Source organism: Manis javanica, chromosome 10, assembly GCF_040802235.1.
Source record: "Manis javanica isolate MJ-LG chromosome 10, MJ_LKY, whole genome shotgun sequence".
NCBI classification, from domain to species: Eukaryota; Metazoa; Chordata; class Mammalia; order Pholidota; family Manidae; genus Manis; species Manis javanica.
The window spans coordinates 56,511,141-56,568,174 of record NC_133165.1 but is presented as its reverse complement, the minus strand read 5'-3'; the positions used below and the strand labels follow the sequence as shown (position 1 = coordinate 56,568,174).

The window sequence follows — 57,034 nt, the reverse complement described above, 5'->3', positions numbered from 1 at the left end:
GGTCCAAACAGACACTTCTCCAAAGAAGAAACTCAGATGGCCAATAGGTCCATGAAAAGATCCTCCACATGGCTAATCATCAGAGAAATGCAAATTAAAACCATAATGACATATCACCTCACACCAGTTAGGACGCCACCATCCAAAAGACAAACAACACATGTTGGCGAGGTTGTGGAGAAAGGGGAACCCTCCTACACTGCTAGTGGAAATGTAAACTAGTTCAACCATTGTGGAAAGCAGTATGGAGGTTCCTCAAAAAACTTAAAATATAAATACCATTTGACTCTGGAATTCGTCTCCTAGGAATTTACCAAAAGAAAACAAGATCCCAGTTCAAAAATACATATGCACCTCTATGTTTACTGCAGCACTATTTTCAATAGCCAAGAAATGGAAGCAACCTAAGTGTCCATCAGTAGATGAATGGACAAAGAAGAGGTGGTACATATACACAATGGAATATTATTCAGCCATAAAGAAAACAAATCCTACTATTTGCAACAACATGTATGAAGCTAGAGGGTATTATGGTCAGCGAAATAAGCCAGGTGGAGAAAGACAAGTACCAAATGATTTCCCTCCTTTGTGGAGTATAGCAACAAAGCAAATCTGAAGGAACAAAACATCAGCCGACTCACAGACTCCAAGAAGCGACTAGGGGTTACCAAAGGGGAGGGGCGTGGGAGGGAGAAGAGGATTCAGGTGTATTATGATTGGTGCACCTGGTGTGTGTGGGGTCACAGGGAAACAATGTAGCTCAGAGAAGACAAGTAGGGACTCCGTGGCACCGTGCTACGCTGATGGACAGCGGCGGCAATGGGGTATGGGGGGGACTCGATAATATGGGTGAATGTAGTACCCACATTGTTTCTCCTGTGAAACCTTCAGAGCAGTGTATATCAACGATACCTTAATAAAAAAGAAAAAAAAAGTTCACATTATACCAACTGACTTTATGAAAGACTTAAATGCTTTTCTTTTCCTTTTCCTGTTTCTTTTTCGCCGTCTCGCCAGCGGGTCTCGTGCTGAGTACCTGGTGCCCGGGGCGGCAGCGCTGGTCGAGCTGGCTGGGAGGCCGCCGCAGCCTGGGGCGGGGGGTGGGGCCTGAACCGCGAGCCCCGAGCTGCATGCCATTCGCGCGCCGTCTCCTCGCAACTTGGGAGCGCGAGCCGCCAGCACACAATGCCCGCCGGCGCACAATGCCCGCCCACCTCTAGCCCCAGTGCGCCAGCGCAGGTAGGCAGTCTGGAGGAGAGAACCGCGGAAGCCGCTCGCCCGCAGGACAGAGCTCGCTCGTCGCTTCAAATGGGAGGAGTTTTGAGCAAGCTCCGCCCCCCGCAGCCCGCCCCCGATCCGGAAGCCAGGAGCCTTTCAAGGAGCGCGCGCCCGGCCTTCCTCGCAAGCCGCGCCCGCCCCACAAGCCCCGCCCCACCGGCCCCCACGGCCCACCGTGATCCCATCAGCCCTCAGTCCCCACTCGTATCCTCGGGTCCCCTTGGAGGCCTTCCCGCCGGTAAAACACGTTGACTCTCCCCAGACGGAGGACTTGACTTTGAAAGTTTTTTCTTTAAGTCCTCAGTGGGCTCTGTGCCGTTTTCACCTCTTCAAACACCTTGGTGCGCGTCCACCGTGTCCTGTCTCCCTTTAGCCTCTGCTATGAGATGTGCTGCCAGAACTGTTCCCTTCCTTCAGTTCTTTTTTTTGGGTCATTTTTCTATTCCTTTTATTTTTAGTTTTTAATTTTTGGGGGGATCATTAGTGTACAGTTACATGAACAACATTGTGGTTACTAGACTACCCCCATTATCAAGTCCCCCCTCATACCCATTATAGTCACTGTCCATCAGCGTAGTGAGATGCCACAGAGTCACTACTTGTCTTCTCTGTGTGCTATACTGCCCTCCCCGTGCCCACCCCCCTACATCAAGTATGCTGATCCTAATGCCCCTTCTTCCCCTTCTCCCTCCCTTCCCACCCACCATCCCCAGTCCCTTTCCCTTTGGTACCTGTTAGTCCACTCTCGGGTTCTGTGAGGCTGCTGCTGTTTTGTGCCTCAGTTTTTTCTTTGTTCTTATGCTCCACAGATGAGTGAAATCATTTGATACTTGTCTTTCTCTGCCTGGCATATTTCACTGAGCATAATACCCTCTAGCCCCATCCACATTGTTGCAAATCCTTCTTTCAGTTCTTAAAGCTCTGAACTTTAATACAGTATGGGTTTAGCAGAATACTTGGTAAATCACTTAAAATATCCTTGCTTCAGGTGAGGCTACCTTCTGTCTGTAAAGTATAGTACTCTAAAAGGTTTTGTTACTTTTTTATCTTTGGACCAATAAATTGTATCAGCCGAACTCAAAGAGGTGTACCCAGGAAATGTCCTGGATGGATATAACTTGGCTGATAAAGATGATTAGATTAAAAAGACTTATGTTTTCATTTAGTCCCAGTTGAGTGATAACAACAAAATTCAAAACTTCGGTGACAACACTAGATCCTTGATAAGTACATTTATTTGAAAAGGTGAACATTCAGGTTTTTAAAATGTTTGACTTTGGGAGTATATTTCTGATGACGTAGCATAAGAGATTGAAGGATTCTTGTAAAATTTGTCCCTGCACGTCCTTACACACACTTTTCTTCCACTGTAGTTTTACTTGTGTGGGCAGTTTTTCAATTTCCCCCTCAAAGTTGTTGAATCCATTGCAGGGACAGCTGTCAAGTACCTGCCACTTTCTGCCCTTAGGTGGAATGGGGAAAGTTGCCATAAAAATGCTGTGTTTTGTGTTGCTTAGAGGCTTAAGCTCTCTGGAAAATAACTGAACCCACATGGTTCTTAAGGAATTTAAACTTTCTGTCATTCTTCTAAGCTGCTCTGATTCCATAATGTGTCTCCCATTCTCCACAGGGTCTGTGGGACTTCACCACACCACTTTGGTATAACACGTTCAAGATGATACTCAATCCAGCAGGCCCAGTATTCCTGTGCGCTTCCCACACTGTGCCGGAATGGCGGTCACAGAAAGCGTGTGCTGTCTCGCGGTCATTCCAGAGTGGTGTGCAGGCCTTTGACAGTGAGGATCGCTCCTCCTGGGAGCAACCTGGCTCATTTTCCAATGTAAGCATTGCTGGAGGAAAAGACTCCCAGTGTGTCCACTTTATTCTGCAGTTGTTCATCTGAGAGAATAACTCACTCAAAGGAAAGGAAGAAGCTCCTTATGTAAGGGAGAAATCTCAAGTTCCAGTTATTGAGCAGTTTTTTATTTTCTGGGTTTTTCCCAAGACTGTAGCCTAACAGCTAAGGGCCATTTGTGTGAGTGTATAAAGTACCCTTTTGCTTGTTGGATAGCTTCTGATATCCAGCGCCTGAAGTTCATGCTATGTAGCATGATGATCAGAATATCTTAATGCTAGAATCCTGTTTTCTGTTACAGAGCAGCGCAGATCCCTAAGGCCTCAGACCCATGGTCAAAGGAGGCTGTTCTGCTTGCCCTCAACCGTTGGAAGAGGAAGAAAAGGACAGTGGAGGAGGAGGAAGACCAAACATCTGCTGCTGGTCAGGAGGAGAAAAGAAGGTAACATGCCCTGCAGAGTACTCAACGTGCCTCCCACACGGGCTCCTGGAACTTGTTGAAAGAGAGATCACTCCCCAAAAGAATCAGAGGCCACCTCCTGGGTGTGAATGGCAGGTCCCCTTCTTTGGCTTTCATGGAAGAGCTTGGTAACAAGCGCTTTAATGCTGTGCCTTTCATTAGGCACAGGTTACATACATTTTGTAAAATACCTTTTCCATAAGTACTAGAGAAAAGCCAACAGTTAGTGCCACATCAGCTTCATACTTTTGATATAAATGTGTTAACTTTTATTTTGAGAGAATGCTGAAAGTCTTCCCCTTGTGGTGGTCAGTTATTTGGGTGACCATCAGCTTAGGTGTCATGTTTGTGCCGAAGGAAATACTTAGCAAAGAACAGTGAAGACTGGAGTATGGTAGCTTTATGAGTAATGAGAATAAAACCAATTTCATTATTTGGTTTTTGAAAATGTAATGAAAATAGAGGAAGCAGTCTGTTTCCTCGATGGAAAGAGAGGAAGTTGAAGGTGCTGAGTAAGCTGCAGAACTGCTTGTGGTTTTCCAAGGAGTCAGTTAAGAATTTTCTTGTAATTCAACAAATTCCAAGACCCACCATGTGCCAGAGCCTACTCCAGGGACTGTGGATAGAGCAGTGAGCAGGACAAAGGTCTCCTGGGACTTGGGTAATCAATGAAGCAGGGTAATTATAGATTGTAAGTATATAAAGATTTTTAAAAAGCAGTGCTATAAAAGGGTCATGAGAAAGGGGGAGCTCTGTATATAAGGTGGTCAAGGAAACATGCTCTGAGGAGACAGTGGGCCCTACATTTGAGAAATAGAACCATTGTCCTCATCAGTTACACCAGGTTAGCCATAACCTGCAGGTTCACAGCTGCCCATCTTTGATACTGTAGATGGCAACATTAGGTAAGGAAATACTAATAAATGCAAGTGTGTTCATTGGAAGATTGATTGGAAGTAACGTTGGAAGATCAGGTAATGAATACTAGGGATATGCTTTACAAGTGAGCAGTCTGAGCTCATGTCAGCCAACTAAGCAGGAGTGGCAGAGGGAGATGGTGTGTTGGAGGTCAGGGAGAAAATAACTATTCTTATGGTCAAAACAGGTTTCTCATGTTCTCCAGGTTGGTAATTTGTCTAGACCCCAGTGAGCCTATAACTGAAGGCTCTGTGTTGTGTTTCCCATAATTGGAATAAGCAGTGATTATGTGCACCATGCGCAGGCCCTTATCTGTGACCCTTGAAGTTCTTCTCTTACAGACTGAACTAAGTGAGAGCACTGGGGGATGTGTGTAGGTGGGTCGCTAAAGTGTCTTTTTGTCTTTAGTTTACAGATGGTAGGATATTAAATTTGTGATTGCAGTACTTTGGTGAGAAGTTAGAAATAATCAGTACACCTGAATAGTTCAAAAGGTCTTGATACATTTTTATACTTTTCTGATTAGATTAGGACAGTCCTAGAATAAATTGACCTTCCTGAATCTTTGAGATCTGAGGCAACCTTTTCTTGTCTAGCATGAACCTATGTTCTGTAGAAAGAGTATAAGATCCCAGGAATATGAGAGTATGCTTTAAAGGAGAAGTCATATCATCTAACTGAGGGTTTGCAATTTGTCAGAGGTGCCATGACAGCAGTGGGAGTGGCCATTCAGCTTTTAAGCCGGAGGTGGCCGACGGAGTCCCTGCTGCTTTTGTGCCTGAGTAAGTGAGAATCCATCTGGGTGAGGTTCCTGTTTGGGAAAGGGTCATTATCAGACTTATTGACCTGTAAGTTTTCCTCTTTGATGTCAGAGAGGAACATTTTGAGTAACTTGCCACAATAACTATTTTGTCTAATTCCTTTTACTATTTTTCTTTTTTTTTTTTTTTTTTTTTTTTTTTGAGAGGGCATCTCTCATATTTATTGATCAAATGGTTGTTAACAACAATAAAATTCAGTATAGGGGGGTCAATGCTCAATGTACAATCATTAATCCATCTCAAGCCTAATTCTCGTCAGTCTCCAATCTTCTGAAGCATAACGAACAAGTTCTTACATGGTGAACGAATTCTTACAGAGTGAATAAATTCTTACATGGTGAACAGTACAAGGGCATTCATCACAGAAACTTTCGGTTTTGATCATGCAATATGACCTATAAACCATCAGGTCAAATATGAATATTCATTTGATTTTTGTACTTGATTTATATGTTGATCCCACATTTCTCCTATTATTATTATTATTTTTATTTTTAATAAAATGCTGAAGTGGTAGGTAGATGCAAGATAAAGGTAGAAAACATAGTTTAGTGCTGTAAGAAGGCAAATGTAGATGATCAGATGATCAGGTGTGTGCCTATGGACTAAGTATTAATCCAGGCTAGACAAGGGCAGCAAGACATCCACGGATGCAGAAGATTTCTCTCAAAGCAGGGGGGGTGAGGTTCTGAGCCTCACCTCTGTTGATCCCCAAATTCTCACCTGATGGCCCCCCTGCGACTGTGCCTGTCTTAGGTTGTTCCTCCCTTGAGGAATCTTACCCGTCTCTGGCTAACCAGTCATCTTCCGGGGCCATACAGGGAAATGTAAAGTTGGTAAGTGAGAGAGAAGCCATATTGTTTGCAAAGGTTAGCTTTTTACTTCTTTGCAGATTTATGCCCTGTGGCTTCTATGCCTAGCACTTGTCTCGAGGTATCTTTACCACCTGGAGGAATTATGATACTCGGTAAATTCGATATGAGGCACGAATTCTATTTAAGGTTTGTAATTAGGAAGGAAGAAGAAAAGCTATAGATGTAGCATATGAAGGAAACTTGGGAGGATTGATTATTTCTTTGACATATCTTCTTGTATAGTACCTTAAGTATGCATAGGTTTTAAACTACTAACTAATTTGCACACACATATTAACATTATAGGAATACGGTGACATAAACAAAGCAAATCTATAATTACCAGCCATCTCCAGTGAAGCCAAGAAAACCATTTAGGCACCCTAGGCATTTGTGAAAATTTATCTATAATATGATGGATATTTTCCAACTGTACTTGAACCATCAGACAAATTAAAGCAGCCCATTTCTGGGATCTGTTCACATCCCATATGTTCTTTTAACCATAGATAGTCTATAGTCATGAGATTTTGGGGTGCTACAACTTGCACCCCTCCCAACTCCTGGTTGAGTTCCAACAGTACAGATCCAGTCAAATTCGTTGTCTCACTGTATGCACATGCCAGCCTAGACATCTCCCTCCTCCTTCTTATGGCAAGTCCAGGAGACGGTGGGCTGGATGCAGCCACAACCGCAGCATCGTCCGGATCCCTGGGGAGGCTTTTTGATGATCATCCCCCGGCACGAGTCCTCCAGAGAGTGCTGGTGCCGGAAGCTCCTCCTCATATCGTATCTTATTTCATTTTCTGTGTATCCAAGCTAGGCCTTGATCTTCTGCGTAGAAACAAACAGACCCTTTGCCCACACTTTGACATGCCCTCTATACCACTGTGCAGAACTCATTGGAGGTCAGCACACAGTAACTGCTTTTTTTTTTTTTTTTTTTTAATTAAGAGAAAGGAATATTATCAGAAAAGAGTACCTCCATAGCTGATCATCTGACACCCTTTAAGTGATCAACATTAAGGATATTTAAAGCATGCGTTGATCTTTGATTTACCAATAGTTTTATCCTGTTAACGAGTAATCCCCTTTTCTTTCTTTCTTTCTTTCTTTTTTTTTTTTTTTTTTTAATTTTTAATCTACCCTTACATGAAGAATACTATGTTTACTATGCTCTCCCCTATATCAGGTCCCCCCTAACAACCCCATTACGGTTACTGTCCATCAGCTTAGCAAAATGTGGTAGAGTCACTACTTGTCCTCTCTGTGTTGTGTAGCCCACCCTCCCCTTTCTCCCTCCCCCCCATGCATGCTAATCTTAATACCCCCCTTCTTCTTCCCCCCCCCTTATCCCTCCCTGCCCACCCATCCTCCCCAGTTCCTTTCCCTTTGGTACCTGTTAGTCCATTTTTGGGTTCTGTAATTCTGCTGCTGTTTTGTTCCTTCAGTTTTTCCTTTGTTCCTATACTCCTCAGATGAGTGAAATCATTTGGTATTTCTCTTTCTCTGCTTGGCTTATTTCACTGAGCATAATACTCTCCAGCTCCATCCATGTTGCTGCAAATGGTTGGATTTTTCCACTTCTTATGGCTGAGTAGTATTCCATTGTGTATATGTACCACATCTTCTTTATCCATTCATCTACAGATGGACATTTAGGTTGCTTCCAATTCTTGGCTATTGTAAATAGTGCTGCGATAAACATAGGAGTGCATCTGTCTTTCTCAAACTTGATTGCTGCGTTCTTAGGGTAAATTCCTAGGAGTGGAATTCCTGGGTCAAATGGTAGGTCTGTTTTGAGCATTTTGATGCACCTCCATACTGCTTTCCACAATGGTTGAACTAATTTACATTCCCACCAGCAGTGTAGGAGGGTTCCCCTTTCTCCACAGCCTCACCAACATTTGTTGTTGTTTGTCTTTTGGATGGCAGCTATCCTTACTGGTGTGAGGTGATACCTCATTGTAGTTTTAATTTGCATTTCTCTGATAATTAGCGATGTGGAGCATCTTTTCATGTGTCTCTTGGCCATCTGTATTTCTTTTTTGGAGAACTGTCTGTTCAGTTCCTCTGCCCATTTTTTAATTGGGTTATTTGTTTTTTGTTTGTTGAGGCGTGTGAGCTCTTTATATATTCTGGACGTCAAGCCTTTATAAGATCTGTCATTTTCAAATATATTCTCCCATACTGTAGGGTTCCTTTTTGTTCTATTGATGGTGTCTTTCGCTGTACAGAAGCTTTTCAGCTTAATGTAGTCCCACTTGCTCATTTTTGCTGTTGTTTTCCTTGCCCGGGGAGATATGTTCAAGAAGAGATCACTCATGTTTATGTCTAAGAGGTTTTTGCCTATGTTTTTTTCCAAGAGTTTAATGGTTTCGTGACTTACATTCAGGTCTTTGATCCATTTTGAGTTTACCTTTGTATATGGGGTTAGACAATGGTCCAGTTTCATTCTCCTACATGTAGCTGTCCAGTTTTGCCAGCACCATCTGTTGAAGAGACTGTCATTTTGCCATTGTATGTCCATGGCTCCTTTATCAAATATTAATTGACCATATATGTTTGGGTTAATTTCTGGGGTCTCTAATCTGTTCCACTGGTCTGTGGCTCTGTTCTTGTGCCAGTACCAAATTGTCTTGATTACTATGGCTTTGTAGTAGAGCTTGAAGTTGGGGAGTGAGATCCCCCCTACTTTATTCTTCTTTTTCAGGATTGCTTTGGCTATTCGGGGTCTTTGGTGTTTCCATATGAATTTTTGAATTATTTGTTCCAATTCATTGAAGAATGTTGCTGGTAATTTGAGAGGGATTGCATCAAATTTGTATATTGCTTTCGGCAGGATGGCCATTTTGACGATATTAATTCTTCCTAGCCATGAGCATGGGATGAGTTTCCATTTATTAGTGTCCCCTTTAATTTCTCTTAAGAGTGACTTGTAGTTTTCAGAGTATAAGTCTTTCACTTCCTTGGTTAGGTTTATTCCTAGGTATTTTATTCTTTTTGATGCAATGGTGAATGGAATTGTTTTCCTGATTTCTCTTTCTATTGATTCGTTGTTAGTGTATAGGAAAGCTACAGATTTCTGTGTGTTGATTTTGTATCCTGCAACTTTGCTGTATTCCGATATCAGTTCTAGTAGTTTTGGAGTGGAGTCTTTAGGGTTTTTTATGTACAGTATCATATCATCTGCAAATAGTGACAGTTTAACTTCTTCTTTACCAATCTGGATTCCTTGTATTTCTTTGTTTTGTCTGATTGCCGTGGCTAGGACCTCCAGTACTATGTTAAATAACAGTGGGGAGAGTGGGCATCCCTGTCTGGTTCCCGATCTCAGTGGAAATGCTTTCAGCTTCTCGCTGTTCAGTATAATGCTGGCTGTGGGTTTATCATAGATGGCCTTTATTATGTTGAGGTACTTGCCCTCTATTCCCATTTTGCTGAGAGTTTTTATCATGAATGGATGTTGAATTTTGTCAAATGCTTTTTCAGCATCTATGGAGATGATCATGTGGTTTTTGTCTTTCTTTTTGTTGATGTGGTGGATGATGTTGATGGATTTTCGAATGTTGTACCATCCTTGCATCCCTGGGATGAACCCCACTTGGTCATGGTGTATGATCCTTTTGATATACTGTTGAATTCTGTTTGCTAATATTTTATTGAGTATTTTTGCATCTACATTCATCAGGGATATTGGTCTGTAATTTTCTTTTTTGGTGGGGTCTTTTCCTGGTTTTGGTATTAGGGTGATGTTGGCTTCATAGAATGAGTTTGGGAGTATTCCCTCTTCTTCTATTTTGTGGAACACTTTAAGGAGAATGGGTATTATGTCTTCTCTGTGTGTCTGATAAAATTCCGAGGTAAATCCGTCCGGCCCCGGGGTTTTGTTCTTGGGTAGTTTTTTGATTACTGTTTCAATTTCTTTGCTTGTAATTGGTTTGTTTAACTTTTGTGTTTCTTCCTTGGTCAGTCTTGGGAGGTTGTATTTTTCTAGGAAGTTGTCCATTTCTTCTAGGTTTTCCAGCTTGTTGGCATATAGGTTTTCATAGTAGTCTTTAATAATTCTTTGTATTTCTGTGGAGTCTGTCGTGATTTTTCCATTCTCATTTCTGATTATGTTGATTTGTGTTGACTCTCTTTTTCTCTTAATAAGTTGGGCTAGAGGCTTATCTATTTTGTTTATTTTCTCAAAGAACCAGCTCTTGGTTTCGTTGATTTTTGCTATTGTTTTATTCTTCTCAATTTTGTTTATTTCTTCTCTGATCTTTATTATGTCCCTCCTTCTGCTGACTTTAGGCCTCATTTGTTCTTCTTTTTCCAGTTTTAATAATTGTGATGTTAGACTATTCATTTGGGATTGTTCTTCCTTCTTCAAGTGTGCCTGGATTGCTATATACTTTCCTCTTAAGACTGCTTTCGCTGCATCCCACAGAAGTTGGGGCTTAGTGTTGTTGTTGTCATTTGTTTCTATATATTCCTTGATCTCTATTTTGATTTGTTCATTGATCCATTGATTATTTAGTAGCATGTTGTTAAGCCTCCATGTGTTTGTGAGCCTTTTTGTTTTCTTTGTAGAATTTATTTCTACTTTCATACCTTTGTGGTCTGAAAAATTGGTTGGTAGAATTTCAATATTGTGGAATTTACTGAGGCTCTTTTTGTGAGCTAGTATGTGGTCTATTCTGGAGAATGTTCCATGTGCACTTGAGAAGAATGTATATCCTGTTGCTTTTGGATGTAAAGTTCTATAGATGTCTATTAGGTCCATCTGTTCTAGTGTGTTGTTCAGTGCCTGTGTGTCTTTACTTATTTTCTGCCCGGTGGATCTATCCTTTGGGGTGAGTGGTGTGTTGAAGTCTCCTACAATGAATGCATTGCAGTCTATTTCCCTCTTTAGTTCTGTTAGTATTTGCTTCACATATGCTGGTGCTCCTGTATTGGGTGCATATATATTTAGAATGGTTATATCCTCTTGTTGGACTAAGCCCTTTATCATTATGTAGTGGCCTTCTTTATCTCTTGTTACTTTCTTTGTTTTGAAGTCTATTTTGTCTGATATTAGTACTGCAACCCCTGCTTTCTTCTCACTGTTGTTTGCCTGAAATATGTTTTTCCATCCCTTGACTTTTAGTCTATGCTTATCTTTGGGTTTAAGGTGAGTTTCTTGTAAGCAGCATATAGATGGGTCTTGCTTTTTTATCCATTCTATTACTCTATGTCTTTTGATTGGTGCATTAAGTCCATTTACATTTAGGGTGACTATTGAAAGATATGTACTTATTGCCATTGCAGGCTTTAGATTCGTGGTTACCAAAGGTTCAAGGTTAGCTTCTTTAGTATCTTACTGCCTAACTTAGCTCGCTTATTGAGCTGTTATATACACTGTCTGGAGAGTCTTTTCTTCTCTCCCTTCTTATTCCTCCTCCTCCATTCTTCATATGTTGTGTGTTTTGTTCTGTGCTCTTTTTAGGGATGCTCCCATCTAGAGCAGTCCCTGTAGGATGCCCTGTAGAGGTGGTTTGTGGGAAGCAAATTCCCTCAGCTTTTGCTTGTCTGGGAATTGTTTGATCCCACCATCATATTTAAATGATAGTCGTGCTGGATACAGTATCCTTGGTTCAAGGCCCTTCTGTTTCATTGCATTAAGTATATCATGCCATTCTCTTCTGGCCTGTAGGGTTTCTGTTGAGAAGTCTGATGTTAGCCTGATTGGTTTTCCTTTATAGGTGACCTTTTTCTCTCTAGCTGCCTTTAAAACTCTTTCCTTGTCCTTGATCCTTGCCATTTTAATTATTATGTGTCTTGGTGTTGTCCTCCTTGGATCCTTTCTGTTGGGGGTTCTGTATAATTCCATGGTCTGTTCGATTATTTCCTCCCCCAGTTTGGGGAAGTTTTCAGCAATTATTTCTTCAAAGACACTTTCTATCCCTTTTCCTCTTTCTTCCTCTTCTGGTATCCCTATAATACGAATGTTTTTCCTTTTGTATTGGTCACATATTTCTCTTAGTGTTGTTTCATTCCTGGAGATCCTTTTATCTCTCTCTCTGTCAGCTTCTATACGTTCCTGTTCTCTGGCTTCTATTCCTTCAATGGCCTCTTGCATCTTATCCATTCTGCTTATAAATCCTTCCAGGGATTGTTTCACTTCTGTGATCTCTTTCCTGACATCTGTGATCTCCTTCCGGACTTCATCCCACTGCTCTTGCATTTTTCTCTGCATCTCATCCCACTGCTCTTGCATTTTTCTCTGCATCTCATCCCATTGCTCTTGCATTTTTTTCTGCATCTCTGTCAGCATGTTCATGATTTTTATTTTGAATTCTTTTTCAGGAGGACTAGTTAGGTCTGTCTCCTTCTCAGGTGTTGTCTCTGTGATCTTTGTCTGCCTGTAGTTTTGACTTTTCATGGTGATAGAGATAGTTTGCAGAGCTGGTACAAGTGACCGCTGGAAGAGCTTCCCTTCTTGTTGGTTTGTAGCCTTTTTCTGGGAGAATAGCGACCTCTAGTGGCTTGTGCTGGGCAGCTGTGCGCAGACAGGGCTTCTGCTTCCTGCCCAGTTGCTTTGGGGTTTATCTCCGCTGTTGCTGTGGGCTTGGCCTGGCTGGGGCTGTTCCTCCAAAATGGTGGAGCCCCGTTGGAGGGGGAGCAGCCAGGAGACTATTTATCTCCGTAAGGGGCCTCTGTGCTCCCTGCTGCCCAGGGGGTTAGAGTGCCCAGAGATCCCCAGATTTCCTGCTTCTGGTCTAAGTGACCTGTCCTGCCCCTTTAAGATTTCCAAAAAGCACTCTCCAAACCAAAACAACAACAGCAACAATGAGAGAGGGAACAGAAAGAAAGAGAAAAAAAAAAAGGAAAAAACAAGCGATTGTTTTTTTTTTTTGTTTTTTTTTTGTCCTCAGGTGCCGGTCCCAGGCACCCGCTCACTGGTCCTGCTGCCCTGTCTCCCTAGCACCAGGGTCCCTGTCCTTTCAAGGCTTCCAAAAAGCACCCACCCACCTGTCCCGCAGGGAAGGAACGCTCAATATTCTTTGTCCTCAGGCACTGGTCCCACGCACCCGCTCACCAGTCCCGCCGCCCTGCCTCCCTAGCACCGGGGTCCCTGTCCCTTCAAGGCTTCCAAAAAGCACTCGGCAAAAAGAGAGAAAAAAAAGGGGAAAAACGCGCGATTTCTTCCGTCCTCAGGTTCTGGTCTCAGGCACCCACCCACCGGTCCCACAGGGAAAAATGCGGGATATTCTTTGTCCTCAGGTGCCGGTCCCAGGCACCCGCTCACCAGTCCCGCCGCCCTGCCTCCCTAGCACTGGGGTCCCTGTCCCTTTTAGGCTTCCAAAAAGCACTCGCAGAAAAGAGAAAAAAAAAGGGGAAAAACGCGCGATTTCCTCTGTCCTCAAGTGCCGGTCTCAGGCACCCGCCCCCCGGTCCCGCAGGGAAAAACGGGGGATATTCTTTGTCCTCAGGCGCCGGTCCCAGCCACCCGCTCACCAGTCCCGCCACCGTGCCTCCCTAGCACTGGGGTCCCCGTCCCTTCAAGGCTTCCAAAAAGCGCTCGCCCAAAAGAGAAAAAAAAAAAAGGGGAAAAACGCGCGACCTCCTCCGTCCTCAGGCACCGGTCTCAGGCACCCGCCCCCAGGTCTCGCAGGGAGAAACGCGGGATATTCTTTGTCCTCCGGCGCCGTTCCCAGGCACCTCCTCACCGGTCCCGCCACCCTGCCTCCCCAGCAACGGGGGCCCGTCCCTCTAAGGCTTCCAAAAAGTGCTCGCCAAAAAAAAAACCACTCAGGTTTCTCTCCACCCGCCGGGAGCCGGGGGGAGGGGCGCTCGGGTCCCGCCGGGCTGGGGCTTGTATCTTACCCCCTTCACAAGGCGCTGGGTTCTTGCAGGTGTGGATGTGGTCTGGATGTTGTCCTGTGTCCTGTGGTCTCTATTTTAGGAAGATTTTTCTTTGTTATATTTTCATAGCTCTATGTGTTTTTGGGAGGAGATTTCCACTGCTCTACTCACGCCGCCATCTTGGCTCCGCCCTCCTCTATTTTTCTTTAATATGCATAAAATATGCTAAGGCTAAGAGGGTTTGTAGATACACTGAATAACCAAGTTATGTAACAAAAAGATCACAAGATCTGTGCAATGGATAGAATGCAGCAGTACGAAATTTAAGAAAAATGTGAGATTTCTGCCTTTTAGCTTAATTATATTTGAGGAAGAATTGGCTGGGAGGCAAAGAGGCTGAAAATGTGTGTGAAAGGCTTGGGGTAAGTTACATTTTTAAATGGAGTCAGCGCTATGATATGGCTGCCAGAAAAGCTTAACATGCTCCTACTCTATGCTGATGGCAGAACAAAGACCAGGAGGAGGCAGGTCAGCGGTGGTCCTAATGCCTTCGTCCTGCTGTCCGCGGAGGGCTGCTGGTGGGCTGTGCTGCCCTACAAGAGGACGCAGACACAGACCGAAATTCACTGCGAGAGAGTGAAGCAACTCAAGATGTTCCGGGGTGGTGGTGGGTGAGGGGGTTCTATAGGTACATAAGCACTAGCCCAGAGGAGAAAAACCTGAGGGGTGTAAGGAAATGAGGGAGGGAAGGATAATGGCCTGCAAAAACCTGAAGGACTATCACATGAAAGGAGGACAATTGGCTTGGCTTGGCTCCAGATGGGATCCATAGGTGAAGTAAGTGAAAGAGGAAGTATGTTTGCATCTAGTGCAGGGATAAACTGCTCTGTGGTTGACATTCATCAGCCAGGAGACAGTGAGCCATCTGAGCTGTCACAAAGGTTGGATGACTATTTCACAGGAAAGATGTTTAGGGAATTTCTGTTTCAGTTTGAATCTTAGAAAAAGTGATTGGTTCCTCCTAAACTTTTTTTAACACCTTTATTGAGGTATAATTGACATAAATAAATGGTTTCTCTTTGAAGTGTACCATTTGATCAATTTTGACATATATCCTTATCATAATTATTGTCCTATAAATTTTCCTCTTTGAAATCAGAGAGGAACATTTTGAGTAACTTGCCACAATAACTATTTTGTCTAAATTTCACACCCACGAAACCAGCACCACGGTCAAGATAATGAACATCACCATCACTGCCAGAAGTTTCCCCGTGCCCCTTGGTGAAGCCTTAAAACCTCCATCTCATCCTGTCCCTGTTGCCAGGCATCCATTGGTCCCCATTCTGTCACTATAGATTGGTGTGCATTTCCTAGAGTATATATAAGTAGAATCATACTTTTAATTTTTTAAATACTGAGCTTTCCCTTTCTGACTTTGTGAGACATGTTTAGCCGAATTAACAGTAAAATTAACAACATTATCCTTTTCCATTGCGTTAGAACGATTTTGTGACCGTGGATGAAGCCTTAAAACAATTTTGGTGCCTTTCAGTAGCACATCTGTGTTTTCCCCTTTTATTTCCCTGTTAGGCCTGGGCCTCTGAAGAGAGGCCTCAGTTCCCAGAGCTCAGATGGTGAGCTGTGTAAGAGAACCTGCACCTCTGCTATGAGCTGCTCGAAGGGTATGTGCACATGTGGCATCCGTATGTCCAGCCGTAATGCCATTACCAGTTCCTACACTTCTACTGGAGGCATCTCTCAGGTACACGCACTTGGTGGTGTGGCAGAATTGGGTTCTTTGCATTTATTAGTTGATTATGCAGTGTTTACTAGCCACCTTCTGTCAGATGCTGAGATCACCTCTAAGCTAACAGCAGTTACCAACCCTTGAATGATCACTATGGACCAGTGGAACAAACTAGAAAGCCCAGAATGCCTATGTGGAAACCTGATACAAGACAGAGCCACTATTATAGATAAATAGACAGAGGATGAATAATTTTAAAAAATGATACTAATTTGATTAAAAAGTAGATTGAGTCTGAATTGCATTGGGTCGTAGATTCATCCTCTAGGCACTGGGAATTTAATGAAAGTTTTAAAAATAAGTGGTTATAATTATTTTTAGAAAGGATGTAGTGTAGACTGGAGAACAGATCAAGTTTTGCTACCAGAATGACTTGGGTTCAAATCTTGGCTTTGGCACTTAGTAGCTATAGACTCTTGGGCAGGTAAATGACTTAAACTCTCTTTTTCTCATCTCTAAAGGATTGTTATAAAGACTGAAGGTAATGTTTGAAAAGCACCCATTACAGTGCTTGTCAGTAAGCAGGCACCCAATGTATAGGAGCTGGAAAAAAAGTAATACATGCGTGAAGGAGGTTTTTGAGAGGAGAAAGAATTTGACATAAGTTTTCATCCATACAGAAGGCTCTTAGAGTAATATAAATGACACATTAATGATAAATGACAAATATAGGAGATGAAGGCCCCGGCCAAGCAGTTATGACAATGCAGAGCATGAGAGTACGAAGCTTTACCTGGATCTATTCTGCACTAGGCCCTCTGCTGAGCACTGTACACACATTTCCTCAATCAGTTATCACAACAGACCTGACATACATAGTCATTGCCCCTTCTTACAATTTTATGTCAAATGTCACACATACACAAAAGGAAGGAAAAATATCATAATGAACCTCCATGTGGCTCCAGCAGTTAACAGTGTTTTGTCAGTCCTGATCCATCAACACCCCCACCCCAAATTGGTTTTCCTCTTGTGTTTTAAAGTACAAACGTTGTTTCACCTGTAGGTACTTCAGTGTATTTTTAAAACTTTCTGAACATTAATAACCACAATGCCTCTATTCCTCTGAATAATAATGACTTAATGTTAGTTATTATCACTCCAATTTGCCCTTCTTACCCTACCTCTTATTACAGTTACTTTGAATCAGGGACCAAAAATCAACTCATTGTGTTTGGTTCACATATTTCTTAGACTCTTTTTTTTTTGAGCATTAAAGGTATTTAATTAATATATGTAACAAAAAGTCTGAAGGTAAGGTTGTACACTTATGGAAATAATGATTTTGACCTATTTCGTAAGATAGTTGTGAGGCAGTACATGTAAAGTGTTCATGCGTCTACACTGTCCATAGTAAGCATTCAAGAAGTGCCACCAAAGTAAGTACCGAAATTTACATTTCAGGGGACTTAATTCACACTCAGAGCTTCAGACTTAGCATTATACAAGGTTGTACCTGATGGCCTAAGAAGCAGACAGGTTAAAAATAATCAACTTTTTAACAGGCCTGGGCAAGATGCTGGGGGTGGGCGGGGCGAGGGACGCGCCCTCCGCCGCCCGTCGGTCCCCCGGGGGCGAAGCCCGCGTTCCCACTGCCCGCCACGCAACCGCGCGGGAAGCCACCCCCGCGTCACGGGCAGCTGCGGGGTCGACCGCGGGAGGCGCGCGTGCACCGGGGCCTCGGCCTCCCCGGGCGCGCTGCTCAGGCCGGCCGGCCCGGCGAGCTCCCCGCGGTGGCAGAACCCCTCCGCGGTCCTGGGGCGCGCCAGACACAGCCCCGGGGTACGCAGGCCCCGCCAGGATGCCGGCTCTCCTGGGTGCCGGGCCCCGGGTCCCAGCGCCTCGGCCCGTCCGAGGAGCCGCTGGTGGCAGGTCGCCAGCCTCACAGCGCCGCCTCCCCGGGCGCTCCGGGCCCACGCGGCCGCCGCCCCCTGGCGGCCTCCAGCTGTCAGGCTTCCCCCGCGGGCTGGCCCTGCGGCTCCTGCCACCGAAGCCGCAGGTGCGGAGCTCATGGGCTGGGGCGGCGGCCGCGCGCGCCCTCCCCCGCAGCGGGGACGTCAGGCCTCTCTTAGACTCAATCAACGGTACTACTACTACTCTTTTTCTTACTTTTGAAAAGTCTGAGTCATTATGTTCTATAGAATTTACTACATTCTGGATTTTGTTTTCGTCATGGTGCCATTTTGACAAGTACTCTATCCCTATTTTCCCTGTAAACGGGCAGTTGGCTCCTGAGGCTTGATGAGTTTCGAGTTCAGTGATTTGGGCAGAGGTGCTGCTGTGCACTTCTGATCACATCACATCGGGAGCACGTGCTGTGTGGTTGCCTCCCACTGGGCTCAGGTGTCAGTCTGATCCTTCACTTTATTGTTCCTATGAGCTTTTCACCTGCTGATTTTAGCGGCCATTTTTCGCCTTTGTCTATGTCCATTGTGGCAAAATGGTGATGTTCTAATTCTGTCCCTCCCTCTGCATGTGTTAACTGAAGGTCTGTGTAATTCTAGATAGAAGAACAAACCCTATCTATAGGAGTGGTAGGATAATAAGCAGGCACTGATGCCGTAGTTAACTCCAAAGGTGACCAGTATGATTCTTGCTGTGTTATCTTTATGAACTGATGAAATTTTATAAACATTTCATGATCCTCAGTATAGTGTAGCTGCTGTTTCTGATGCAACTTTTCCAACTTTGGCCAATGACAACCCTTTCAAATACTGGCAACTGACTCACTTTTCAGAAGCCCGACTTCACAAAGAAATGTTTTTTTAGTCACTTGAAAAGGAGACTTTTTATACAGTGATGGATTAGAGCCACAGAATTATGTTGAAGGTCAGATCCTATGTTAGTCCCAAGGTCAGTCACGTGACTTGTGTTTGGCTTTTAGCTCTGGAAGAGGCGTCCCAGTGCCTCACCCTTCTCCAGCCCAGCCTCGTCCCGCTCACAGACACCAGAGAGTCCAGAAAAGAAAATGAGGTGATCAGTGATTTGCTGTGTGGATTAATGAGAGGGTGGGAAAGGAGGGAAATTTACTTGGCTCTTAGGCTTTCTGAGACTCCGAATTGGAGAATCAAAATGGTTCACATCTAAAGGGCAGAGACGGTGCCGCCCTGAATCACTCTCATCCCTTGCAGTCATCACATAGTGTGACCACACCGGCCTCTGCTTCCCCTCATGCTGCAGCATGAGGGGCTGGGGCGTGAGGGGAAGGGCTTGCTCGGGACAGAGTGAACAAAGTGACTGATGGGGGTGGGCAGCAGGCTTCACATTCTAGACCCCAGCTGACCCCCTAGGTGCCTGACTAGAATGCTGCTTTCTTAGAGATAGAGGTGTGACTAGGACTCTCAGAAACTTGGCAGGTTGTATGTAAGGTTCTGAAGATTGTTTTCTGCCTGTTTTAAGACAAGGGTGTCTCTATGGCTTCTGTGAACTGCCTCCCTTCGTTTCTTTAGGAATTTTCTTTGTTTCTTTTTGTTGTCTTGACACACTGAGATCTTAGTCATGGTTGTTCTAGACTTTGGTCAGTTGGTAGTTAGGAGGGTGTAAGAAGTTATCCAGTGCTTTTCTAAACTTAATTGTGCCTCTTCCACCTACAGAGAAGAGGACGGTCCTCAGGGATCTGGCTCTTCCGCTCCGCCAGTAAACAAGGAGTCCCAGGGAGAACAGGGTAAGTTGATGAACACGTGGCATGTGTTGGTGGTAGTGTATGGAGGGCACATGGACCACAACCCACTGGAAACACGTACTGAGCCTTGATTTGTGTGGGGCTTGGTAGTTACAGAGAGAGATGTTCCTGTCCTTCGGGGTTTATGGTCTGGTAAGGGAGAAAGGTTGCCCAGACTCATATAGCATAACCCAGGCCACCTGGGGGGTTTGGGGTAAGGTAAGCCTAGGTGGGGGAATCTGAGCAGACCAGGCAATTTCTGTCCAGTAAGCAGCCATGTGCACGCATTTGGAGCAATGACCACTTCACGTCGTCTTGACTGTTAGAAATAATCTTGCCAACACCATCCAAGCGCCCAAACCATAGAAGATAGAATCTCAGAGACACCTAGTGAAAGTTCAGTATTAAAAACTAAGCTGGATAGACAAACCTCTCCATTTCTGGAAGAGAGCAGGAAGAAAGTAAATCTGATACTTTATTTGCAGATACAACCACATGGAGGGAGCAGAACTCCTGGGATTCTCCAGTGACACCCAGCAGCTCCCAGCCATGCAGATGCAAGTTTCCCCTGGTGCCCTCCAGGCGAGGGATCCCGCTGATGTTGGTATGGTCTGTACACCCACCCCTGCCCACACCAGTCTGGCTCCCCTGCGTCTCAGGAACGGAAGGGTCTGTACAGGTTTCTTTCACTTCCTTCTGACTGGCTTGGCTTCTCCTTTTTCTCTTGGTAGCCTCCAGCTCCCTGGATTGGCCGCTTGATCACGGTCGAAGAGTATTACCAGGAGAAACAAGCTCAGTCACAGTGGCTGAAGAGGATCTTCGAGGATAAGACTTGTAAGGAATATGGGTTAATTTCACACTCCAGAGATGGTTCCCAGAGTCATATTTGTTGACTTCTGAATCCCTGGCCCAGCAAGGCTTCTAGAGCACCAAATACCATCACGTTTGAGATACCATAGTTGACATTTTCTGTTCTTCCTAGAATCTGCTGCAGTGGCAATGTTGGGTGGGAGGCATTGTGTATTTTCCTCTGTTCTTGTCCCCGCTGTGACAAAGAATTGAAGGGCAGAGACACAGTAGTGAAGCAGAGTAAAAGTTTTATTTAAAGTTACTTAGCCAGAAAGAAGTGCAGGTGACCTCAGAGAGGGAGGAGTGCCCTGAAAGGTTGGGGAGAAAGAGTTTAAGATTAAAAGGTTACACACTTAGAAAGTGTGGGTGACTTCAGAGAGAGGAGTGCCCTGAAAGGTTGGGAAGAGTTGAAGTTATGCACTTAGGAAGTGCAGGTGACCTCAGAGAGAGGAGTGCAGCACCCTGAAAGGTTGAAAAGAGGGAGTTTAAAGTTAAAAGGTTATGCACTTAGAAAGTGCAGGTGACCTCACATAGGAGCACAGTGAAAGGTTGGGGGCTCCCTGTTTAAGGATTTTTCAGGAATGTGACAGAGGGCTAGGGTGTGGGCTTGTAAGTGGTCTCAAGTATCTTTGATGAGACATTAAGTTACTCATCAGTCCTCTAGGTAATTCTGCAAAATTAGCTTATCAAGACTGTCTGCCTTTCTTCCAAGGTGGGCAGAGTTAGTTGTTTGCTAAAGAGTATGTTAAGAATCTTTCTTCTGAAACTTCCTACTTTTTTTTTTTAATACAATTTTGGCTTTAAGGTGGGATCTCCCTGTCTTTACTTTGCTGTTTATAGGTGGGCCTTTTAGCAGGCTAGAGTGAGTCATACAATGATCTAATGGACACAATGAAGACATGGGCTGTGCTCAGATACTTTTATCTGGGGAATATTCAAACCTTCAAGGCCAAGTTTCTCTTGACCTTTTGAGCTTTAACTGATTAACTCACTAACACTGAATCTTTTCTGGATTTCTAGATTTAACTGGTTAACCGAGTCCTTTCTAGGGGGCTTTCCTGGCCCTGTACTCTTTCCACCCCACTCATATGTATTTCCCTGCCTAACAGCCATGCCCATGGCCCGTTCGCCCCTGCAGACACCTGGCCTTCTGGGCTCTCTTGGCTCTTCACAGCCAGGGCCCCTCCCTGGCCCCTCCCCAGACTCCAGATACACAGCCCCTTTCTCGGGGCTGACCCCTGCCTCTCCCGCAATACCAGCCAGTGACACCACCAAGTAACCTCCAGCCTCTCAGGCTGAGACATCTGCCAAACCCCAGGCCCCGCCTGCCCCAGGCCCCACCCTGAAGCCCAGTGTTCTCTTTGGAACACTGAACAGCCCACCTGCTAACCCTTCTGCCTCAGCAGCTCCTGTTGTGTCTTCAGCACATCCCATGTTCAAGCCCATCTTTGTGGCTCCACCTAAAAGTGGGAAGGAGGGTCCTGTGCCATCCAGCCATTCCCAAGTCACAACGGAGGCATCTTCCAGCTCTGCCCACACCCCGACTACCAGCAGACTGCCCCTCACTTTCAGTCCTGTTTTTAGCAGCACAGGGCTACCTACATCTTTGCCTTGTCAACTCCTTCCTCCTTCAGTCAGACAACTACTTCAGGCACCAGCATGAATACCCCTCTGTTCCCTGGCCTGGCCAGTGTCAGTGTTCCCTCAGCAGCGGCTTGGGGGACCACCACCGGCACAGCCGCAGACTCCACCCAGAAGCCTGTCTTGGCTTTGGTGTGAGCAGTGTGACCAGCACTGTGAGCAGCATGACCAGCCCCACTGCTTCCACTGCCCAGCCTGTCCTCTTTGGGTGCCCCCTTGCCTCTGCTGCCAGTTCTGTCCAGCCATGGGCTCCATACTCCAGTTTGGCAGGCTCTGGCCACGCCTGCTCCAACAACAGCCATCACCTTCAGCCAGTCCCTGCCCGGCACCATCCAGACAGCTGCTGGCAGCAGCACCACCAGTTTCAGTGGCTTCAGTGGCACCATCACGACCTCCGCCTCCATCACCCCGAGCCAGCCTGCACTAACATTTAGCAGCACTACTACCCCAGCCTTCAACATTCCCTTTAGTTCTGGCACCAGGCCCTCCATCCCATCCTATCCCGGAGTCACCCCACAGCACACGTTCGGAGTCACTGACAGCAGATGTGGACTTCCAGCCAGCACTGGCCCCCAGCTTCTGCAGCTCCTTTCCTTTTGGAAGCTCAGCAGCCCTGGCCCCACCCCAGCCAGCCTTTGGCAGCACTGTGTGGTCAGGTTTTCGTGGGTTGAAACCCGCAGCCTCTCTTTTTGGCACCATCTCCAGCACCCAGCCAGCCTTTGGCAGCACCACAGCTGTTTCCTCCAATTTTTTTATTTTGTGGTTATCATTAATCTACAATTACTTGAGGAACATTGTATTTACTAGACTCCCCCCTTCACCAAGTCCCCCCCACGTACTCCATTAGTCACTATTCATCAGCGTAGTAAGATGCTGCAGAATCACTACTTGTCTACTATGTGTTGCACAGCACTCCCCACGCCCCCCCATGCCCACATTATACATGTTAATCATAAGGCCCCCTTTCTTCTTCCACCCCCCTTCTCCCTCCCTTTCCACCTATCTTCCCCAGTCCCTTTCTATTTGGTAACTGTTGTCCTTTCTTGGGTTCTGTGATTCTGCTGCTGTTTTGTTCCTTCTGTTTTTCCTTTGTTCTTATACTCCCGAGATGAATGAAATCATTTGGTACTTGTCTTTCTCCACCTGGCTTATTTCACTGACCATAATACCCTCTAGCTCCATCCATGTTGTTGCAAATGGTAGGGTTTGTTTTCTTCTTATGGCTGATTAATATTCCATTGTGTATATGTATCACATCTTCTTTATTCATCTACTGATGGACACTTAGGTTCCTTCCATTTCTTGGCTATTGTAAATAGTGCTGTGATAAACATAGGGGTACATCTGTCTTTTTAAAATTGGGCTGCTGCATTCTTAGGGTAAAGTCCTAGAGGTGGTATTCCTGGGTCAAATGGTATTTCTATTTTGAATTTTTTGAGGAACCTCCATACTGCTTTCCACAGTGATTGAACTAAACTACATTCCCAACAGCGGGGGAGGAGGGTTCCCCTTTCTCTGAACCCTCACCAGCATTTGTTGTTTGTCTTTTCGATGGTGGCAATTCTTACTGGTGTGAGGTGATATCACATTATGGTTTTAATTTGGATTTCTCTGATGACTAGCAATGTGGAGCATCTTTTCATGTGTCTGTTGGCCATCTGAATTTCTTCTTTGGAGAACTGTCTGTTCAGCTCCTCTGCCCATTTTTTTTTTTTCTTTAAGTTAAATATTTTTTTTTTTTGAGAGGGCATCTCTCATATTTATTGATCAAATGGTTGTTAACAACAATAAAATTCAGTATAGGGGGGTCAACGCTCAATGTACAATCATTAATCCATCTCAAGCCTAATTCTCATCAGTCTCCAATCTTCTGAAGCATAACGAACAAGTTCTTACATGGTGAACGAATTCTTACATAGTGAATAAATTCTTACATGGTGAACAGTACAAGGGCATTCATCACAGAAACTTTCGGTTTTGATCATGCAATATGACCTATAAACAATCAGGTCAAATATGAATATTCGTTTGATTTTTGTACTTGATTTATATGTTGATCCCACATTTCTCCTATTATTATTATTATTTTTATTTTTAATAAAATGCTGAAGTGGTAGGTAGATGCAAGATAAAGGTAGAAAACATAGTTTAGTGCTGTAAGAAGGCAAATGTAGATGATCAGATGATCAGGTGTGTGCCTATGGACTAAGTATTAATCCAGGCTAGACAAGGGCAGCAAGACATCCACAGATGCAGAAGATTTCTCTCAAAGCAGGGGGGGTGAGGTTCTGAGCCTCACCTCTGTTGATCCCCAATTTCTCACCTGATGGCCCCCCTGCGACTGTGCCTGTCTTAGGTTGTTCCTCCCTTGAGGAATCTTACCCGTCTCTGACTAACCAGTCATCTTCCGGGGCCATACAGGGAAATGTAAAGTTGGTAAGTGAGAGAGAAGCCATATTGTTTGCAAAGGTTAGCTTTTTACTTCTTTGCAGATTTATGCCCTGTGGCTTCTATGCCCAGCACTTGTCTCGAGGTATCTTTACCACCTGGAGGAATTATGATACTCGGTAAATTCGATATGAGGCACGAATTCTATTTAAGGGTTGTAATTAGGAAGGAAGAAGAAAAGCTATAGATGTAGCATATGAAGGAAACATGGGAGGATTGATTATTTCTTTGACATATCTTCTTGTATAGTACCTTAAGTATGTATAGGTTTTAAACTACTAACTAATTTGCACACACATATTAACATAATAGGAATACGGTGACATAAACAAAGCAAATCTATAATTACCATCCATCTCCAGTGAAGCCAAGAAAACCATTTAGGCACCCTAGGCATTTGTGAAAATTTATCTATGATATGATGGATATTGCCCAACTTGAACCATCAGACAAATTAAAGCAGCCCATTTCTGGGATCTGTTCACATCCCATATGTTCTTTTAACCATAGATAGTCTATAGTCATGAGATTTTGGGGTGCTACAACTTGCACCCCTCCCAACTCCTGGTTGAGTTCCAACAGTACAGATCCGGTCAAATTCGTTGTCTCACTGTATGCACATGCCAGCCTAGACATCTCCCTCCTCATTCTTATTGCAAGTCCAGGAGACAGTGGGCTGGATGCAGCCACAACCGCAGCATCGTCCGGATCCCTGTGGAGGCTTTTTGATGATCATCCCCCGGCACAAGTCCTCCAGAGAGTGCTGATGCCGGAAGCTCCTCCTCATATCGTATCTTAGTTCATTTTCTGGGTATCCAAGCTAGGCCTTGATCTTCTGCATAGAAACAAACAGACCCTTTGCCCACACTTTGACATGCCCTCTATACCACTGTGCAGAACTCATTGGAGGTCAGCACACAGTAACTGCTTTTTTTTTTTTTTAATTAAGAGAAAGGAATATTATCAGAAAAGAGTACCTCCATAGCTGATCATCTGACACCCTTTAAGTGATCAACATTAAGGATATTTAAAGCATGCGTTGATCTTTGATTTACCAATAGTTTTATCCTGTTAAGGAGTAATCCCCCTTTTCTTTCTTTCTTTCTTTCTTTTTTTTTTTAATTTTTAATCTACACTTACATGAAGAATACTATGTTTACTATGCTCTCCCCTATATCAGGTCCCCCCTAACAACCACATTACGGTTACTGTCCATCAGCTTAGCAAAATGTTGTAGAGTCACTACTTGTCCTCTCTGTGTTGTGCAGCCCACGCTCTCCTTTCTCCCTCCCCCCCATGCATGCTAATCTTAATACCCCCCTTCTTCTTCCCCCCCCTTATCCCTCCCTGCCCACCCATCCTCCCCAGTTCCTTTCCCTTTGGTACCTGTTAGTCCATTTTTGGGTTCTGTAATTCTGCTGCTGTTTTGTTCCTTCAGTTTTTCCTTTGTTCCTATACTCCTCAGATGAGTGAAATCATTTGGTATTTCTCTTTCTCCGCTTGGCTTATTTCACTGAGCATAATACTCTCCAGCTCCATCCATGTTGCTGCAAATGGTTGGATTTTTCCACTTCTTATGGCTGAGTAGTATTCCATTGTGTATATATACCACATCTTCTTTATCCATTCATCTACCGATGGACATTTAGGTTGCTTCCAATTCTTGGCTATTGTAAATAGTGCTGCGATAAACATAGGAGTGCATCTGTCTTTCTCAAACTTGATTGCTGCGTTCTTAGGGTAAATTCCTAGGAGTGGAATTCCTGGGTCAAATGGTAGGTCTGTTTCGAGTATTTTGATGAACCTCCATACTGCTTTCCACAATGGTTGAACTAATTTACATTCCCACCAGCAGTGTAGGAGGGTTCCCCTTTCTCCACAGCCTCGCCAACATTTGTTGTTGTTTGTCTTTTGGATGGCAGCTATCCTTACTGGTGTGAGGTGATACCTCATTGTAGTTTTAATTTTCATTTCTCTGATAATTAGCGATGTGGAGCATCTTTTCATGTGTCTCTTGGCCATCTGTATTTCTTTTTTGGAGAACTGTCTGTTCAGTTCCTCTGCCCATTTTTTAATTGGGTTATTTGTTTTTTGTTTGTTGAGGCGTGTGAGCTCTTTATATATTCTGGACGTCAAGCCTTTATCGGATCTGTCATTTTCAAATATATTCTCCCATACTGTAGGGTTCCTTTTTGTTCTATTGATGGTGTCTTTCGCTGTACAGAAGCTTTTCAGCTTAATGTAGTCCCACTTGCTCATTTTTGCTGTTGTTTTCCTTGCCCGGGGAGATATGTTCAAGAAGAGATCACTCATGTTTATGTCTAAGAGGTTTTTGCCTATGTGTTTTCCAAGAGTTTAATGGTTTCATGACTTACATTCAGGTCTTTGATCCATTTTGAGTTTACCTTTGTATATGGGGTTAGACAATGGTCCAGTTTCATTCCCCTACATGTAGCTGTCCAGTTTTGCCAGCACCATCTGTTGAAGAGACTGTCATTTTGCCATTGTATGTCCATGGCTCCTTTATCAAATATTAATTGACCATATATGTTTGGGTTAATTTCTGGGGTCTCTAATCTGTTCCACTGGTCTGTGGCTCTGTTCTTGTGGCAGTACCAAATTGTCTTGATTACTATGGCTTTGTAGTAGAGCTTGAAGTTGGGGAGTGAGATCCCCCCTACTTTATTCTTCTTTTTCAGGATTGATTTGGCTATTCGGGGTCTTTGGTGTTTCCATATGAATTTTTGAATTATTTGTTCCAATTCATTGAAGAATGTTGCTGGTAATTTGAGAGGGATTGCATCAAATCTGTATATTGCTTTCGGCAGGATGGCCATTTTGACGATATTAATTCTTCCTAGCCATGAGCATGGGATGAGTTTCCATTTATTAGTGTCCCCTTTAATTTCTCTTAAGAGTGACTTGTAGTTTTCAGAGTATAAGTCTTTCACTTCTTCGGTTAGGTTTATTTCTAGGTATTTTATTCTTTTTGATGCAATGGTGAATGGAATTGTTTTCCTGATTTCTCTTTCTATTGATTCGTTGTTAGTGTATAGGAAAGCTACAGATTTCTGTGTGTTAATTTTGTATCCTGCAACTTTGCTGTATTCTGATATCAGTTCTAGTAGTTTTGGAGTGGAGTCTTTAGGGTTTTTTATGTACAGTATCATATCATCTGCAAATAGTGACAGTTTAACTTCTTCTTTACCAATCTGGATTCCTTGTATTTCTTTGTTTTGTCTGATTGCCATGGCTAGGACCTCCAGTACTATGTTAAATAACAGTGGGGAGAGTGGGCATCCCTGTCTGGTTCCCGATCTCAGAGGAAATGCTTTCAGCTTCTCGCTGTTCAGTATAATGCTGGCTGTAGGTTTATCATATATGGCCTTTATTATGTTGAGGTACTTGCCCTCTATTCCCATTTTGCTGAGAGTTTTTATCATGAATGGATGTTGAGTTTTGTCAAATGCTTTTTCAGCATCTATGGAGATGATCATGTGGTTTTTGTCTTTCTTTTTGTTGATGTGGTGGATGATGTTGATAGATTTTCGAATGTTGTACCATCCTTGCATCCCTGGGATGAATCTCACTTGGTCATGGTGCATGATCCTTTCAATGTATTTTTGAATTCGGATTGCTAATATTTTGTTGAGTATTTCTGCATCTATGTTCATCAGGGATATTGGTCTGTAATTCTCTTTTTTGGTAGGGTCTTTGCCTGTTTTTTGTGTTAGGGTGATATTGGCTTCATAGAATGAGTTTGGGAGTGTTCCCTCCTCTTCTATTTTTTGGAACACTTTAAGGAGAATGGGTATTATGTCTTCTCTGTGTGTCTGATAAAATTCCGAGGTAAATCCGTCTGGCCCCGGGGTTTTGTTCTTGGGTAGTTTTTTGATTACCGTTTCAATTTTTTTGCTCGTAATTGGTTTGTTTAACTTTTGTGTTTCTTCTTTGGTCAGTCTTGGGAGGTTGTATTTTTCTAGGAAGTTGTCCATTTCTTCTAGGTTTTTCAGCTTGTTGGCATATAGGTTTTCATAGTAGTCTTTAATAATTCTTTGTATTTCTGTGGAGTCTGTCATGATTATTCCGTTCTCATTTCTGATGCTGTTGATTTGTGTTGATTCTCCTTTTTTCTTAATAAGTTGGGCTAGAGGCTTATCTATTTTGTTTATTTTCTCAAAGAACCAGCTCTTGGTTTCGTTGATTTTTGCTATTGTTTTATTCTTCTCAATTTTGTTTATTTCTTCTCTGATCTTTATTATGTCCCTCCTTCTGCTGACTTTAGGCCTCATTTGTTCTTCTTTTTCTAGTTTCGATAATTGTGATGGTAGACTATTCATTTGGGATTGTTCTTCCTTCTTCAAGTGTGCCTGGATCGCTATATACTTTCCTCTTAAGACTGCTTTCGCTGCATCTCACAGAAGTTGGGGCCTTGTGTTGTTGTCATTTGTTTCTATTTATTCCTTGATCTCTATTTTGATTTGTTCATTGATCCATTGATTATTTAATAGCATGTTGTTAAGCCTCCATGTGTTTGTGAGCCTTTTTGTTTTCTTTGTAGAATTTATTTCTACTTTCATACCTTTGTGGTCTGAAAAATTGGTTGGTAGAATTTCAATATTTTGGAATTTACTGAGGCTCTTTTTGTGAGCTAGTATGTGGTCTATTCTGGAGAATGTTCCATGTGCACTTGAGAAGAATGTATATCCTGTTGCTTTTGGATGTAGAGTTCTATAGATGTCTATTAGGTCCATCTGTTCTAGTGTGTTGTTCAGTGCCTGTGTGTCTTTATTTTCTGCCCGGTGGATCTATCCTTTGGGGTGAGTGGTGTGTTGAAGTCTCCTACAATGAATGCATTGCAGTCTATTTCCCTCTTTAGTTCTGTTAGTATTTGCTTCACATATGCTGGTGCTCCTGTATTGGGTGCATATATATTTAGAATGGTTATATCCTCTTGTTGGACTGAGCCCTTTATCATTATGTAGTGGCCTTCTTTATCTCTTGTTACTTTCTTTGTTTTGAAGTCTATTTTGTCTGATATTAGTACTGCAACCCCTGTTTTCTTCTCACTGTTGTTTGCCTGAAATATGTTTTTCCATCCCTTGACTTTTAGTCTATGCTTATCTTTGGGTTTAAGGTGAGTTTCTTGTAAGCAGCATATAGATGGGTCTTGCTTTTTTATCCATTCTATTACTCTATGTCTTTTGATTGGTGCATTAAGTCCATTTACATTTAGGGTGACTATTGAGAGATATGTACTTATTGCCATTTCAGGCTTTAGATTCGTGGTTACCAAAGGTTCAAGGTTAGCTTCTTTAGTATCTTACTGCCTAACTTAGCTCGCTTATTGAGCTGTTTTATACACTGTCTGGAGATTCTTTTCTTCTCTCCCTTCGTATTCCTCCTCCTCCATTCTTCATATGTTGTGTGTTTTGTTCTGTGCTCTTTTTAGGGGTGCTCCCATCTAGAGCAGTCCCTGTAGGATGCCCTGTAGAGGTGGTTTGTGGGAAGCAAATTCCCTCAGCTTTTGCTTGTCTGGGAATTGTTTAATACCACCATCATATTTAAATGATAGTCGTGCTGGATACAGTATCCTTGGTTCAAGGCCCTTCTGTTTCATTGCATTAAGTATATCATGCCATTCTCTTCTGGCCTGTAGGGTTTCTGTTGAGAAGTCTGATGTTAGCCTGATTGGTTTTCCTTTATAGGTGACCTTTTTCTCTCTAGCTACCTTTAAAACTCTTTCCTTGTCCTTGATCCTTGCCATTTTAATTACTATGTGTCTTGGTGTTGTCCTCCTTGGATCCTTTCTGTTGGGGGTTCTGTGTAATTCCATGGTCTGTTCGATTATTTCCTCCCCCAGTTTGGGGAAGTTTTCAGCAATTATTTCTTCAAAGACACTTTCTATCCCTTTTCCTCTTTCTTCTTCTTCTGGTACTCCTATAATACGAATGTTATTCCTTTTGTATTGGTCACATATTTCTCTTAGTGTTGTTTCATTCCTGGAGATCCTTTTATCTCTCTCTATGTCAGCTTCTATACGTTCCTGTTCTCTGGCTTCTATTCCTTCAATGGCCTCTTGCATCTTATCCATTCTGCTTATAAATCCTTCCAGGGATTGTTTCACTTCTGTGATCTCTTTCCTGACATCTGTGATCTCCTTCCGGACTTCATCCCACTGCTCTTGCATTTTTCTCTGCATCTCATCCCACTGCTCTTGCATTTTTCTCTGCATCTCATCCCATTGCTCTTGCATTTTTCTCTGCATCTCTGTCAGCATGTTCATGATTTTTATTTTGAATTCTTTTTCAGGAGGACTAGTTAGGTCTGTCTCCTTCTCAGGTGTTGTCTCTGTGATCTTTGTCTGCCTGTAGTTTTGCCTTTTCATGGTGATAGAGATAGTTTGCAGAGCTGGTACAAGTGACCGCTGGAAGAGCTTCCCTTCTTGTTGGTTTGTGGCCTTCTCCTGGGAGAATAGCGACCTCTAGTGGCTTGTGCTGGGCAGCTGTGCGCAGACAGGGCTTCTGCTTCCTGCCCAGTTGCTTTGGGGTTTATCTCGCTGTTGCTGTGGGCTTGGCCTGGCTGGGGCTGTTCCTCCAAAATGGTGGAGCCCCGTTGGAGGGGGAGTGGCCAGGAGGCTATTTATCTCTGTAAGGGGCCTCTGTGCTCCCTGCTGCCCAGGGGGTTAGAGTGCCCAGAGATCCCCAGATTCCCTGCCTCTGGTCTAAGTGACCTGTCCTGCCCCTTTAAGACTTCCAAAAAGCACTCTCCAAACCAAAACAACAACAGCAACAATGAGAGAGGGAACAGAAAGAAGAAAAAAAAAGGAAAAAACACTTGATGTTTTTTTTTTCTTCAGGGGCCGGTCCCAGGCACCCGCTCACTGGTCCTGCTGCCCTGTCTCCCTAGCACCAGGGTCTCTGTCCTTTCAAGGCTTCCAAAAAGCACCCACTCACCGGTCCCCCAGGGAAGGAACGCTCGATATTCTTTGTCCTCAGGCACTGGTCCCAGGTCACCAGTCCCACCGCCCTGCCTCCCTAGCACCGGGGTCCCTGTCCCTTTAAGGCTTCCAAAAAGCACTCGCCAAAAAGAGAGAAAAAAAGGGGAAAAAACGCGCGATTTCTTCTGTCCTCAGGTGCCGGTCTCAGGCACCCACCCACCGGTCGCACAGGGAAAAACGCGGGATATTCTTTGTCCTCAGGTGCCGGTCCCAGGCACCCGCTCACCAGTCCCGCCGCCCTGCCTCCCTAGCACCGGGGTCCCTGTCCCTTTTAGGCTTCCAAAAAGCACTCGCAGAAAAGAGAAAAAAAAAAAGGGGAAAAACGTGCAATTTCCTCTGTCCTCAAGTGCCGGTCTCAGGCACCCATCCACCGGTCCCGCAGGGAAAAATGTGGGATATTCTTTGTCCTCAGGTGCCGGTCCCAGGCACCCACTCACCAGTCCCGCCACCCTGCCTCCCTAGCATTAGGGTCCCTGTCCCTTTAAGGCTTCCAAAAAGCGCTCGCCAAAAAGAGAAAAAAAAGGGAAAAACGCTCGATTTCCTCTGTCCTCAGTCACCGGTCTCAGGCATCTGCCCGCCGGTCCCGCAGGGAGAAACACGGGATATTCTTTGTCCTCAGGCGCCGGTCCCAGGCACCTGCTCACCGGTCCCGCCACCCTGCCTCCCTAGCAACGGGGGCCCGTCCCTTTAAGGCTTCCAAAAAGCACTTGCCAAAAAAAAAAAAACCGCTCCGGTTTCTTTCCATCCGCCGGGAGCCGGGGGGAGGGGGCGCTCGGGTCCCGCCGGGCCGGGCTTGTATCTTACCCCCTTCGCAAGGTGCTGGGTTCTTGCAGGTGTGGATGTGGTCTGGATGTTGTCCTGTGTCCTGTGGTCTCTATTTTAGGAAGATTTTTCTTTGTTATATTTTCATAGCTCTATGTGTTTTTGGGAGGAGATTTCCACTGCTCTACTCACACCGCCATCCTGGCTCCTTCTCTGCCCATTTTTTAATTGGACTATTTGCTTTTTGTTTGTTGAGGTGTGTGGGCTCTTTATACATTGTTGATGTCAACCCTTTATTAGACCTGTCATTTATGAATATATTCTCCCATAGTATAGGATGCCATTTTGTTCTATTGATGGTGTCCTTCCCTGTAAAGAAGTTTTCAGCTTGATATAGTCCTCTTTGTTCATTTTTGCTTTTGTTTCCCTTGCCGGGGGAGATATGTTCATGGAGAAGTCACTCATGTTTATGTCCAAGAGATTTTTGCCTATGTTTTTTCTAAGAGTTTTATGGTTTCATGGCTTACATTCAGGTCTTTGATCCATTTCGAATATACTTTTGTGTATAGGGTTAGACAATGATCCTCATTTCCTCCTCTTTTGCAGCCACCACCTCGGACTTTGGAGCTATGACCCAGACCACCAGCAGCGGTGGCAGCACAACCTCATCACATTTCACATGCAGGGTGTCACCACGCCCCACTGGCAGCGGGGACTTTAAGATGTCCGTGTCAGCCCCCTACAGCAGCTCCACCACTGGGGAATTCAACTTTGTGGCAGCACAGAGTGGGAGAAATGGTGGCACGGCCCATTTCTGGGTATGCTTGAGTCAGAACTCCCTTGGTGCAGCTGGCCAGAGCACACTGATTGGCTTCTACATGGCCAGCACACCTCAGAACAATTCTGTGCTTACAGATGAGATTTGGAATGGGCTCGGTCTGCAGTGCAAGGCGCTGTTTTAAGTGCTGACATAGTCTCTGCTTTTGGAGCTGTATGCTGTGGTGAAGATTTAGATGTCATCGCAGAAGTTATCCATAAACAGCATCAGGTAGCAGTGTAACTCATGACCGGAGGAGCTACTTAGGTAGTCAGTGGCAGCTTTTCTGACACAATAGCTAACTGAGGCCATGGCTGCAGTTCCAGAGTTGGGAGCAGGGACAGCGGCTGTGTGTGAGTGTGTTGCAGGCACACGAGTAAAGGCCCAAAGGCAGAGATGTGCTCATGTTTTCATGAGCAGAGAAGAGCCAGGTGTGGCTAGAGGTTTAAAAAGGAAAGTAGGATAAAATGACATTAAGAGACAGGCAGAAAGGAAGATCATTCATGGCCTTTTTAAATGTATTTTAGTTTGGTATCGGTCTACAATTACATGCAGAACATTATGTTTACTAGGCTTCCTCCTTCACCAAATGGCCCCCCACACCCCATTACAGTCACTGTCCATCAGTGTACTGAGGTACTGTAGAATCGCTACTTGTCCTCTCTGTGTTGCTCAGACCTTCCCATGCCTGCACCTACGTTATACATGCCAATCATAAGGCCCCGTTTCTTTTTCCCAACCCTTATCCCTCCCTTCCCACCCATCCTCCTCAGTCCCTTTCCCTTTGGTAACTGTTAGCTCATTTTTGGGTTCTGTAATTCTGCTGCTCTTTTCTTCCTTCAGTTTTTCTTTGTTCTTATGCTCCACATATGAGTGAAATTATTTGTTACTTGTCTTTCTCCACCTGGCTTATTTCACTGAGCATAGTACCCTCTAGCTCCATCCATGTTGTTGCAAATGGTAGGCTTTGTTTTCTTCTTATGGCTGAATTATATTCCATTGTGTATACATTCATCTACTGATGGACACGTAGGTTGTTTCCATTTCTTGGCTGTTGTAAATAGTGCTGTGATAAACATAGGGGTACATCTGTCTTTTTCAAAATGGGCTACTGTATTCTTAGGGTAAATTCCTAGGAGCGGTATTCCTGGGTCAAATGGTATTTCTATTTTGAGCTTTTTGAGGAACCTCCATATTGCTTTCCACAATAGTTGAATGAATTTACATTCCCACCAACAGTGTAGGAGGGTTCCCCTTCCTTCACAACCTCCCCAACATTTGTTGTGGTTTCTCTTTTGGATGGTGGTGATCCTTACTGGTGTGAGGTGATATGTCATTGTGGTTTTAATTTGCATTTCTCTGATGACAGACGATGTGGCACATCTTTTCATGTGTCTATTTGCCATCTGAATTTCTTCTTTGGAGAACTGCCTGTTCAGCTCCCCTGCCCATTTTTTTATTGGAATATTTGCTTTTTGTTTGTTGAGGTGTTTTAGCTCTTTATATATTTTGGATGTCAACCCTTTATGGGATCTGTCATTTATTCATATACTCTCCCATACTGCAGGATACCCTTTTGTTCTGTTGGTGGTGCCCTTTACTGTACAGAAGCTTTTAAGCTTGATATCTTCCCATTTGTTCATTTTTGCTTTTCTTTCCCTTGCCTGGGGAGATATATTCATGGAGAAGTCACTCATGTTTATGTCCAAGAGATTTTGGCCTGTCTTTCTCTAAGAGTTTTATGGTTTCATAGGTTACAGTCAGGGGTTTGATCCATTTTGAATTTCTTTTGTGGATGGAGCTACATAATGATCCATGTTTCCTCCTTTTTTGTAGCCATCATCTCGGGCTTTGGAGCCGTGACCCAGACCACCAGCTGTGGGACCAATACATCAGTGTTTGGCAGCACCATCTCATCGCCCTTCACATCCAGGGTGTCAGCAGGCCCCACTGGCAGTGGGGGCTTTGGAATGAGCATGGCTGCCCCCCACAGCAGCTCCACCACTGGGGCATTCGGTGTTGGGTCAGGACGGAGTGGGAGAACTGATCTCAAGAACCCTTTCTGGGGAGCATTGAAACCAAACTCCCTGGGTGCAGCAGGCCAGAGCACCCCCTCTGCCTTCCACTTGGCCAGCACACCTCAGGACACATCTTGGATTGCAGGTGAGATTTGGAATGGCCTCGGCATTCAGTGCAAGGTGCTGTTTTAAGTGCTGACACAGTCTCTGCTTTTGGAGCTGTACGCTGTGGTGAAGATTTAGATGTTATCACAGAAGTTATCCATAAACAGCGTCAGGTAGCAGTGTAACTCCATACAGGAGGAGCTATTTAGGTAGTCAGTAGCAGCATTTCTGACACAATAGGAAGCTGAGGCCATGGCCGCATTTCCAGAGGTGGGAGCAGGGTCAGCAGCTGTGTGTGAGTGTGTTGCAGGCACAGGAGCAAAGGCCCGAAGGCAGAGATGAGCTCATGTTTTCATGAGCAGAGAAGAGCCAGGTGTGGCTAGAGGTTTGAAATGGAAAGTGGGATAAAATGACATTAAGAGACAGTCAGAAAGGAAGATCATTCATGGCCTTTTAAAATGTATTTTTTTTTGGTATCGGTCTACAATTACATGCAGAACATTATGTTTACTAGGCTTCCCCCTTCACCAAATGCCCCCCCATACCCCATTACAGTCACTGTCCATCAGTGTACTAAGGTACTGTAGAATCGCTACTTGTCCTCTCCGTGTTGCTCAGACCTTCCCGTGCCTGCACCTACGTTATACATGCCAATCATAAGGCCCCGTTTCTTTTTCCCAACCCTTATCCCTCCCTTCCCACCCATCCTCCTCAGTCCCTTTCCCTTTGGTAACTGTTAGTTCATTTTTGAGTTCTGTAATTCTGCTGCTCTTTTCTTCCTTCAGTTTTTCTTTGTTCTTATGCTCCACATACGAGTGAAATCATTTGTTACTTGTCTTTCTCCACCTGGCTTACTTCACTGAGCATAGTACCCTCTAGCTCCATCTATGTTGTTGCAAATGGTAGGATTTGTTTTCTTCTTATGGCTGAATTATATTCCATTGTGCATACATTCATCTACTGATTGACACGTAGGTTGTTTCCATTTCTTGGCTGTTGTAAATAGTGCTGTGATAAACATAGGGGTACATCTGTCTTTTTCAAAATGGGCTACTGTATTCTTAGGGTAAATTCCTAGGAGCAGTATTCCTGGGTCAAATGGTATTTCTATTTTGAGCTTTTTGAGGAACCTCCATATTGCTTTCCACAATGGTTGAACGAATTTGCATTCCCACCAACAGTGTAGGAGGGTTCCCCTTTCTTCACAAACTCGCCAACATTTGTTGTGGTTTGTCTTTTGGATGGTGGTGATCCTTACTGTTGTGAGGTGATATCTCATTGTGGTTTTAATTTGCATTTCTCTGATGACAAACGATGTGGCACATATTTTCATGTGTCTATTGGCTACCCGAAATTCTTCTTTGGAGAACTGTCTGTTCAGCTCCACCACCCATTTTTTAATTGGATTATTTGGTGTTTGTTTGTTGAGGTGTGTTAAGTCTTTATATATTTTGATTGTCAACCCTTTATCACTTCTGTCATTTATGAATATATTCTCCCTTACTGTAGGATGTCCTTTTGTTCTGTTGATGGTTTTCTTTACTGTACAGAAGCTTTTAAGCTTGATATAGTCCCATTTGTTCATTTTTGTTTTTGTTTCCCTTGTCTGGGGAAATACGTTCATGAAGAAGTTGCTCATGTTTATGTCCAAGAGATTTTTGCGTGTTTTTGTCTAAGAGTTTTATGGTTTTATGACTTACGTTCTAGTCTTTGATCCATTTCGAGTTTACTTTTGTGTATGGGGTTTGACAATGATCTTTGTTTCCTCCTTTATTCAGCCATCACCTTGGCCTTTGGAGCAATGACCCTGACCACCAGCAGTGAGACCAGTAGGTCAGTCTTTGGCGGCACCACCTCATCACCCTTCTCATCCAGGGTGTCAGCAGGTCCCGCTGGCAGTGGGGGCTTTCGGATGAGCATGGCTGCCCCCCCACAGGAGCTCCACCAATGGGACATTCAGCGTTGGGTCTGGACGTAGTGGGAGAACTGTTCCTAGGAACCCTTTCTGGGGTGAGTTGAATCCGAACTCCCGGGATGCAGTTGGCCAGAGCACACACCCTCTACCTTCCACATGGCCACCACACCTCAGGACACATCTGGGATTGCAGGTAAGATTTGGATATGAAATTTTTAATATTGTCCTGGAATGTTTGAATATTCCCCAGAGAAAGGACGGTACCTCAGCATAGCCCATGTCTTTATTGTGTTAATCATGCAGGCCCAGCTTATTTTTTTGACTTAGCCTCCATGCTGTTTTTTTTTCTCCTTTGGCCCTAATCAAGTAGTTTGCAATCTGGGCGATTAATAACGGCAAGCAAGCCCAGCATAAACAACATAGTCACAGGCAGGAAGGATTTCATCTTAAAAATGATTGTGTTTTAATACCCAGAAAGTTAAGAAGTAAGATTCTTAACTTACTCTTTAGCAAACAGACAATAACTCAGCCCACCCTGGGGGCCCGGCAAGCAGTCTTGTTTGATATTCTCCCACACCAAGAAGGCTTGGCTCCCCGGGAGAAATCACAGCAGGAAGTTGCTTGTGTTAAGTTAGTTCTACGTATTATTCAAAGACCACCCAACAGGTCTGCATCCCCAGCCCTTAGTCACATTCCTGAAGAATCCTTAAAAGGGGGAATCCCCAAGCTCTCAGGGTGCTCCTCTCCCTGAGGTTGCCTGCACTTTCTAAGTGCAAAACCTTTTCACTTTAAACTTTCTTTTCAACCTTTCAGGTTGCTGTCTCTCTCTGAAGTTGCCTGCACTTTTTCTGTAAGTACTTTAAATAAAACTTTTCCTCTGCTTCACTACTGTGTCTCTGCCTTTTGATTCTTTTTTGCAGTGGGGACAAGGACCAAGGAAAATAGACAGTGCTACCCCAACAACCCCACCCCATCTTCAAGGAATATGCAGGTCACTCTGACTAGAGAGACTTGCAGCTTACCAAAGGTTCCAGGTCCACCAAAGCCCTGGGCAGGTGGTGAGGACACCACAGAGGAGAGGCTGCTGCTCGATGCACCTACCCCAGGGGTGTTCTGACCAAAGGTGGGTGTGGATGTGCCTAGAATGGAGAGAGTGCAAAGAACTGTGAAAACTAGGCCCACAAGCAAAAGGTTTAAAAGCAGGCGGTAATGAACTGGGGGGAGGTCTGCTTGCAAATGCATCCCCACAGGATCCCTTAGCCCACACTGCTATCCAGCTCACCCCTTGGTAAGGAAGCACATGGGGTGACTGGGTCCTAACCCCTGTGCTCTAGGTGAGCCTGCCCCACCACCACCACTGCAGCAGAGCCTGAGCTGTTGGCCACCTGAGGAGAACCTTTGCACTCCCTTGGGCACCACAATGCAGCTGAGGGGGACACTGAGTGGACCTCTCTTCTCTCAGGACTAACATTATCTCCTCCACATTTGCCTGCCCCCACTCCTCTACTTCACCGCAGCCCCACCCCACAGTCAGCCCCCATCCTCCCACAGGCCCACTTGAACTCGGTCTCCTGCACATGCTTGCCCTCATGGAGCCTCCTGCCCAGTGCTGGGCTACCCTCCACAGCGGCTCTCTGGGAAGGTCCTCTCACATGTAACTGTATCTGTCTAGGCCTGAGGTGGGGAGGGTGCCCCCCGAGGTGCTGACCTTGCACGTAATCTTCCCCCACACCCAACCTCTGGGGGTCACACCTTATCGCAACCAGGAACTGCTCTTGCCCCCAGATCTTGGCTGCGAGCACAGTGCTGTCCCTGCTCCCATGCCAACCCCACCCACTCCGGATCCTCTGCCTCATCAGGGCCTGTAGTCGGCCCCCTGCCCCTCCTGCTCCCTGTGCCACTTAACCAGGTTGGGTTTACTCTCTATCCACTGATTTTAGGTCCACACCTCAAGACTGAATGTTGCTGGGCAGACACAACTGTGCTGACTGGCCTTGCTTCAAATTCCTACCCACAATTTCCCAGACTTCAGAACTACCTGGCATGGCTCCCACACGTCATTTTCTCCCCCTTTCCAAAATGACCACTGAGAGAGGCCCTCCTTGGTACACATCTCCCCATAACCCGTGCCAAGGAGCTCTTATATTCAGTGAGGAAAACGGAAGCTACCAGGGACCAAACTACTCATCATGCATCTTCCACATGGCAAATAAAATCACTTCCTTCTGCCTGAAATTCTATAGTGACTTCCATTAGTACTTTAACAAAAACATTTTTTTTTTTTTTGAGAGGGCATCTCTCATATTTATTGATCAAATGGTTGTTAACAACAATAAAATTCAGTATAGGGGGGTCAATGCTCAATGTACAATCATTAATCCATCTCAAGCCTAATTCTCGTCAGTCTCCAATCTTCTGAAGCATAACGAACAAGTTCTTACATGGTGAACGAATTCTTACAGAGTGAATAAATTCTTACATGGTGAACAGTACAAGGGCATTCATCACAGAAACTTTCGGTTTTGATCATGCAATATGACCTATAAACCATCAGGTCAAATATGAATATTCATTTGATTTTTGTACTTGATTTATATGTTGATCCCACATTTCTCCTATTATTATTATTATTTTTATTTTTAATAAAATGCTGAAGTGGTAGGTAGATGCAAGATAAAGGTAGAAAACATAGTTTAGTGCTGTAAGAAGGCAAATGTAGATGATCAGATGATCAGCTGTGTGCCTATGGACTAAGTATTAATCCAGGCTAGACAAGGGCAGCAAGACATCCACGGATGCAGAAGATTTCTCTCAAAGCAGGGGGGGTGAGGTTCTGAGCCTCACCTCTGTTGATCCCCAAATTCTCACCTGATGGCCCCCCTGCGACTGTGCCTGTCTTAGGTTGTTCCTCCCTTGAGGAATCTTACCCGTCTCTGGCTAACCAGTCATCTTCCGGGGCCATACAGGGAAATGTAAAGTTGGTAAGTGAGAGAGAAGCCATATTGTTTGCAAAGGTTAGCTTTTTACTTCTTTGCAGATTTATGCCCTGTGGCTTCTATGCCCAGCACTTGTCTCGAGGTATCTTTACCACCTGGAGGAATTATGATACTCGGTAAATTCGATATGAGGCACGAATTCTATTTAAGGTTTGTAATTAGGAAGGAAGAAGAAAAGCTATAGATGTAGCATATGAAGGAAACTTGGGAGGATTGATTATTTCTTTGACATATCTTCTTGTATAGTACCTTAATTATGTATAGGTTTTAAACTACTAACTAATTTGCACACACATATTAACATAATAGGAATACGGTGACATAAACAAAGCAAATCTATAATTACCATCCATCTCCAGTGAAGCCAAGAAAACCATTTAGGCACCCTAGGCATTTGTGAAAATTTATCTATGATATGATGGATATTGTCCAACTGTACTTGAACCATCAGACAAATTAAAGCAGCCCATTTCTGGGATCTGTTCACATCCCATATGTTCTTTTAACCATAGATAGTCTATAGTCATGAGATTTTGGGGTGCTACAACTTGCACCCCTCCCAACTCCTGGTTGAGTTCCAACAGTACAGATCCAGTCAAATTCGTTGTCTCACTGTATGCACATGCCAGCCTAGACATCTCCCTCCTCCTTCTTATGGCAAGTCCAGGAGACGGTGGGCTGGATGCAGCCACAACTGCAGCATCGTCCGGATCCCTGTGGAGGCTTTTTGATGATCATCCCCCGGCACGAGTCCTCCAGAGAGTGCTGATGCCGGAAGCTCCTCCTCATATCGTATCTTAGTTCATTTTCTGGGTATCCAAGCTAGGCCTTGATCTTCTGCGTAGAAACAAACAGACCCTTTGCCCACACTTTGACATGCCCTCTATACCACTGTGCAGAACTCATTGGAGGTCAGCACACAGTAACTGCTTTTTTTTTTTTTTTTTTTTAATTAAGAGAAAGGAATATTATCAGAAAAGAGTACCTCCATAGCTGATCATCTGACACCCTTTAAGTGATCAACATTAAGGATATTTAAAGCATGCGTTGATCTTTGATTTACCAATAGTTTTATCCTGTTAAGGAGTAATCCCCCTTTTCTTTCTTTCTTTCTTTTTTTTTTAAATTTTTAATCTACACTTACCTGAAGAATACTATGTTTACTATGCTCTCCCCTATATCAGGTCCCCCCTAACAACCACATTACGGTTACTGTCCATCAGCTTAGCAAAATGTGGTAGAGTCACTACTTGTCCTCTCTGTGTTGTGCAGCCCACCCTCCCCTTTCTCCCTCCCCCCCATGCATGCTAATCTTAATACCCCCCTTCTTCTTCCCCCCCCTTATCCCTCCCTGCCCACCCATCCTCCCCAGTTCCTTTCCCTTTGGTACCTGTTAGTCCATTTTTGGGTTCTGTAATTCTGCTGCTGTTTTGTTCCTTCAGTTTTTCCTTTGTTCCTATACTCCTCAGATGAGTGAAATCATTTGGTATTTCTCTTTCTCCGCTTGGCTTATTTCACTGAGCATAATACTCTCCAGCTCCATCCATGTTGCTGCAAATGGTTGGATTTTTCCACTTCTTATGGCTGAGTAGTATTCCATTGTGTATATGTACCACATCTTCTTTATCCATTCATCTACAGATGGACATTTAGGTTGCTTCCAATTCTTGGCTATTGTAAATAGTGCTGCGATAAACATAGGAGTGCATCTGTCTTTCTCAAACTTGATTGCTGCGTTCTTAGGGTAAATTCCTAGGAGTGGAATTCCTGGGTCAAATGGTAGGTCTGTTTTGAGCATTTTGATGCACCTCCATACTGCTTTCCACAATGGTTGAACTAATTTACATTCCCACCAGCAGTGTAGGAGGGTTCCCCTTTCTCCACAGCCTCGCCAACATTTGTTGTTGTTTGTCTTTTGGATGGCAGCTATCCTTACTGGTGTGAGGTGATACCTCATTGTAGTTTTAATTTGCATTTCTCTGATAATTAGCGATGTGGAGCATCTTTTCATGTGTCTCTTGGCCATCTGTATTTCTTTTTTGGAGAACTGTCTGTTCAGTCCTCTGCCCATTTTTTAATTGGGTTATTTGTTTTTTGTTTGTTGAGGCGTGTGAGCTCTTTATATATTCTGGACGTCAAGCCTTTATCAGATCTGTCATTTTCAAATATATTCTCCCATACTGTAGGGTTCCTTTTTGTTCTATTGATGGTGTCTTTCGCTGTACAGAAGCTTTTCAGCTTAATGTAGTCCCACTTGCTCATTTTTGCTGTTGTTTTCCTTGCCCGGGGAGATATGTTCAAGAAGAGATCACTCATGTTTATGTCTAAGAGGTTTTTGCCTATGTTTTTTCCAAGAGTTTAATGGTTTCATGACTTACATTCAGGTCTTTGATCCATTTTGAGTTTACCTTTGTATATGGGGTTAGACAATGGTCCAGTTTCATTCTCCTACATGTAGCTGTCCAGTTTTGCCAGCGCCATCTGTTGAAGAGACTGTCATTTTGCCATTGTATGTCCATGGCTCCTTTATCAAATATTAATTGACCATATATGTTTGGGTTAATTTCTGGGGTCTCTAATCTGTTCCACTGGTCTGTGGCTCTGTTCTTGTGCCAGTACCAAATTGTCTTGATTACTATGGCTTTGTAGTAGAGCTTGAAGTTGGGGAGTGAGATCCCCCCTACTTTATTCTTCTTTAACAAAAACATTTTAAAAGGCCCTGAAAGATCTTCCTTTCTGCTGTCTCTTAATGTCACTTTATCCCACTTTCCTTTTTAAACCTCTGGTCACAGCTGGCTCTTCTCTGCTCATGAAAACATTGGGCTCGTGTCTGCCTTTGGGCCTTTGCTCCTGTGCCTGCAACGTCCTCACCCCCAGCCACTGTCCCTGCTCCCAACTCTGGAACTATGGCCATGGCCTCCATTTTCTATTGTCTCAGAAAGGCTGCCGCTGACTACCTAAATAGCTCCTCCGGTCATGAGTTATACCACTACCTGACACTGTTTACAGATAACATCTGTGGTAACATCTCTCTCTTCACCACAGCGTACAGCTCCTAGAGCGGAGACCGTGTCGGCACTTAAAACAGCACCTGGCACTGCAGACCGAGCTGGCGCAGGCCATGCTGCTCATGCTGTTTGACAAGGTCCAGGCACGAGGAGGAATCCTGAAAACAGGAAACCTCATAGCTGGCCCCTGCTAATTCCCGCACTTATTTTTGCAGTTATGATGTTGGTCATTGGGCTCATATATGGGAAATCTTATGTAATTAAGATTTATTCATCTTTAGTAAATAACATAACCCAAAATATTGAGCAAAGCAGGAATTCCGGAAATGAAAGCAGTGTTATGGGACCAACTGTTCCAGGCAGACTGCCACGAATAAGTGAGGCAGAACAGCCCGGGCCTCTCTTAGAACTAGATGCAGTTTGTCCTCCCCTTTGTAACAATTCAAACATGACTAACCGGGATTTCTTTAGAATATTGGCAGAGAAGGAGTTATGGGAACCTAGGCCATGGAAAAACCCATTCCCCCAAGAAACTTATATGGAACAGCAAAGTAATAAAGATTAATAGTCCCCACTGCCCAGGGCCCCCCTTATGTTGCTTATAATATTAGAAGACACCTCTGGTAACCCCCTCATAGAAAGAATTTATGAGCAAAATAAAATTTATATTGACAAATATCTCATATATAAAAGTTTATGATAAATTTATAAAATATTACTTTATTAATAGTAAGGTAGTAAGAGTAGATTTAGTGTTATTATATAAAGGATAAAGAGGACTGCAAGGCCCTGGTGCCTGTAGATGCAGGAGGAAAGGTGTAAACATCTGAAATTGTGGAATGAATATTATAAAAGAATAAGGTGTTTTTATTATGTTCATAGGAATGTTAAGGAATGGGTGATAGGAGTACCGTCCCTAGATTTTAGATGTAAGCCTCAACCCACATGTGTAGGATAGGATTTAATTAATAATATAGTTACACTTAATAACCAAAAGACATATAGCTTGCATTTTATATAACCTGCTTAAACTTTATATAGCCCTAGACACATACCTTAGACACATATCTAAAAGTCTATATGATCTTACACACTTAAAGTAAAAATCATAGCCCACACGCTTAACCCATATGCTGTCTTACGCCATTTTCTGTTTAGCACCTAGCACGTAGCTTACATGAATTACTAATCACAATAGACTAGGGGAAAGTTAAAAATTAAATGTTAAATGGCTACTATTAGAAGAAATAATGATATTTACTTAAGGGTAATAAGCTGAAATTATGTAAACTGAGCGAAAAAGGGATGTATTATTCATAATTTTAAAAAATGTTCAACATTATGAAAACCATAAGAACATACAAAAATAAAGACCCTGCCGCTTGATGTCAGGAGATGTTACAACTTTAATTGGGTGTTTCGTCTCCTCATTCATCGCACTCGCTGATGCTGTCCTTTCCTTCGTGACCCACACCTCAGCTGGAGCTGACTCCGGCACCGAGCCCATTCCAAATCTGACGTGCAAACACAGACGTGTTCTGAGGCATGCTGGCCACATGGAAGGCAAAGAGTGTGCTCTGGCCAGCTGCACCCAGGGAGTTCTTACTCAAGCCATCCCAGAAAGGGGCCATGCCACCAGTGCTCCCACTCTGACCTCCCCAAAGCTGAACGCCCCAGTGGTGGAGCTGCTGTGGGGGGCAGCCACGCTCATCCGAAAGCCCCAACTGTGAGCAGGGCTTGCTGACACACCAGACATGAAGGGTGATGAGGTGCTGCTGCCAAACACTGAGCTACTGGTCACACTGCTGGTGGTCTTGGTCATAGTTCCAAAGCCCGAGGTGGTGGCTGCAAAAAAGGAGGAAACAATATCATCTTACTCCAGTAAGAATCGCTACCATCCAAAAGACAAACAACAAATGTTGGCGAGTTTGCAGACAAAGGGGAACCCTCCTACACTGCTGGTGGGAATGTAAATTAGATCAACCATTTTGGAAAGCAGTATGGAGGTTCCTCAATAAACTCAAAATAGAAATACAATTTGATCCAGGAATTCCACTTCTAGAAATTTACCCTAAGAATATAGCAGCCCAGTTTCCAAAAAATAGATGCACCCCTATGTTTATCGCAGCACTATTTACAATAGCCAAGAAATGGAAGCAACCTAAGGGTCCATCAGTAGACGAATGGATAAAGAAGATGTGGTACATATACACAATGGAATATTATTCACCCAAAAGAAGAAAACAAATCCTACCATTTGCAACAACATGGATGGAGCTAGAGGGTACTGTGCTCAGTGAAATAAGCCAGGTGGAGAAAGACAAGTACCAAATGATTTCACTCATATGTGCAGTATAAGAACAAAGAAAAACTGAAGAAAGAAAAGAGCAGCACAATTACAGAACCCAAAAATGAACTAACAGTTACCAAAGGGAAAGGGACTGAGGAGGATGGGTGGGAAGGGAGTGATAAGGGTTGCGAAAAAGAAAGGGGGCCTTATGATTAGCATGTATAATGGGGGGGGGGTGCACGGGAAGGTCTGAGCAACACAGAGAGGACAAGTAGTGATTCTACAGTACTTTACTGCACTGATGGACAGTGACTGTAATGGGGTATCGGGGGGCATTTGGTGAAGGAGGAAGCCTAGTAAACATAATGTTCTGCATGTAATTGTAGACTGATACCAAAAAAAATAAAACATTTTAAAAGGCCATGAATGATTTTCCTTTCTGCTTGTCTCATAATGTCACTTCATCCCACTTTCCTTTTTAAACCTCTAGCCACACCTGGCTCTTCTCTGCTCATGAAAACATGAGCTCATCTCTGCCTTCGGGCCTTTACACCTGTGCCTGCAACACACACAGCCGCTGTCCCTGCAACACACACAGCCGCTGTCCCTGCTCCCACCTCTGGAACTGTGGCCATGGCCTCTGTTTGCTATTGTGTCAGAAAGGCTGCCGCTGACTACCTAAGTAGCTCCTCCAGTCATGAGTTACACTGCTACCTGATGCTGTGTATTCAAGAGATTTTTTTCATTCTGTCCATATGCTTTTCTTCTTCCCAGTATTTACATAATTAATGATCATATCTGAAGTACTATTATGTCACCTTTCTCCCCGAATTCCACTACAATCTAAGTTCTACTACTGCTTATTATAAATTCTATAAATGCATTTAGTTGTCAGGTAATGACCCAATTAAATAAATGCTTTATAATTTACTGAACAAGTCTATTACTCAACAGGATGTTTGGATGTTTCCAAATTTTCTCTGTGTAAGTTATAAAGTCACGATGAACTGATCTGCTGTGTGCTATGAGAAGGGAAGCTTTTCCTTTGTTACGACACAATTTTAGACTTCATGAACTTACATCTTAGCAGACTGCAAAAGCATTAAGCAGGCAGCATTTCCCTAAAAGTTATTTATCATTATCATAAAAGTTTACTATACGAAGTCTCTCTGTTTTTCTCTTTAGCTTCTCTTCCATATTTCTCGTGTCCTTTTGTCAACCATTCCAGTCAAATACCTGAAAACATTTGAAGACAAAAGAAGCACTTAATTACTCACAAATTATTCAATGAAGTTAAGGAAATTTAAAGCCCTTGCAGGGAATTTCAACTTCAGAAAACAACTATTTTGAAGTAAAGGTACCACTGGATAGATGGTGCAATCATGGAAAATTTCTGTGGAAAAGACATTTACATAGTCTCAAATTATCTTCCCCAGGATAACAGGGAAAAAATAACTTTACATTGGAGAATCCTGGCAGACATCACCTTAACCAAGTAATCATGACTAATATAACCAGTAATCAACAAAACATGCCGAATACTGACATTATGTACCCCTGACCGAATGCTCTGATAAGAGTACAACGCATCTTCGGTGATATTTTGCCCAAAATCTATAAACTCAATTTTTTTTGTAAAAAGCATCACTCAAACCCAATACAAGAACATATTAAGCCACTAAATAGCACTCTTCAAATGATGATGGTCATGAAAGACAAGACTGAGTAATTGTCACAAGTGAGAGGAGAATAAGGAGACTTAACAACTAAATGCAGTGCACACTTCTAGGACAGAAAAACTACATTAGTGGAGAAACTGGTAAAATTCAAGTCAGACCTACATAGTTTAGTTAATATTGCACCAATGTTAACTTCCTAGTTTTGATGACTGTACTGTAGTTATTTAATGTTAACATTAAGGTATGCTGAATGAAAGACAAATAGGAAGCCTATACTGTTTTTGCAATATTTCTCCAAGTCAAATTATTTCAGAATAAAAATTTTTTTAAAAGCAAATGTAAATACTAAACAAAATTAATTCCAACAGTGTTGTCCAAGAAATTAGGTCTAATACATTTCAATATTTAATATTTTATAAATATTTGTCAAAAAGAGATTATAATTTTTAAATAATTCCTTAGTAATAACTAACCATTCCCTTGCCTCAATCTATCCAATCAAAGCCTTCCTGTTCTGGCCTTCATCTCTATGTGTGCTCTGCAGTCATCTACAGAGCATGCTTCCAACCAACCACAGAAGCCCAGGAAAATGCCAACCAAAATTACAGCCAATAAGCAAAAAATATATTCTTCTAAAATACATAAAGTGGGCCCAACATGTCCATCCATAGAGCCTTAGCTAAGGATTCCTTTTTAATAGCTTCTTTTAGGGTCTGTTGTGAAAATTTTCACAAGTAACTGGCAAGATTACCAACTAAGATTGTTTAAAGCAAAACCATGAAGATATGCCCTCTGGATCCTCTGATGATGTAGTTTAAAGAAATGGGTCTGATTTAGGAGGGATTAAAAATGAAAGGCCTTATCCTACAGTAGGGGAGAATATATTTGTAAACAACCCATCTGATAAAGTGTTAACATCCAAAATATATGAAGAACTCATGTGCCTGAATACCCAAAAAACAATAACCTAATTAAAAACTGGGGGAAGGACATGAACAGACACTTCTCCAAAGAAGAAATACAAAGGACCAGCAGGCGCATGCAAAGATCCACATCACTAATCATAAGGGAAATGCAAATTAAAACCACACTGAGGTATCACCTCACACCAGTCAGGATGGCCACTATCTGAAGACAAGAAATAACAAATGCTGCTGAAGATGTGGAGAAAAGAGAACTCTCCTACACTTTGGTGGGAATGTAAGTTGGTGCAATTGCTGTGGTAAACAGTATGGAGGTTCCTCAAAAAACTAAAAATAGAAATACCATTTGACCCAGTAATTTACCCCCCAAAAAAACAAAATCCCTGATTTTGAAAGACATATGCACCCCTATGTTTATTGCTGCACTATTTGCAATAACCAAGGTATGGAAGCAACCTAAGTGTCCATCAATAAAATAAAAGATAGATAAATTTCAATAGAATAAAGGATAGATAAATTTATCTAAAGGATAAAGAAGATGTGGTACATATACATAATGGAATATTATTCAGCCATAGAAAGAAAAGAAATACTGCCATTTCCAACAACATGGATGGATCTAGAAGGTATTATGCTCAGGAAAACAAGCCAGACAAAGACAAATACCATATGATTTCACTTATTTGTGGAATATAAAAACAAAGCAAAACAGAAGGAACAAAACAGCAGTAGACTCAGACACTGAGAAGTGACTAATGGTTACCAAGCAGGTGGGGAAAGAGGCTGAGGGGGATAAAAGGACACAATAATTCACAATCACAGTATAATTTGGTCAGAATAGTACAGCACGGAGAACATAGTCAATGATTCTGTAACATTTATCTACGTTGATCAACAGTAATCACAGTAGAGAGGATGAGGATTTAATAATATGCGTAACTGTTGAACCATTGTGTTGTACGTTTGAAACTAAAAGACTGTAAATCAATGATACTTCAATTTAAAAAAAGAAAAGCCTTTTAATTAAAAATATTTTCAATATTAGAATACATTACTAAAGTTCAACCATGGTGTTTTCATATCTTCTAATCTTAGCATGTTAGCCAACCACCTATCTTTGATTATAAATTTAAGGAGTTGATGGATTAGAAAAAACTTTCCCCCATGCACCTAATTCAAGAACTGCTTTTCATTACTCCCCAAGAAAATTATATTCAAAGCAGACTGACATTTCCTATAATCTAGGATTCTGTATTAGTTTTTATTAAAAAATCTAAAACACAGCTTTCATAAATCCATTTATGTTCCTAGTGGTGATGACAGAAGATTTAAGAGAAGACCTAAATTCCATCAGAAAATTCTAACAACGATCATACTGCAAAAACTACTTAACATCAGCTTTCCCTACAAGTAATGTCATTTTATTTTTAATTTTTCTCAAGTTGGGGTAACCTGTTTTATCCCCTTTGTGTGAATGTTTGCAATGCCCAAAACATTCCATTAAATTAACTATTATTTAACAGAAAATATTTACATTATTTGTCCTCCAATGGTTGACTTGCCAGCATCTAAAAGTAATCATCAACAATGTGTAAACCAGGTGTAAAAGACAAAAACCCCAAATACCAACAATTAAAAACACCAACAACTGAAGGCATCATTTAGCTGATATAATTACATCTTGCAACAGCAACTGAAATGATAGGAATTTGGGGCACATGCTCTGGCTAGTTACCTTCCTCTTTGTATAATGAAGCTGCTAAGATCCCCTGCAGCTCAACAATGACTGAGAACTGCTTTACTGATAAAGAAATGAATTTTTGGATGGATTCCTCCCTGACCGTTAGCTTAGAGCACAGCAACAACAGAATATAAATGACCCCAGCGGAGCCTCAGTGGACAGCAAGAGCAGACCAGGACTGAGAGCTCCATTTAGGTGGTCTAGCCTGCCTTTCACTCTTAGCAGATACAGGAGTGCCTTTACAAATTTCAAAAGGGTTCTCGCTACTAAAAAAGAATAGGGGAAGCCAGAGATAAAGAGAAGAAAAAAGGACACATAATCCTGTATTTTCCTTTCACAATTTTGGGAGTAAGTCAGACAGAGAACACCTGAATAAATAAAATAGGGTTTTGTTTTGTGTTAAACCAGCAACCTGACTAGCATGCAGAACTCACTCCAATTAATTTCTTACATTATGCAAAATCAAACTACGTAGTAAAGTCAATCCTATAAAGTTAACAGAATAACTGAAGTTCACACAAAAAAGTAGGCATATTTTCTAGACTGTTAATTCATAAATGTCATAATATGCTGAGCCATCGTCAGTGGTCTAGAGACTGATTATGCATCATACAAAATTACTGTAGCTTATTTTCTTGCAGCTTCTATTCCATTATACAACTGTTAATTGGCCCAACCTTCAAGAATAAAGTGCTGGAAATTTTTTGCCAGCCAAAAAATCAAGTTAAAAGTCAAGACATTTTAAATCAATTCCATTCAGTTTCACTAACCATCTCCAAGTAGTCAAGATGTTCTGTTTGTTGTACGCAGTAACTTTGGTCATTTCTTATTGTTGTGAATGCAACTTACCCACATGCCCCATGAATACTACATGTACATGTTCCTTCTTAGGAGCACCTGGCGGAGCAACCACAGATTTGGGTTTTGATATCTCCTCTTCCTCCTCCATCATCTCCTGGGCACTTTCCTCTGGGGCCTTCCACCTCCCAAGGAGCCCCCCTGGCTCTGCTTCACTGGTTTCTTCTTTGTGCTCCCATGATTCTTCTGGGGACATTTCTGTCTCCCCATTTTCTACTGAAATAAGGTATTTTAACTCAGTATTCTGGTAAAATATTTAGAGTCTATACTTTAAAACACAGATGCTTTCAAACAACAAATAGAACTTTGCAGATTTAGTTCCACTTTCCAATGTCTAGTCACACATAAGAAAGTATCTTTCACAACAGAAATGGATAGTGGCTTTCAAGCTGGCCTCACTGCTGACTCAGAGACTACGAGAGATTGCTATTTGTATAAAGCTTCATTTCATAAGGACAAACAAAATGAGAACAGGAGATGTATCATCCGTAACAGCCCAGTAACTCCAGTGTCAAAATGCCCTGACAGTGGAAACAAGGGAAAGTTTAAAACCAGAACACAGGATTTAGGGGCTCTTTTCTTTTTCCTCTATAAGTAATATCTTTGGTATCAACTTTTTGGAAATATAAAACCCTTAAAAATAAAAAAGTTACAAAAAGGAAGGAAATTTTTCACAAAGTAAATGGAACAAGTATGACTATTTAAACTGACTTTACCATTCTTCCACCCAATTCTTCTATATTGACAACTACTATATTTATCATGGCATGGTTAATCCAAACACAAAGATTCAATGTCAGTGTTAAATGTAGGCATTACAATAATCATAACACTTACATGTGCACCTCAAATCTTGAGAGTGAAAGAGTTTCATAATACTGTATTAATATGGTCAGAAATTTTCTTACCAACAGGTTCTGAAAGTTCCATGCTAACAGCTGAATTTGAACCTAGACAAGAAATTGAGATATAATATATATTTACAAAACAATATTTAGCTTTATACACTACAGACAACTTAAATGTTTTTTCAATTAGATATTCAAAGAGTCATATTGTAGATGCTTACCTTCACATGATTGTTCCTCTTGAGAAAGTTCCACAGGTGCTATTTAATAGAAATAAGTTCCATTAAAAATTGAAATTACACATCCATTTTATTTATGTTCTAAAATACAGTAAAAACATAAATTCAATAACCCAACAAAAATCTCAATAATCCAGACCTAACTAATGGCAACTAACTCAGGTTTTCAAACTATAAGTCTGTTTAACCTACTTCTAAAAATCTGCCAATCACAGCCAATTTTGAAACCTTTTCAGTAACGGAAATGTACTCATAAAAGTATGTTTGTTCTCATATTTTGCTTCAAAAACTTTTCTGTCACAGATATTTAAAGAGTAATCAGCAGCATACACAGATCAGATTAGTAAGATTTTGCTCAACAAAGACACATTACTTCTCTAGTTTCTCTTGGTAGCTGTAGTCAAAGAAGGCTATGATTAACCCTTTTAAAAATTCTATAATCATACAAATTTTATCATCAAGATCCTTTAATAAGTTATATTTGATACCAAGAAAGTAAAAAGGACATTCATATAAAGTCACTGAAATGTGTATGGGCCCTTATGACATGTCAGAAATGATGATTAAAATGACACTGGTTTTGTCCCTCTTTTAGAATTCTAAGATCAAGCAACAATCCAGTTTCCACAATTGTCACACTGAAAATCTACTTATGATATCACTGAAAGAGATGTATGAGAAATATATACTGATACTTAAATGTTTAAGTTTCTTTTTATATCTGAAAGCCTAATGATATTCCGGAATGAAAGTGCCCTTGCTTTAAAGAATCTCCAAGATGCAAAAAAGACATTGAAGAATTTGAAGTCACATGAATCCTGCACACCAATAAACAGTGAATTCATAATCTGTCAAAGTTATATTTAAAATCACTCCCCTGAAAGTATTAACACCTGTAAGTCAAGAAAAGTTTTGGGCCCAATCTTCCATAATATGAAGTAGTGAAGAAAGGAGTTTCTTGCCCCTGAAAAGTAAAGGGCAACCAAGATCTCTTGAGAAGTGACATGCTTAGTGTCACTGCTGCAGATGATCCTACACAGTGGTATTTGGATGATCTTAGAATGGAAAGACACCTCAGCCAGCAACACCAGCATGGCTCCCACCGCGGAGCAGTGCAGCTGGAGAGGAGAGGATAAGCACAGAGGTAACAGGGGCGACACCGGACAGGTACAGGAAGGTAGAGTGAATGGTTTAAGACACCCCAACCTATGCGATTAGCAGGATGTTAACAGAAATGGAAAAAGCATTTGAACTAGGTTTGGAAGGAACAGGAATTGTACTTCACAAAAGATTTTTTTTCACTTCCTATTTCAAAGAAAAGTTTACAGGTATAGTAAGGAAAAATCACTCAACTTCCAGAGAAAGTCAGGCAGTGTTAGGTGATCAGGCTGACGTGCCAACCTCAGGATGGAGGAGGCAGCAGACGCTGGTGCTGACAGGCCAGCACTGAGCTGACTCCTGACTTTAAAGCCTAGAGTGTCACGTACAAGTTGCGAAAGGCAATTATTTCACTGAATCATGGAAATGACATGTCATCTGCCTGACAGGATTGCTCAGAGCACTGAATGAGAGTACGCATTTGTTTAGTTTCAATTAAAGAACTCCTCGCACCTAGGAGATATTCAACAACTGACTCGCCACTCCCTAATATGTAATGAGCCATCAGTTCAATTCTATCAACTAACATATACTGCATATCTATTATGGGCCAGACAGGGATAGAAAGTGCTGGAGGTAGGGTTGGAGGTTGTGGCAAGTTACCCTAAATCCATTTAAATTTTTATTGAGCCCTCATGTGCTGACTGCTATCTTATTTAAGCTCCCCCCCAACCCTATGAAGTAAGCGGTAACTTACCAAACATTCTGACATATTAGAATGGGCTTCTCCAAGTTACACAAATGCCACCTTGCCCTTCCTCAGACAGCCCCTGCTGAAAATCCCTCAGTAAAAGTAAACCGAGTAAGTGGTGACACAGTTAGGATGGTCAAGCATTGTAAGGCAAGGAAGATGGAGACAATCAGTATGGGGGGCTCTCTCATCACTTATAAGACATCCCAAACTGCAAATGGGCTTTATAAGATCCAACAGTACACACACCTCAACACCTGGTTCTACAACCAACTCTTAGATTTACAAATATACAATACAAGCATAAGGCTGTAAGGCACCTCTCAGGACAGTGACATCAGTCATAAGACTACCTCCATGGCTGCATAACGCAGCATAATGAAAATCTGTTCATGGTTTTATTTTTCAAAACACCCTACATTTATAATGCATTTGTCTTGAGTTTGTACAGCTTACAGAGGCAGAGACAGGGTCAAGTACAAACAGCAATTAAGTTATTAATATACACGTAATGACGACATTAAAGGGCCTCAAAATAAGCTGACAATAGTTTCCCCAGGATGGAAGAAAAAAGCTTATCCTTGCATTCAGACCACGGAGCACATTACAATTCAAATGGCAATGGTGGCAACATCTGCGAACTGATGTTTTTGGAACAATGAATCAGAAAAATCACAGATACAGCAACATGTTCTTTACATTTAAACTTGTCAGTGTATTTGTAACCACTCTCTTCTCTCACACACATACACATTCACACACATCTCCAACCCTTTCTCATTCTACTCCTATTACTCATAATATACATCACATCCAGATTTACTGGCTACTAATGAGCGGAGGCTTAGAATTCTACCAGGTCCAAAGTCACTTGTTCATGGCTGGCAAACATAACCACTGGGGCTTGATTTCCAAGTGCTGCATGCTTCGTATCTGCTAGTCAATAAACCTCCCAAGGAATGAAATCAGTTTCATATTTTCTAATGGTATCTCCATGTTCAGAAGATACATCCTCATCAAGAGCACACCCTCATCAAGTATTCAAAAAAGAACAATTCTAATTAGGTGGGAAAGTTTATCAGAAGTGTACTAGTTAATAAAACTGCCATACCTCAAATTAAAAGAAACTAATGCTATCATTTATGATAAAGGAAGATTAATGAACTGGCTGTGATAAAAGGTATATATTACCAAAAATTTTAAAACAAAAAGTGAAAGATTTTACCAAAAGACAGTCAGGCAACAGTACTGCCTATGGTTTAACACAGATGATACTGTGAATCTTAAAACTGTTAGTTAAAATTTGATAATGATGCAATAAGCCAGACACAACAGATCACATGTACAGTTCCATTCACATGAAATATTCAGAATAGGTGCATTCATGCACCCAGAAAGTAGTTTGGTGGTTGCCAAAAGCTGGGAAAGGGGGAGTGTTAAATGATTGCTTAAAGAGTATGATTTCCTTTGGAGGCGATGAGAGAGTTTGGAACCTCGAGGTAGTAAGTTGCACAACACTGTGAATGTACCAAATGCCACCGAACTGTTCACTTTCAAATGGTTAATTTCACGTCACATGTATTTCACCTAAATTTTTAAAAATACAATTTTTTTTAAAGATTTGATTATGGATCAAAGGACTTTAACACAGAGACTCTTACTTGGCCAGTTCATGGGTACAGTGAAGGCCACACTCTTGGTGGGCTGTGAAAGCCAGGTTTCAATTCAAGTTATATTTTAAACATAAAAGTCTGGCCAATTCTTAAAGTGCTTAATCCACATAGTCCATAAATCAGCAATTTAAATGTGTACTTCTTTAGATATATAAAACTAATCTTTCATCTCTTTACACACAAAACAACAATATGTAAAAGTCATCCTACTTAAATTTCTTAGTCCTGTTAGCTGAATGGTGTTCACTATTAATGAATAAAAACTTCAGTGCTGTCGCAAACGTCACAAGTGTCTCACACTACCTTGAATTGAGAAACATTGTGACAAAATTCTGTCCAATACAAGCTTCTGCAATCATGGAAATGTTCTGTTTCTGTGCTGTGATAGGACTGTCACTTAGCCACATTGTGACTGTAAAGCACTTGAAAGGTGGCTATGACCAAGGAACTGAATTTTTAATTGAAACATTTAGTTTTAATTAATTTAAAGAGCCATAAGTGCACAGTTCTAGATCCTCTTAACGATTCTCTTCAATTGTAGTACAAAACTTTCCACTTTTATCTCACCCACCCCCCACCACCCCATTACCCAGCTTATGATGGCTCTTCTGAGCTCCTCTAGGGTAGGATCCTTCTTACAGCTGTAAGCACACCCACACACAGATCTCAGTTCCGGTTCCCTAAGACAGTAGAAACCATCGCGGGGGGGTGCGGTGGGGTGGTGTCTCATGGGACCCGGGGGTAGAGCTCCCTTGGAATTCAGGAAGGGACTAGAGCATGTTGTGAACCAGAGGTTCCCTTCCTCCACCTCCATTTCTTATCTGTGTTTTTCTTCTCATTTCTCCATTATTCTGCTCTCACATGGAAGAGTGGCTTTCTCTGGGTTTTCAGCACTTGTGACTAACAGCTGCTAGGTTTCTGTTTTAAGACAGCAGTTTGAGGCTGGAATCTGAATCTCAGTGCCTAAGTCTCAGGGAAGGAGCCCATTGGCCCACGTGGTTCAGATGGCTCACATGTGGTCCAGTCAGATGTGGGTGACTGGAGAGGGGTGGAATTTATGTGGTATGAACTTGACCACATAGATGGTTCAGAGAAGAGACATTTTCCAGAAAACATGGCATTTTAAGAAGTAAAAAAAAAGCATATGTTTTATTATGCTACTAATTAAAATTCAAATAGTAGTGAAATTTTGTTACCCTCAAACCCTTTTAAATAGAGCTGAGATGGTCTACCTGACAGTGTGGTCCACTTAGGGGGCTAGATTACTAGGGTTGAATCCCAGCCCCAGTATTTGCTGGCTGTGTGACCTGAGGTGAATTACTTAACCTGTCTCTATACTTTAGTTTTCTTGTTTACCAAATGGGTATGATAATAGTACCTACTTGGTAGAGTTATTGGGACCATTAAATGTGTTAATATAAGTAAAATGCTCAGAACTCTGCCTGGCAAAGAGTAAAAGGTTAACAAATAATAGCTATTATTATTCTTACTGGATAGTTCATTTCAATTAAGGCTTAGATTATTTCTCAGATTATGCAAAAAAATAGAAGATGTTAGAAAGAGAATTTTGATGATCATGGAAAAATAGGGCTAAACAACCATGACTAAAATTGAATATATCATTAAGATTGTGATTTAAATTCTAGGTGGTACTTTCAGTTTATAGCCTTTAAAGCGTAAAGGTTTCCCTTAAACAAGCTTACATAAATAATTAGTAGTTCTGCTCATTTTACCTGGAAAGAAAAACCAATTGTTCTACCAAGTTTATCAGCATCTTAAGTTTGGAACTTAAGGCCCTCAATGTCCTACTTTATGAAAGGCAAGTTACAGAATCTCTTTTCCTAGATATCTAAAGGACACTTTAGGATAAGGGTCTGCAAACCTT

The 57,034-nt window shown here is 42.6% G+C and overlaps 1 protein-coding gene and 1 pseudogene across 1 annotated transcript; both read left to right on the top strand.

Moving 5' to 3' along the window:
* Positions 1–1,185: 1,185 nt before the first annotated feature.
* On the top strand, positions 1,186–37,947 carry LOC140843853 (uncharacterized). Its single transcript, XM_073214269.1, has 14 exons — positions 1,186–1,239; positions 1,364–1,516; positions 2,909–3,147; positions 3,435–3,575; positions 5,213–5,293; positions 15,613–15,784; positions 18,714–18,802; positions 19,423–19,493; positions 19,976–20,094; positions 20,222–20,324; positions 34,844–35,170; positions 36,909–36,963; positions 37,067–37,238; positions 37,859–37,947. The coding sequence occupies exons 1-14, from the start codon at positions 1,186–1,188 to the stop codon at positions 37,874–37,876; spliced, it is 1,794 nt and encodes a 597-aa protein (XP_073070370.1). The 3' UTR covers positions 37,877–37,947.
* Positions 21,451–32,911, top strand: LOC140843687 (nuclear envelope pore membrane protein POM 121-like; annotated as a pseudogene).
* Positions 37,948–57,034: the final 19,087 nt, after the last annotated feature.

Excerpts from the sequence above, each read along its gene's own strand:
- LOC140843853 (XM_073214269.1), top strand. The coding sequence starts at position 1,186 with ATGCCCGCCGGCGCACAATGCCCGCCCACCTCTAGCCCCAGTGCGCCA. Across the intron at positions 15,785-18,713 it reads CTACTGGAGGCATCTCTCAG|CTCTGGAAGAGGCGTCCCAG; the intron begins GTACACGCACTT and ends TTTGGCTTTTAG. Across the intron at positions 35,171-36,908 it reads GGACACATCTTGGATTGCAG|CCATCACCTTGGCCTTTGGA; the intron begins GTGAGATTTGGA and ends TCCTTTATTCAG.